The sequence below is a fragment of the Bos taurus genome, chromosome 8 (genome assembly GCF_002263795.3).
Source record: "Bos taurus isolate L1 Dominette 01449 registration number 42190680 breed Hereford chromosome 8, ARS-UCD2.0, whole genome shotgun sequence".
NCBI classification, from domain to species: Eukaryota; Metazoa; Chordata; class Mammalia; order Artiodactyla; family Bovidae; genus Bos; species Bos taurus.
In genome coordinates this window covers 104,561,441-104,633,529 of record NC_037335.1, presented here as the reverse complement: position 1 = coordinate 104,633,529, position 72,089 = coordinate 104,561,441, and the positions used below count along the sequence as shown (strand labels likewise).

Sequence of the window (72,089 nt, the reverse complement as noted above, 5' to 3'; positions counted from 1 at the left end):
ATGTTGATGACAAACCAAGGCCCATAGTCACAGAGTGGAGTGTACACTCCAGTGGTGCTGAGGCCATTGCGAGGATGTGGATGGTTAATACCATTATAGGGAATTGAAGAATAAAGACTAATAAGTCAAACTCCAGCCCTTCCACCTACTTCATGGAACTTAGCTGAGCTGAGTTTTGAAGGACATATTGAAGGGAGTAGGAAAAAAAATATTAGGAAAGGAAACAAAGATGAAAAATTACAAATAAATAAATGGATAAGCAAAGAAAGCAAGAGAGAGTGTGTGAGAGGGCATCTGAAAGAACAAACTGGTAGGAAATTCCAGATAAATACTATCATGGTTTGAAGTGCTTTGTTGTTTGTTGTTGGAGAATTCCTTGACGTTCGGAGTCCTGGAGAAGGAAGGTGGGGAAACTGGAATGAGTCCCAGTCCTAATATTATGGGTACTGAGTCAAAGCTACTCCTCTTTCATCTGGTTTCTCCATTCGCAAAGATGAAGGATTCTCCCAGGTGAAGTCAAGAGTCCCTTTCAGTTTTGAGAATGTTCGTATTCTAGTCCACCCAGAACCAAATTGGTCCTATTCTGGGATTGACCTCTAGAACCAAGAGAGAGGAGAAAAGAAGGAGTGATTAACAGCCATGCTTAAACCAATGCAGCAGTGGAGACTGGCGATAAACAAGATGGCACTTTCCAAAAGACAGGACAACCATCTGGGAAATCCATGCTGGAATATCCCTTCCAGGTTGGCCCTGGAAATCCCTGATGGTAGAGCATTCCTACCTCCAAAAGGTTGAAGGGGCAAAGGGAGGGCGAGCCTACATCTTATGCCAGATACATAAAGGCCATTCCAGTTACTTAATGGAATCCGCAGCTTGAAAAAAGAGCAACTTGTTTTGCAAGCAATTCTAGGGCACCAGCTCCTATGTTTCCATTCACACCACATGACCTCAGGTCAGCAGAATATGGAAAGGACGGCCTCAGCCAATGCTGCCAATAGCCAAGGCTAATGAGGCTCTAGGGGAAAGGCCTTCAGAGAGTCCACTGATATTACTTACCGTGCCTGCCAGTGAGAATTTTGACCAAAAGAAAGTGGGGTCGCTGGGTTGGGCCAGGCAGCAGGAAGTGTGAACATGCTGCGTTAATGGCCATGGGACTATGGACACTCCTAAAGGCTGCCCTTTTGAGGTCTGGATCAGCTATGAGGCTGGGCTGGGGAGAGCCACTGACACCCAACTTCTCTAAAGCGTTAGGGAATCTGGGAAGTTAGACAATCTGCTTATCATCCCCCAGCAATAGGCATTGCTGAATGATACCTGGGTTCTTCCTCTGAACAAGCCACTCCACTCCTGTGCGACCCTGTGTGGGTTACTGTCCCTCTCTGGGCCTTGATTTTCTCATTATTAAAGAAGGAAGTTGGATTAGCCCTAAAGTTTTGGGGAATATACAGAAGTGAGTTTTTCTTTAAGCAGGCAATATGTGGCTGAAAATTTACCTGCTGACGTGTGTGCGCCTGTGTGCAGCAACTTTATAATGGCGGAAACTAAGGCTTAGGGAGAGTCATTTCCTAAAGTCAGTTCGGATGGGTAAACAGGGGTTTGTTCATTAGAAGGACTGATTCTGAAGCTGAAGCTCTGATACTCTGGCCACCTGATGCAAAGAGCTGACTCATTGGAAAAGACCCTGATGCTGGGAAAGATTGAAGGCAGGAGGAGAATGGGATGGCAGAGGATGAGATGGTTGGATGGTATCACTGACTCAATGGACATGAGTTTGAGCAAGCTCCAGGAGATGGTGAAGGACAGGCAAGCCTGGCATGCTGCAGTCCATGGGGTCACAAAGAGTCAGATTTGACTTAGCAACTAAACAACAAAATGTGGGTTAGTCACGTTGCTAGGTTCAGGGAGTAGGAGCATGATTAAGGCTCAGTTCTTCACTTCAAGAGACTTCAGTTGGTGCAAATTGTTTTTGTTTAGTCACTAAGTCATGTCCAACTCCTTGTGACCCCATGGACTGCAGCATGCCAGGCTTCCCTGTCCTTCACCATCTCCTGGAGCTTGCTCAAACTCATGTCCATTGAGTCGGTGATGCCATCCAATCATCTCATCCTCTTCAGTCCCCTTCTCCTTCTGCCTTCAATCTTTCCCAGCATCAGGGTCTTTTCCAATGAGTCAGCTCTTCACATCAGGAGGCCAAAGTATTGAAGCTTCAGCTTCAGCAACAGTCCTTCCATGTAGGACTTGGCGGCAAGACAGACCTGTAAAAAGCTAATCATAGCACAATGTGGTGGGAGCATCAGAGAACGAAACACAACTGATTGGAGATAAAGAAATAAGGTAGGGGTAGAAATAGAGCCTCTTGCCCTGAGTGGTGGGAGCGGAGACTGGGGGAGAGACTTGTCAGTGGGAAAAAAAAAATTCCTGAATTGTCCTGTATGATAGTTATGAGTTGTCTTTAAAAGTGAGTGGGAGTGGCTGGAAAAAAAGGATAAAGAAGGCTTTCCAAGACAAAAGGCAAAGCATAAGGCATGGAAATGTAAAAGGAAGAGCTCAGCATAAGATCTCACTAGAAACCCTCTGATTAACGCTATGTTGTTGGAATGTAAAATAGAAAGAAGTGAAACAGTGGCTAATCTGGGCTCAAGCAAATATTTTCTCAAAACAAGTCCATCCTTCTTCCATTAAATCACTTGGCTTCTTATTTCACTTTGTTTGAAAATACCGTATAAAATATTCTGATGCACGAAACGTTACAAAGAATAAAAGAACACCATATACTTACCATTCAGTTTAAGAAATAAAACATGGAAACATCACCATAGAACCTTGCCGTCCCCACCATGAGCACGCTTAAGGGAGCAGATCTGTCTCTCAAAGTTGGCATCACAGTAACGGAACTCTGAGGACTGGGACATAAAGTTGGAATTTTAATTTATTAATTTCTATTGCAAAATCTGTCACATGAACTGAACTATGACTGTCTCTGGAGTTAGTACATTCCTTCCTTGTACCAAGCTACAGGGTACACCACATCTTAGTCAAAAGTCAAGTTGTCAGTTAGCAGTGAGAAATTCCAGACAGCCTGACCAATTTATTCTTTCCCAGTGGCTAGTTCCTCGTGAAATGTCAAATTATAGACAGATGTTTTCTTGGTAAATCTGAAGTCAGATGAGCCAAAGCTCTAATGGCAGAATCTTGAGGTAGCCTGATTGATATCAGGCTCCCTCCCAGCCTTCCTCTTCCTTCCTCTTCCTCCCTTCCTTCTTTCCTCCCTTCCTCCTCAGATTTGCAAGATAAAATACAGAACACCCAGGTAAATTTGAACTTCAGGTAAACAGCAATTTTCTTGTTCATTTTATGCAAGAATAGTGTCATTGCAGTGCTGTGATATGCAGTAGGACCTTGCTGTTTATCCACTCTACATGGACTAGTTTGCCTCTGCTAATCCTACACTCCTGTTTCTTCCCTCTCCCTTCCCCCTCCCCCTGGGCAACCACAAGTCTGTTCTCTGTGTCTGGGAGTCTGTTCTTGTTTCATAGACATGCTGATTTGCACTGTATTTTAGAGTCTGCGTGAAAGCGATATCAGTGTCATGCTCCCGTAAGAGAACATTGAGTACACGTCCCTGCGCTGCACAGTAAGCCTTATTAGTTATTTACATGTGCATCTCAGTCCCAATCTCCCAGTGCACCTTTCCACCCACCCTTCCCTCTGGGCAACCGTAAGTTTATTTTCTACATCTGCAACTCTACTTCTGTTTTGGAAATAAGCTCATTTGTACCAATTTTCTTTTTTATATTCCACATGTAAAAGATATCACATTTGCCTTTCTTCATCTGACTTACTTCACTCAGTATGACAACCTCTCGATCCATCCATGTTGCTGAAAATGGCATTATTTTTCTTATTTATGGCTTAATAATATTGCTATATATATATATATATAAATGTATATGTATATATATATACATATATATGGACTTCCCTGGTGGCTCAGACGGTAAAGTGTCTGCCTACAATGCAGGAGACCCAGGTTCAATCCCTGGGTTGGGAAGATCTCCTGGAGAAGGAAATGTCAACCCACTCCAGTATTCCTGCCTGGAGAATCCCATGGATGGAGAAGCCTGATAGGCTACAGTCCATGGGGTCACAAAGAGTCGGACATGACTGAGCGACTTCACTTTCACTTTCATACATATATATACACACACACCCCCCACACACACACACACATATATATATATATCTGTATGCATGTGTACATATATATATATATATATTTATGGGTTTCCCTGGTGCCTCAGCAGTAAAGAATCTGTCTACAACACAGAAGATGAGAGTTCGATCCCTGGGTCGGGAAGATCCCCTGGAGAAGGAAATGGCAACCCACTCTAGTATTCGTGCCTGGAAAACCCCATGGACAGAGAAGACTGGGGAGGCTACAGTGCATGGGGTTGTAAGAGTCGGACACGAATTAGCAACTAAACCACCACCACCATATGTACGTATCACATCTTCTTGAACAAATAAATTTCTAGTATAACCATGTCCCAAATATTGCATGAGACAAACTTATTTTTAAAAATCATTCACTTTTTTATCTAAAGTTCACACTGAACTGATTTTTTTTTTTTTTTTTGCTAAACCTGGAAATCCTCTAGTTCTCCCTTCCCTTGGTAGATACTTATTGAGAATTAATCACACATAAGCAAATAGGACTTTTTTGTATTTTCTTGCCACCCAGCATCTTTTGAATTTCCATTTTATGTTTTCAGGAGTTTCTTTTTTTATGTTTTATGTTTATTTATGTTTTCAGGAGTTTCTTCCTTTCTGAATCTGCCTCACTATGGTAGAATGGGAAGAATGCCATTCCCCATGCCTGTGAAGCTGAGTCACGAGCAGGTCACGTGCTTTACCAACAAGAGTAACTATTATTGGTTATTAAATGTGACTGGGGAGTCAGCTCTTATGGAAAATTTCTTAGTTTTGACAAACATGTCATTAATGTAAGGTGCCAACATTAGGGGAAACTGGGTAAAGGATCTATAGAAACTCTTTGTATTAGTTTTGCAGCTATTCCATAAATTTACCATTATTCTAAAGTAAAAAAGGTTATTGAAAAGATAGAAGCAGGAAAACTTGTTAAATGACTATGCACAGTTGTCTAGGCAATAGAATGGTCTATATAGGAAGGGCATTAAGATAGCCTGAGAGAGGCAAATTGGGGCTTTGCTTTTTGAAATAGAATTGGCTTCTTCAGAATGCCCTTCTGATATTAAGAAAAGGCTTTCCAACCACAGGAGTGCAAGACCCATAAACAAAAGCCTTAAACTGATCAAGGCTTTACAAAGTGACCAAGTGCCCCAGCAACACATACCAGATGTGTGCATGCCCCAAGTCCTGACAGATTTCCAGTCCTCCAACCCCCATGGAGAATAATTTTTTTTTTCAAATCCCAGAAGCTCCCCCCCTACACTTCTTATTTAGCTGATTTATAAATGTTTGGTTTTTATTTGCATCAAATAAATTGTTCCCAACAGTGAGCTGGTGATTCAGCCTGGGTGGGAAGCTCCCTCCTGTCCTAGGGCCGTATTCCTGCTAATTGTCATTCTGCACATGGCCTTAGGAAGCCCTTCATTTATCCTGTAGTTAAGTACAGCAGTTTTCTCTTCGACTGTTAAAAGCCTGGGTGGAAATGAAATGAATGTCTTCTTTCTCACTGCACAATGGTTTTGATAGGTAACTGGAAAGAGCCCAAGAAGAGGGATTGTATATATGGGCAGAGGTGTGGTCATTCTCTGGCCTCCCCACATGCCCTTGAACACCCCTTCTGCTGGTCAGCAGAGGCTGTTGGATTTCTGATCATACCCACTACTATACTGTAATCCAGACCTCCACCATTTTTTCTTCCTGGGTTCCTATAATAGCCTCCTCACTGGTTTCCCTGTTTCTTCCCTTGACTCATCCCAGTTCCCAAGAATTTGTTAAAACCAGAAGCCCATGCCCTTCCTGACTCTGCTCAGAACAACTGGGCAGCTTCTGTCCTCACTCAGGATTGAAAGTGAAAGTCCATCATCTCTGATTTGTCCACTCCAGCCCTGGTGGGCTGGCTTGGTGTTCCTCAAATACATCAGGCATGCTCTCACCTCCAGGCCTTTGCCTTGGCATCTCCCATCATCTGGAATGTTTTTCTCCTAATATCCTCATGGCTTACCCCCTCACCTTCTTCATCTCTTTGCCCAAATGCCACCTTCTTGGTGCCACTCCCCCTGCCCCCTAAATCTAAAATTGCCACCTGCTTTTTTCCAGGCAGGATGTTTTATCTCATTTTTTGGTTTTGTTCTTTATTTTTGTGTTTGTTTGTTTGTGCTTTATCTCCAGTGCCTATCAGTGCTCAGCAAATGTTTGTTAAATAAAAAACACTGATGGTGAATATTTACTGAATGGATGCACAAGTAAATAAATCTCACCACATCACTGATGGTTCTCCATTGCCCTAGAATACAGTTTAAATTCATTAGAGAACAGGACCTTTCAGAATCTCTTGACTCTCTCTTGAGTTTTGCCTCTCAACGGCAAGCACATCACAGCTCATCTACACTCATATACCCTGTGTCCCAGCCACACTTAAATACCTGTTTAAAGTGCATACAAAACTCTTTCTGTCTTCACAGTTACTTTCAAATCTTCCTTGGCTTATCATATTGCCCATGGATGGAAAGGGTGGTTTTCGTAAGGCTGCTCCAATGCCTCCTCCTTTTCCACTTTCAATATCTAGCAGCTTGTATTACTTTACTATAATTTTCTACTTCTAAGTCTCCACAATGAGACTGACAACCCTGAGGCCAAACTACATATGTCCCTGGCCATTGTGCCGCCAAAGCTAGCACATTGGCCAAATCGGTGTGATTCCTCTCTACCAATACTTATTTTTTCACTGCAAAACATTGCCTCTATCTTGGGTAACCTGTAAAGCCCCCACATTTGGCCCATTTCAAGCCCTTGGCTCATATAATCCTCATTTGTTCATGTGCCAAATTAAAGTGCTAACAACAACAACAAAAAGTGAACATTTCTCAGACTCATGAGCATGGAGAACAGACTTGAGGTTGGCAAGGGGGAGAAAAGGGTGAGGAAGGGATAGACTGAGAGCTTGGGATTAGCAGATTCAAACTTTTATACACAAGATGGATAAACAAGGTCCTCCTGTATAGGACAGCAAACTATATTCAATACCCTGTAATAAATCATAATGGAAATGAATATGAAAAAGAATGAATGTGTGTATATGTATAACTGAATCGCGGTGCCTTACAGCAGAAATGAACACAACACAATAAATTTTAATTAACCAACATAGTAACCCTTTCTGTCTCTACAGTCAAAAAGTAGATCAGCAATACTTCAAGACAGTATATTTAAAAAAAAGAACATTTCTATCCTTCTAAAGCAAAGCAAAACTTCAAAAGCTTGAATAAGTATAATGTAAAATTTCAATTTTAATATGTGTCTTCCCAAGTGTTTTACTTTAAAACTGAGATTAGTCATTTCACACATTAAACATAGCTTCTATTTAGTTTGCACATAATGTCATATGAATAGAATAGTCATGGTTTTATTTAGAAGAACTAAAACATAACAAAATATCAAGTTGGCTTAGCCCCACCAACAGAAGTCATGCAAGATGCAGATGACATTAACTGGCTCGATCAGGGTAAGTCTTGAGAAGTGATTAACTTTTCCTCATGGAAAAGATTCCCCTCACCCTTGGTCTGGTCTGTTCTCTCAAAGCCTTTGATCTGTGTTCTCCCTTAGCTGTTTAGGACACTGGGGACACCAGTTCAGATCTCATACTCACCAGGCAGCGTACCTGAGAGCCGGGCACCTAGAGATGATGATGTTCTGCTGGATGCTGGGGAAGAAATGGCTTTCCCTGGTGGATGTTGCATCAATCAAAAGGTGGGGGTGATGGCAGAGGATGTCAAGGAAACAGAGGCTGTATTCAGAGGCCTCAACTTGTGCTCTGGAAATCCTATCAGATGGACCATCAATTACCTCCTTTCTCCCATTCAGATCCTTGCCTTTGTCACAGAAAAATTTTTTACAGGACAGCAGGGAGTCGGGAGGGGAGTTGCATAGTGGTAACGACTTATGTTCAGGGAGAAGAAGATTCTGAGTGGGCTTGATCATTTGCCCCTGCCCCTTCAGGTCTCGAATTTACCCAAATCAGTCTAAGAGGCTTGACTTGTGCCTATGGCTGGCCCATCAGTTGTCTCTAAGCCCTTTCCCAGTTGACATTCCCAGTCTTTGTGTCCAAGCTGGTGATGTGTTGAAATGTCTCCTTGGAATGTCTGAAATCTGTTCTTAGAAATGCATAAAAATTGTTTAGTCATTTTTATAACCAAAGCAAGAACCAGGCCTGGCCTGCAAGGACCTTTCTCTGACCATGATTTTGAATTTTCCAAGCTGGAACTCCAGTGTGCTTTGATGAAATTGTCAGGAGATCAGAATTCAGGAGAAAAAAAAAAAAATTTCTATGCTTTCTCAAAGACATTTTACATATGTGAAGCATGTACCCTATATTGTATGTGGTGGTAGTTTAGTCTTTAAGTCCTGTCCGACTCTTGTGACCCCATGGACTATAGCCCACCAAGCTCCTCTGTCTGTAGGATTTCCCAGGCAAGAATACTGAAGTGTGTTGCCATTTCCTTCTCCAGGGGATCTTGCTGACCCGGCGATTGTATATTGTATGGTCGGTAATAAAATATCAAATCACTGTGGTAAAGCTACAGTGCTTTGGGGATATTGACAGTGTCAGTTACTGGTGGTTACTAGATGATTCACAAATATCTTCCCTGTTCTCTTCAGCTTCAGTTCAGTTCAGTTCAGTCACTCAGTCATGTCCGACTCTTTGCGACTCCATGAATTGCAGCTCGCCAGGCCTCCCTGTCCATCACCAACTCCCGGAGTTCACTCAAACTCATGTCCATTGAGTCGGTGATGCCATCCAGCCATCTCATCCTCTGTCGTCCCCTTCTCCTCCTGCCCCCAATCCCTCCCAGCATCAGAGTCTTTTCCAATGAGTCAACTCTTCGCATGAGGTGGCCAAAGTACTGGAGTTTCAGCTTTAGCATCATTCCTTCCAAAGAACACCCAGGGCTGATCTCCTTCAGAATGGACTGGTTGGATCTCCTTGCAGTCCAAGGGACTCTCAAGAGTCTTCTCCAACACCACAGTTCAAAAGCATCAATTCTTCAGCACTCAGCTTTCTTCATCTTACAGGAAGCTTAAATTTCCTAAACCAAGAATAAACCAAGCATCCTGAAGCTCTCGATTCTTAGGGCAACTTTTAGTTTCGTATCCAAATGACATAATCCAAGCCCAAATAGTGTACGTGGGGAGACTTGCCTATTTCCCAAGCGTTTCTGAGAATTCCTAGCAGGTGGTTACATGTTCTACAAATTCATCTTAGTCGGGCCATGTCTCTGACTTCAGGTCAATACCTTCAGCTCCTTCTCCATTTTGCCATCTTCTCTTTACTGTTCTCTGTTTTCACCAATGTGCGAAAAGAGCCATCTCACTCTATTTCTTCAAGCACAACTGAGATGCACTCAACTTTATCAAGCTTTACTAAAATTTGAACATGGATAGAGAATGGAAATGCAGAAAAAGGAAACCTAGAGCTGAATACCAAACCTTTCTCACCTCGAGCGCTCAGTGTTTCTCTTTGCAGGGTATTCCCTATGAACATCTTTCTCCCTAGCAGAAGATTTAATCCCTCTTTTGAGAAGTCATGAAAAACAGTCCTTTTCTCCAGATTCCTCTCTATGGATCTATGGCCTCAGAATGCAGTCTCCTCCAACAGACGGAAAAAATTAAAATTAGCATCATAATCCCCAAGAGCTGTACCCTGCTGACATTTGTTTAAGAAAGTTACAGTCTAGGCCGAGCACAGACCTTTCATACCACCACTTTGGTTTTGAACTTTCCCTAGCACACACGAGTGAGAACTGACCTCTCTAAGGCAACAGAGGCTGACCCAAGAACCTTCACCAAAATACAGATTTAATCTTTCTTTACAGAGTGCAGAAACCCACCGCCCCCCCCCCTCCCCGGCCCCGACATTTTGGAACTAACCTTAAGAGGGCTTGGGGGTAGTTTTGAGGACATTCTGGCCCTAGGGACAAGCAGACTTATGAAGGAGCATGTTCAGGTTCTGAAGATGCTGAAGCTGAATAAGTTAGACCCAGACTTCAGTCTAATGAGACCTTTAGACAAGAAGACAAGTGGCGTTAGCAGCCATAGATACCACGGACAGGGCATCCCACAGGGCTGTGGGTCTCAGAGGAGCAACACTGTACCTTGATGCTATAAAGCATCAAATACACTTGAAACCTGTGGCTTAGAGCTTAAAGTCCAAATAAACCTCTTGAGTTTTGACACTTGGCAATCTAGGAATTTCTTTACCAAAAAACAAACAAAAAACAACCACACCACCAGAAAACCTCATATTTTACTTCTTAAATCCCATGGCACCTTGGAGGTGAAATAGTTCTTATGAAACAATTTGCCTCATGAGTTAAGGAAACATTAGACAATATTTATTTTAAATGTCCATTAGAAATTAAGAAAGGGAGGTACTAAAATAAAGAATGGCTGAACCCTAAGATGATGAAATAGTTGAAACACAATTTAATATGTTGTACAGAATGCAGGGATCATTGTATATTTTCTGAGAAGCGAAAAAATCTTAATTATTTTATTGTTATAATTAAATTGCATTTTATATCAAAATTATTACACATTTGTTGTAGTGTAAAATAATACTGAAGAATATAGGCTTGTAAAGGAGAAAATCTACTTAAATCTCGGCTCATAATTTGTGTCCCCTAGGCAAATTATGAGTCTCTCTAAACTTCAAATTGAAGATCTGTAAAGTAGGGTTATGGTGATAACGAAAGAATTGTAGTTAAGTTAGAACACTCAATAAGTTCAAGTTATTATTGCAAAATAAAATTCAGAAAATTCAAAGAAGTAAATAAAATTGGGCTTCCATGGTGGCTCAGATGGCAAAGAATCTGCTTGCAATGTGGAGACCTGGATTTTTGACCCCTGGATCAGGAATATCCCCTGGAGAAGGAAATGGCTACCCACTCCAGTATTCTTGCCTGGAGAATTCCATGGACAGAGGAGTCATTGTGATATTTAATGAAAGAAGTGTGGTTAAGTTAGAACAGTCAATAAATGCAAGTTATTATTGCAAAATAAAATTCAGAAAATTTGAAGTAAATAAAGATTATCCTTTATTCCATTGTCTAAAGTGAACCACAGCTAAAATTGTAAAGTTTATGTACATTTGTTCCAGGATGTATGTATGTTGGTGTGTGTGGGGTCTCTATTTCAGAGTCATGAATTTATTCATTCTAATATATAGTTTTTGAAATGCTTTTTTATTTTTTTTTATTTTATTTTTTTTTTCTTATAATAATTCCACCAAGGTATGGGAAATTTAGCTAGTAACCCACTGATTCCGTTCTTCATTGGGTGAGAGGTGTCAAATGCCCAGAAATTCTAACATACCTTATGTAAGGGCTGAGCAAGTTTTTTATGAAACCACAGAAAATCCTTGATTATAGAGGCAGAATGATGCAGGTGCTTTTGTTGAGAACTTGTCAGTACTGTTAGACAATGTTCACTGCAATTACATGGTAAATGCACACGTTCCATCCACCATGTTTAACAGGGACTTCCTCCTGCTTTTCTCAGATGGATTACATAACAGACAGTCTTTACAGATTGCATAACAGACAGTCTTTACGTCCTGTCCCAACTCCCCTTTGGAGCTGACTTGTAATTGCAGTGAAATGCTTTTTTAAACTGGACTATATGTTAGAAACATCCTTATATGTCAGCAAATGTCAGTGTAATTCATCATTTTAACAGCTTCATTTTATTCCATTATATGATAATGACAATGTTTAACTAAAGGTAGTATTTATATTTTCATTTTTATTATCCACTACTTCTCCATTATAATTTATATAAGCACATACAATAAGATCACTTATATAGAGTATTTTTAGCATCTGTCCTATTGCTTAGAAATAGAGCTATTTTGTCAACAGAGGCACTCCTTTGCATATTTGATAGCTATCATCAAAGTGCCCTCCACATGCTGTATGAGAATGTCTGGGAAGCATTTCATTTTAGTCTGGTCATGTACTAAGAGGGACTTTCCAAGCCTTGATGATCTGAAGAATCAGAGAACTGGTTCTGACTGTGTGTATCAGTTAGACACCTTGCCTGGACTGGTGAATACTTACCCAAGTTGGAGTTTCCCCTGTATGTATGATTCTAGATAAACTTCTTTCTTAAAATATCTTGGCCTCAGTCCCGTTGCTTATAAAATGGGGATAATATACATATTATGATTGGAAAAATTGAAACAATAAAATATATAAGGCTTGATTCATCTTAGGCACTTAGTACACATGTGTGTACTTGGTCGCTTAATCGTGTCTGACTCTTTGTGGCCCCATGGATTGTAGCCCACCAGGCTCCTCTGCCCATGGAATTTTCCAGGCAGGAATACTGGACTGGGTTGCCATTCCCTTCTCCAGGGGATCTTCCTGACCCAGGGATCAAACCTGCTTCCCTTACACCTCCGGCACTGGCAGGCAGATTCTTTATCACTTCCACCACCCGGGGAGCCCTAATCTTAGTAAAGATGTGCTCTTTTCCTCCATTCTTTTTGGTAACTGAGTTTTTATGCCATGGTGCTTCGTAAAATGTAGATGCTCATAAAGTTTTGTTGCTATTTGGATCCTTTTATCCTGAAAAAGGTGTTAGGAAGTTATGGATCAAAGAAGATGTTCATGAAGTTAGTTATCTACAGAGTTAGAGTAGAAGAAGAAGATGAAGGCAGAGGAGGAAGAGGAGAGGGAGAGGAGAAGGGAAGGATGGAAGACTGAATTTGAGGACAGGGAGGCCTAGGGTTGAAGTCTAGCCCTGAAACTTACTGGCTGTGTGAGTTGCGGTTTTGAGTTAACTTCCTTGAACCTCAGTTTCCTAATATGCAGCTAACAACTTCCTTGCCATGTCTTGGGAGGATTAACTGCAAGAGTGTGAGTGTTCAGAGTACTGCAGACAAACACCAGATTCCAATAAAAAGGCAACTCTTATCTTGTTGCCACCATTATTCCCTCTGTTGACATTGCTATTCCATCATTACGTCCATTGTTGACAGTATTAAACACTGCTTCTTGTTCTTAACTCTCCAGGAAACCCTTGTGGCTTAGCACTATAAATCTATTATGGCCTCCAATGAGCCACTTGAGTGTCATTTATCCATTCATTCATGGGAAAGGTTAGAGCCACACGTTGAATTTACATCTCCATTGATCCCAGGTGGACAGAGACTGAAGAATTAATACCTGTTGTGGACTTAAGAGTCAGGAAAACTCAACATGGAAACAGCTTTTTCTATCTTTTGCTTTCTGCAGACAATCTGTTCATTATTTCTTGCTTACAACCATATCTACGTGTGTGTGCGTGTGTGTGTGTGTGTGTGTGTGTGTGTATTCATGTATGTTTCATTATATTGCTGTTACCATTTGCTTGTTTTTGCTTTTTTAAAAAATTAGTTTAATTTCATTTGTTTATTTACGGCTGCACTGGGTCTTCGGTGCTGTGTGCGGCCTTTCTCTTGTGGCAAGTGGGGTCCACTCTGTTGCAGTGCAAGGTCTTCTTATTGTTGCGGCTTCTCTTACTGGGCTCTAGGCATGTGGGCATCAGTAGCTGTGGTACACTGGCTTAGTTGCCCGATGGCATGTGAAATCTTCCTGGACAAGGGTTTGAAGCCGTGTCCCTTGCGTCGCAGGCTGATTCTTAACCACTGGACCACCAGGGAAGTCCGGGTTTGTTTTTGTATTTTGTCACAAAAGGGGAAAAGGACGTAAGACCAGATCTTGAAGCCAGAATCAATGATGGCAGACCCATTGCGTTCACCGTAAGAGCTGGTGATAAAGGAGATCTTTGGGGTGAGCTTTTTTCTGACACCTGCACCATAATGAGCTTACAGAGATGAAATGCAAAGGATGGCTTTTGTTTTGGGCTTTTTTTTTTTGCCTTACCTCTGACTCCAAATTCTCCAGACTCCAAATTCAAAAGAACCCTAAGGTGTAAAGTATGCCAGAGAGATTTTCTAAGTTATGGTCATTTGTAACTCCAAGCTGTATGTATATCCTTCAGGAAAGCCCAGTTAAATGCTCAGAGGAGACTCATCTGTACCTTCTCATAGAAAGAGGCCTTTCTAATAAGTGATAACTGAGGCTCAACCCCCTCTTCAAACTGTCAAAACATTTTAAAGCAAGTTATTGTAGGTGAAAGTCACTTCAAAATAGTCTGTGCACATCTCCAATGATCTTAAACTTGAACTTTTTGTTGATTCAACAACCCAATGCTGTATTGCAGGGGGGTTAAGTTTCTTTGTCTGCTTTGCTTTTGTTTTTCCTCTTCTATTCTCAAGCTGTCAAGTCTTCTATTGACATTTTCACTGTTTTCAACAGCTCCTCTTTCTTTTCAAGTCACTTATATTTAATCTGCTGGGGGATAAAAATTTAAAAAAAGCAAATAACCAAACTTGCTAAAAAAGGATGTTTAATAAGATTTCATGAGCCTCAGCAGGAGAACCAAGAGGGTGTGTGCTTTCATTCATTAAATTCCATCTACAAATATTTACTGGGCTTCCTTGTGATAATCCACAGGTTGTGACTTGTTCCAAGCAATAAAACACATTGTTTGGGGGCTATAACTTTTTGAAAAAGCATATTACCATTTTCAGGAGCCTTTTCAAATGTCTGAGTTTATGGCTAACTTGTGAATGGTCAATACTTTGAACCTGTGACCGCTGAAGATTTGATTAATTACTGACCCTCTCTGCCTATATACACATGGATTTCTACATTCCCCAAAGCATCAACACACATAATCCTTTGTTTTGATCCTCCATTTGAGGTAAGCAAGGTCAAAACGTTTATCTGCTTATTAGAACACGAGGAAAGGAGACTCAATAAACTATGAATCATTTCAAAGCCTTTAAAATACCAAACTAGGATTGACTCTCTACTTAGGTGAAAGCTCATGCCCCAGATCTTTATCCAAGCCTCAAAGAAGAGTTTTAGATCTCTTATTGCCACGCTTAAGATCTTATATTGGAAAGAGCACTGGCCCGAGAAACAGGAGACTTGGATTCTAGCCTGAAATTCACCAAGCATCTTTAAGCAAGCATCTCTGGGTCCCAGGTTTTTCTCTTTTCCTCTGCAAAGTGAGGTTAATCATATCTGCCTCATACAACGAAGTGATGACATATTTTTAGATGCTATTATTAATCCAAGTATGCTACCAAGCTCCTCGGCAGCCTTGGACCTAACCAAAGATGGAACAAAATCCTGTCCTCTGTGGTCGCAGGGTCCTGCCTGCCAGTTCACAGACCACCTTTTCTTGCAGGTGAGAGGCTTCTGCATTAGCGAAGGCTGCAGATAATAGAGGCACAGAGAAGCTATCTGTATGGACTGTCTCTCTGGCTCCACTATGCTCCTCGTTCCTTCTACATGGCTAAGCAGGAGGAGAAATTCCAGGAAAGTCTACAGACATTCAGCATAAGCCTCCCTGGGAACCTTGGTTTGTCTCTCTCACTGGGGCTGCTGGCTGGGCCGAGGTCACACACGGGGAAGAGCACCAGCTCCAACCAGACTCCTTGCAAGAATTTCAGTGGCACATCCTTAAGACTACCAGATGGGCACCTTCTCTTCCTGCGTAGGCTAAGGCCAGTCACCATCTCTCCGGATGTGGGGACTCTCCCAGGAGATCTAATAGCAAGCCCCCAGCAGTCCCTTGGTAAGGTGGGACCACATGCCATCGTCTTTCTTTTAAATCTGGAGATGTGACAGAGATCAGAGGGCAGCTAAAGGACTGGAAAAGACAAACTTGAGTCTTTAGTTCTGGCACTTTCTCACTATGCGATTTTTCTTAAAATGCACCTCCCTTATCTCTACAAAGAGGGTAGCCACCTTTTGGAAAGATGTAAGGAACTAACATGATACACAGCAGTGTGCAGTACCAAGCATATGCTTATGATTTACTATTTCCCCTTCTTTCACCAACCTACCTAGCACATCCAGTGGAAATCACCCTATTCCTATAAGAGGTGGTGATCAATGAGCTCTTCAGGGCAAGTTCTTTCTGACAATCTCACAATACCGGGTTTCTAGAGAGGAAAATGAAAAACAGTCATATTTTGTTTTCTTGGATTTGGGGGCATTGCTTCAGTAGCAAACACATTAGATGGCCTAGAATACATAACTGACATATTCATCATATTTCCTCCTGCCCTCTAAACTTCTGCCCTTGCTCCCTGGTTCTCGGGTGCCTGTCCTGCATCTGCCCTTCCCTGCTCTTGGTGGGGGGTGGGAGGAGACCTGTGGAGCTGGTCAAAGCTGCTTCTCCCCAGCCCATCCACACAGCACCCACACATGTGACTGGAGATGAGAACAAAGAGAAGAGATGGCTGGGGTGGCTCCCTCTCTGCCCCTAGGAAACCCCCGTTCTTTTGTGAACCCCTAAAAAAACCTCCTTGCTCAGCTCAGTTCTGGCCTTCAGGAAGCAGGACTTGTAGCCACCACCTGTTGAGGGCATTTTGCAGCTGCTCAGGCTATAACTAAGTGTGCTGTTTTATAGACCTGAGATTGGACCTAACAGTGCTCTGGGGATTCTCCTTTCTGAGTCAGGAGACCTTTTAGTGCCATTAGAATAACCACAGTGGTTACACTTTGAGCACTCACGGTGAGCTGGAGCATTGTGCTAAATGTTTTATAGCCATTCCTGATGCTTAAGGAAACAACGAGTAAGAGAGATTATGCAGCATTTCTAAGGACTACATTCAGAAAGTGGCAAAATCAGATCCACGCTCAATTCTGGCCGATTGCAAAGTCGATTTTCTAAACCACTGATCTGGGCTGGTTCTGCAGCGTTGCTCAGCCTCCAGCCTCTCCAGCTTAACAAAGTAGGAGCATCCATGATGACATAGAGGTTCTTGGTGATATCCTACATCCTTTGCATCCAGAGGCTGTTCCTGGTCATGTGGTATGGTGACAGTGCCATCAGCTCTCCATGTCAATTCACCTGTCAGTCAGGGGGCGATGGTGCTGGTACTGCCTCCCTCCACCTTGACCACCAATCTGCTGAGAGCCATCCTGAAGCGACCAATGAGATCTTCTAAATAACGTCCTCACTGCGAAAGCCTGGCATATGTTAGTCCATGTTAACATGACCATGTTAATCCCCCTTTCCCCTTTTCTATGTCCAAGGGGAGAATCATGCTAGTTTATTGGAGAAAAATTCATTGTCTGCCTATCATTATGCCAGTTAGGTTTCTGAGTTTGGAAGTTTTCTAATAAATGATACTGATAAAACCTCACAAAGTTCATGGATAAAAGAAAATAGATAGACAGATATGATGAATGGATAGATAAGTGAATAGATGGATGGATAAATGAATGGCTGAATGGATAGATGTGATGAATGGGTAGATGGATAAATGAACGCATGGATAGATAGATGATAGATATATAACATAGTGGTGAGGAGTTTAAATATTTTTTCAGTGATTGGTGTAATGAATGATGTTCTGTTTTACAAAGAATTTTAACAAAGAGCAAAAATGCTGAAAAGCTCAAGGAAAGTTTACTACAAATTTAATATCTTTTTAAGAAGAAAGAAAAAAAAAGTGTGTCTTACTTGTAGTTATTTTGTTGTTGCTGCTGAACTGTCGTCTTAATTTCCACACCCAACACTGCAGGGACTTAGAGATTCTCCACCCTCCACGTCCCGGGTTCTGATGCACGCTGTGGTGTTGAAAACTGTGACAGCACATAGGTATGATTTTGAGCAGCTGTTAGTGAGACGGGGAGAAGAGGCACGACCCATCTGTACATTGCCCTCCTCGCTTTGGAACAGGAAGTGAATCTCAACAGTCACTGGTAACAAAGCTGAAAGAAATAGATAGCATTGGGAGGTTTTTGGGTTTTTTTAATGGTCTTCTTTAACCTTTTTCATGATTTCCAAACATACTCAGGCCACAGCACAATGTGGCTGGTGTGGGGGGAAGTGACCCTGCTCGACGCATTCACTGAGCACCCAGGCTCCTTCCCTCTTACAACACTTCTATCCTCAACACGTGTTGAGGTCCAGGCGTGCTGCAGGGGGCCAGAGTTTTGAGGGTCACACGTCAGGTTTTAGAGTCATGCCTGGAAGTGGTATCATCACTTTGGGACGAAACTTGGTCATGTCATGTTAACCTCACTGCAGAAAGAGAATAGGAAATGGTTTCCTGTGTGCCTAGGACACACTTGAAAGGCCCCATGAATATATTTCGTTGTCTCCGCCACACACGTTGTTTGGATTTCTTTCATCTTCTACCCGGTCCTCTTCAACCTAATTTCAACCCAGCAGTCAATAGAATGTTTTAACAATATAATAAGATTATGCCGCCTCTGTGCTAAAAACTCCACAGAGGCTCTGTGATTGTTGCAGAGTAAAAGCTAAAGTCATCACAATGATTTGCATGGTTCTACATGATTCAGCCCCTTATCTTGCTAACTTCAACTCTGACTGCTCACTCCCTCACTCTAGCCATTCCAGGCTCCTTAGAGTCTCTTCCTTGGCTATGTAACTCTGCCTGAAAAGCTCTTAGCCAGATAACTATCTCTGATCTATGTCAAGCTCAAATTCACCTTTTCAGTCAAGTCTACCATGACCATCCTATATAAAATGTTACTTGTCTCTACCCGATGCCTCTGCTCCTCTGCTGTCTTTCTTCCAGATCGCTTACACCTTTTCTCTAGCATTGAAACTAGTGTTTTGATTATTGGCTGTGTCCTAGACAACAAGTACCCTGAGTTGGGAGCCATGTTGTATAAGATGATGTGTGGTGACACAGAAGACAGTACACGTTTTATTCTGCATCTTGCAGATATTTCTGACAGTCGTGACCTCTGACATTACTCCAACACCTAGAAGAGTGTTGGCAAGGTGGCAGGCACTCAATTCATTTGTTGAAGGAATGAGTGAATGAGATAGAGAATTATGTGACAGAATGGAATCAATGGACCCAGGGAAAAGGCCCTAAGACTTGGTCTATATTCAGAACAGTTTCAAGCCCCAGACTTTGCACTATGAGTTCTAGACCTCAGTAGATTTTTTTTTTTTTTTGCCTTGGCAGTGTTTCATTTTCTCCCTTGCAAAATGAGAATTTTCACCATATCTATTACCTCTACCTCTTAAGGCCACTATAAAATTGAAGAATATCGTATATGAAAGAGAATAATTCTAACAACAGCAGCACTCATTCACGTTATTTATCTAGATCTATTGTTTGACTACTCTGCTTCTTGCACAGAAATTATGTGTTGTTCTGATCAAAGATTGTTTGGGATCCCTGGGACAACCGCCCAGGGGCCTGCTGTCTGTCCATTGCTTGCCTGGCTACCCCTGAGAAGATCCAGGCTGCCCAATCGCCCAGGGGCCTGCTGTCTGTCCATTGCTTGCCTGGCTACCCCTGACAAGGTCCAGGCTGCCCTTTGTTGCTCCCATAAGAAACGCTATGGAGCAGGACTGAGGGCTCTCTCTGATACAGCCAAGGCAACCCGAGACACTCCAGATCAGAGCTACTGTCCTTGATCCCACTGGGACCTTCTGTTAGAAAAGCTGTCTTCTCCCTGATAAGAGAAAAAAGAATTCATAGCTTGTCTGGCATCTCCTCTGTATTTTTTCCAATGCAGTCAGCTTGAACTGGTAGGCTGGATCTTGTCTGGACAGATGAAAAATAACAAACAGTAATCCTTAAGGCTCCATTTTGGCTAACAACTCTTCCCTTGTCTTCATGTTCTGGTTCAAGTGAGTCCTAGGAGGTTGACACCTTCCTGGGATTCATCCATCCTCTGTGAATCTATGTCCTCATGTAAAATCTGCTTGCCCAGAGGAAATCACACCTGATTCAACTCTGCCCTGAAACTTGAATGCCAAGCCTTCCTTGGAGGACACCAGGGTCAAGGTGAGGAGTGTATGGCTTCCTACATGAGCAGATAAGGACTGCTTGTAACTGAAGAGCTAATGATTTTTCATAACAGCTTAAAATTGAATGAGTGTCTGAAAAGACTTAAAGATTTGAAAAAATGTATTGTTTCAAACAAGGTTAATTTCCCAATATGGTTCTATTAACATGAATTGTTGTTTGATGTGGAAAAATTATTATCATGAAGGAGCCAGTCTAAACCACATCCTGTCCCAGTATTCATCTATATTTTTTATTTATAAACTTGAAATTAGAAATTTTCCTAAGCAGATTGCCACCCTCAACTTCCCACTTTTACTATGATTTCTATTTAATGTTCTTTTCAACCCTACCAATTTGTCTTTGGAAAATTGGTTTTTTCCTCTTGCAATCTGTCCCTATTAAGGAGTGTTTAGAAGTCCTCAGGGAAGTTTCAGAAAGTGTTTCTAGAAGCTATTTATAAACGTCCCAGAGTCTCATCTGTTGACTGGATAGGAAAGTTGGCATCTGGCCCTGCCATGAGAGTCAGATAAACACAGGCAAGGTGGAAGGGAAACACGCCCCACCCCCATCAGGTTCTAGCCTGAAGATCCCTTCTAGTCCATCCAAAGCTCTGAGAACATCCAAAAAGGAAGACTCCCAAAGAAACAAATGTTCCCATCTGTGACCGCCTCATTCCTGGATCCTTCTTGGAATTCCTGCGCTTGCCCCTGAAAGCCCCAGAGGGTCATATGGGGAGCCACGAACAAACCAATTTGAGGGGGTTTCCTTGTTACCAGAATATCATCTGGGCAACAATAGATGATGTACTTAAGGACATGCCCCTTTTTCCTGTTATCTTCACCCCTCTGTTTTCCCAAATAGAACCTAGTGTGGGAACAGACAGACAGAAATCACTTCCTCCACTCCCTCTAGTACTGCCCCTACCTCATAGACTCTCTCTGTCTCTCTCTGTGCTTCTGATCTCATACACATTTATTAGAACTTTTACGAACTGAGTTCCTACTGCAGCTGAGGCCCTGCACTGAGGAACTTGAAGGTACAGCATCATTTAACCCTCACATATCCTGTGGAGTAGGTTCTGTTCTTCTTACACATGAGCAAGCTGGGGGTCAAAGAGCTGACTCATCTGAAGCTCTACAGCTAGAAGGATGCTGAGGTTGCCTTGTGATAATGCATGCTTCTTTTTTCTCATCTCTTCTTCATGAACTTCCTTTATCAGCTACTTCATCAGTTCTTGGGGGGCACTGAGGGGTCAGCCATTTGTCACAGCAGCTGTGTGACCTTGAGCAATCCCTTCTTCCTCTCCAAATCCCAGTTTCCCTTTCTGTAAAATAATATGATAGGTTAAGCTTTGTTCATGCTCTAACATCTTTGGACCCTAAAGATGCAAATGATGGCAGCAAGCCCTTGTATCTCATACGCATTTATTACAACTTTTATGTACTGAGTCCTACTGCAGGCCAGGCCCTGAGCTGAGGCCAGGTACCTGAGAAGGTACCACCTGGCAATTCTATGTGGCTTAGAAAGAGGAGACATCTCAACCCAGCAGTCAAGAGAAATAAGGCCACTAAACATTTTTCTAATTTTTTGAAAAATTTAAAAAGATCAGTGGCAGTTCAATTATGATGTAGAGTAGAATTTGAGAGATTTTTAGTTCACATTCTGGTTCTGCTACTAGCTTATCATGTGATCTTGGGCAAGTCACTAAACTCTTTGAGAATCTGTTTCCCCATCTGTAAAAACAGAGGTCCTAATAACCATGCTTCCCTCCTAGGATTGTGGAGAGGAACAAACTAGCCCCATAGACAGGATTAACCTTTGACTAGCACATCACAGCCAGTGCTTGCAAAAGTCCACAAATAGATATCCAATATCTCCAATCCTTTCAGCCATAGAGGGTTGAACTCTTAGGCAAGTAACTCTAAACAACAAAAACAATCAGAAAAGGAAATGAGGTGATTAGCTCTCTCCCTCTACAGTCTGACCATTAACGGAATTAAGCAAGAACCGAATTTTATCCCCTGCACTTGCTCTTCTGAGCCAGAAAGACCCAGGAAATAACGCCTATTGAAGACACTCATTTTGGTTCTTGGCCAGAAGTTTCAAATACTTATTTGAGCTTAAGCTTCTTAGCTTTGGACCGAACATTATTTAAAAGTTCCAGTTAAATTTACTACTTTCTCTTCTCTTGAAGCAGATTCGTCTTTGGATAACCTTGAATAAGAATGGCAAACAAAGACGTATTCAAAAACCCTGTTTTATTTTCCAAAGCAATGGCCCCTGGTGGGGTAGTAGTCTTGACTTTTATTTGAATCCATGTCTCCAGGCACAGAGGGAACATGCACCCAGAAATGTGCTTTCCCAGCATGCTTTGCTCCAGGGTCATACTCTTTGGGGCATTAGTCATTCTTAACTCATAAGATCAAAACTAAAGCTAAATAAAAGCTAAAAATGGGTGATTTGTCACCCAGCAAGCACCAATAAAATGTAACCACATGGAAAAATGAATTAAGCCAAGCCCATCTTTTTCTTAAAGATAATTGCCTGTGATGTCTCACGAGTTACCGTGTTTATTTCCCTACAAATTCTTCCTGACCCAGACAGCTAAGCCCTGCCCTTCATTCCTCCTCTGTGAGTCTACTCACACTTTCCTCACAGGAAAATATTGCTGCGAGGTTCTTTGGAAAGAACTGTGCTTTCTCATTTGAGCAGGTGCTGCGAACCTGAGCTGATCAGGTTGGGCACCGCCCATGTGAAGTTACCCAGCCCCCAACAAGACCATCTCAGATGACTTCTGATAAAACAACAAACTCAAGTTCGGTTTTGTGAGCATAGAACTTGTGGATAAACTTCATCCTGTCCATCTTTTCAAAAGATGAGATGATCTCACCTTGCCCAACTGTTGGTCTTCACCATAGGAGCAATGGTATAGACTTCAACCAGGAGTCTTTTTAATTTTCTTTATTACTTCATAATAGGAATACAAATAATAAGAACACAAAAAATTAATTATTACCAAGTATTGTTAGATAACACTAGTAATAAATTCATGTCTCTAATAGTAATAGCTCTGATATACACACTGGTAAAATATTTCAACATTAGTAAAATTACTAAGAATATATGAAACAGAACTAGACCCACAGAAAGAGGAAGCAAACGTATGGTTATCAATGGAGAAAGGGGGAAGGGTAAGGGATAAATTAGGATTTGGGATTAACATATATACACTACTACATATAAAATAGATAATCAACAAGGACCTACTGTAAAGCACAGAGAGCTAAACTCTGTATTTTGTAATAACCTATAAAGGAAAAGAATCTGAAAAGATTCTGGAAAGAATCCCCTGGCTGTACACCTGAGACTAACATAACATTGTAAACCAATTATACTTCAGTAAAACATTCCTGATGCTGAAGCTGAAACTCCAGTACTTTGGCCACCTCATGCGAAGAGTTGACTCATTGGAAAAGACTCTGATGCTGGAAGGGATTGGGGGCAGGAGGAGAAGGGGACAACAGAGGATGAGATGGCTGGATGGCATCACCGACCCGATAGACGTGAGTTTGAGTGAACTCCGGGAGTTGGTGATGGACAGGGAGGCCTGGTGTGCTGCAGTACATGGGGTTGCAAAGAGTTGGACATGACTGAGCGACTGAACTGAACTGAACTGAAAACAAACAAAAGCAGTATGCCATATGTCAAAAACTCAGGCTGTGTCAAACTCTGCTACAGATTTCTCTTGCTCTACCTCTGGATAGCTGTGAGTTGGACCATATAATCTTCATTTTACATATAAAAAAAAAGAAAAAAGAAAAACAAGCTAATGTCCCAAAGGTTAAATAACTTGCCTATATCATATAGTTAATAAAGACCAGGGCTTGGAAGAATGCCCAAAGCTGTCTGGGTAGCCCATGCTTTAAACATTCTGCTTTTCTTCTCATCCATGCAGTCAGGTAGACCATCCATTAGAACAGAGTGGGGTTTGACCCTCTGTCTTCATGGAAGAATCATCATAAGGGGAGATTTGAGTTGAATCTACAGGTTCCATTTCTACTGGGTTTGACTATTTACCCTCCAGTCTCACCAACACACACCCAAATCACCCAGTTATGAACAGTCCTCTCTAAATGAGTCAACATCTAGACATCATCTGAACCAAATAAATGATGGGACATTACTATACATATTTGGAAAATGGAAGGGCTTGGGGTGCATGATTTTTTCAATCTCATCCTTTTCTGTTTATCTAGAAATTAAAGGAAGGAAAGAAAAAAAGAGGAAGAAAGGAAGAGAGTGAAGAAGGGATGAGTAGCATTTACTTGTAATTGTTGTTCAGTCACTCAGTTGTGTCTGGCTCTTTGCAACTGCATGAACTGCAGCACACCAGGCTTCCCTGTCCTTCACTATCTCCTAGAGTTTGCTCAGACTCATGCCATCCACTATGTGTATTCAGTTCAGTTCAGTCACTCAGTCGTGTCCAACTCTTTGTGACCTCATGAACCGCAACACACCAGGCCTCCCTGTCCATCACCAACTGCCGGAGTCCACCCAGACCCATGTCCATTGAGTCGGTGTTGCCATCCACTACTTGTATTAGTGGTTAACAAATACAAAATTACTTGTAATCATGGTTAACATATATTGAGCTGCACTAGTTAGTGAATGGCACTAGAAACTCCACATATGTGATTTCATTGACTCCTTCCAACAACCCTATTGCAAATGCAAAATAAACATGAGAACAAAATCAGAGAATTCTTGCAATGGTTTGTTGCACTTGCTGAAGCTTAGGCAACATATTAAGCCACAGCCCCTGAAAGTCCTGGGGACAACAGAGAAGGCAACACAATAATGAGCAAGACCAGCTAGAGATCAAAAGAAGCACATTCTAGAGAGTCAGTAAAGAAACACTTGCTACCCACAGCTTATTAAGTTCAATGCTCTTATTTTACAAATAGGGAATCTGGGGCACAGAGAATAGAAATGGCTAGGCAACGAGTTATAGTCGAGTGGAGAATAGAACCACTTCTCTTGACTCCCAACCCAATGTTCTCTATATTTTCCTCTTCTTGGGATGTATGGAATAGGATTTTTGAACACATAAAATATTTATTCTTACGAGGAGCCTGGGATTGAAGTAGATTTCTCCTAATGAGGGGAAGTATGTGGAGTGCCAAAGCCAGCAGAGTTTGGCCAATAAAAGGCAGTTATGAGAGCTGCAGTGAGAATTACAGTGGGGTGACAGGAAGTACATCAGATTCCCTGGAGAAGGAGTGAGATGCAGAAACTCCCCAAACAGAGGATGCACCATCAGGAGATGCCCAGAACTCTGGGTGACCTCCCTGAAGATTCTTGATCATAATACACACACTGTATATAATTTCAGACGTGTATAGGGAGAGGTGTGAAATCAATAGGAAGATTTAATGCCAGCAAATTCAGTGAGTTGGGTTTGAAAACAGCAAACTCTGACGTGCTTATCTGATAGTGCTGAGACCACACTGTAATCTAGACCCAGGTCTCCAGACTACTACCCAGGGAATCTTACACTGCACATACTTATTCACAGTATTCACAATTTTACTACTTTAGGCTTTCTTCCTCTGTGCATTCTTCACAAAGAATTCAACATGATTTCATTAAAGTGTAAATCAAATCTATGTCACTTGGCTTTTTGAGATCCTTCATCCATTGTACTTAGTATGAAACTGGAACACCTCATCATGGCCATGATGGCCTGACCACCTCACCAGTCCTTTACTTTCCTCCTTCCTCACTAGGCTCCAGCTACTAATTTTTTCTTCCCCAACACTTGAAATTCTTTCTTGATTTTTTTTTTAAATTTACTGTTCTCTCAATGTAGAATATCCTTCTAACTAACTGTTCCTAAGACTGACCCCTTTTGAAGGGGAAAATGAGATGAATCTCTCAAGAGAGTCTCATTGACATGTATACACTCTCATGTGTAAAATAGATAGCTAGTGGGAAAATGCTGTATAGCACAGGCTCTGTATAGCACAGCTCAGTGCCCTGTGATGACCTAGAGAGGTGGGTTGGCAGGGGGAAAGGAGGTTCAAGAGGGAGGGGATATATGTATACATATAGCTTATCCACACCGTCATACAACAGAAACTCACACAGCATTGTAAAGTGAGTTGTTGTTGTTCAGTCGCTAAGTTGTGTCTGACTCTGCGACACATGCTCTGCAGCGCATCAGGCTCCTCTGTCTTCCACTATCTCCTGAAGTTTGCTCAAATTCTTGTCCACTGAGTCAGCGGTGCTATCAAACCATCTCATCTTCTGCCACTCACTTGTCCTTTTGCCTTTAATTTTTCCCAGCATCAGGGTCTTTTCCAATGAGTCGTCTCTTTGCATCAGGTGGCCCAAGTATTGGAGCTTCAGCATCAGTCCTTCCAATATATATACAGTCTTGATTTTCTTTAGGATTGACTGATGTGATCTCCTTGCCATCCAAGGTACTCCTAAGAGTCTTCTCCAACACCACAATTCAAAAGCATCATTTCTTTGACACTCAGCCTTCTTTATGGTCCAACTCTCACATCCATACATGACTACTGGAAAAGTATATTGCTCTACATGTCATTAAAAACTCAGATTAAGTCCCCATGTGTGAGAAATACTCTTTATCATTTCTCCTTCCCAAATGAAGACAGAGATTATGAAATGCACAATGTTAAAAGGAATGACCATACAATGGAGTTCATTTCCCAGATGGCTCAGTGGTAAAGAATCTGCCTGCAGTGGAAGACACAGGTTCAATCCTTGGGTCAGGAGAATCCCCTGAAGAAGGAAATGGCAACCAACTTCAGTATTCTTACCTGGAAATTTTCATGGACAGAGGAGTCTGATGGCTACACTCCATGGGGTTTCACAGAGTTGGACATAACTGAGCACAGTGCACAGCAAAGATTCACAGAAAAGAAATAGGTAAAATGATCTGGTACGAAACTGGAACCTGTTATACACAGTGAAGTAAGTCAGAAAGAAAAACACCAATACAGTCTATTAACGCACATATATGGAATTTAGAAAGATGGTTTAAAATTAAGATTTAAATTAATTTAAAAAATGATATGGGAGATTGTATGGGAGAAGTTAACTCCAAATAGAGCCTGGGAGAGGAGGTAAAGATAGAAAGAGGAGGGTGATTTGCCTGCTGGGCTGTGAGCTCTGACTATGTTAGACAACAAAAGTTATCTAACATAGATAAAGACAGACTTTTGGACTCTGTGGGAAAAGGTGAGGGTGGGATAATTTGAGAGAACAGCATTGAAACATGTATACTGCCATATGTGAAACAGATCGCCAGTCCAGGTTCAATGCCTGATACAGGGTGCTCAGGGCTGGTGCACTGGCACAGCCCAGAGGGAGGGGATGGGGAGGGAGGTGGGAGGGAAGTTCAGGATGGGGGACACATGTACACCCATGGCTGATTCGTGTCGAAGTATGGCAAAACCACTACAATATTGTAAAGTAACTAGCCTCCAATTAAAATAAATTAATTTTAAAAATGATATGGGAGATTGTATAGGAGAAGTTAACTCCAAATAGAGCCTGGGAGAGTAGGTAAAGATAGAAAGAAGAGGGTAATTTGCCTGTTGGGCTATGAGCTCTGACTATGGTATTCTTTGTCCTATCTCCAGAGTCAAGAAAGGTGCACATAACAAGGGCTTGATGAATATACATTAAGTGAATAAACAAATATATAAATGAGCTACTGCAATAACCATTTCTAAAATATATTAAAATATGCGTGTATCTACTTGATGGAAAAATCAGTCCCCTGTTCTTGTCATATTTCATTTATAACCATGGTCTCCTTTCATTTTTATTAAAACAAGGAAGCACCCTCTTCCTCTGTGTGTACCCACGCAAATTCCAGAATTATTTTTTGGCAAGAAATTAGCCTTGAAGGAAAAGCAGCACCCGTACTTCTGTGTCCTATCCTCAAAGAAGAAATGGAGCTAAAATCCTGGATAAGCAGAGACCTTCCTGTGCTCAGATCTGTCCGTGACAGAAATGAAGAGACACATGTGGGGGAAGTAGCTATGAAGATGAAGAAAAGCCTTTAAAACTTCTGTCTATATGATTAGTTTTTAGCAACTTTATTAAGTTTTCATTTACATGCCATAAAATTCATGAATTTCCAGTATGAAATGTTCAATGGTTTGGAGTAGATTGCAACTGTCCCATGATACAATGTTAGAGCATAACCATTACCCCAAGAATCTCTCTTGGGGTCACTGCAATCAGTCCCCAGCCCCACTCCCAGCCTCAGACAACCACTAATCTGCATCCTATCCCTATAGATTTACCTTCTCTGGACGTGTCATATAAATGGAATCATACAAGTCCACATAATTAATTTTTATGTCAAAACTATATACCTATTTGTTATTTGGAGGAAGAATTTGAGCATATGACCCCCTTTTCCTCGGATGTTTGACTTATGCTTTTTGTGCTTCAGTTTCTTCATCTATAAAATGGGATTCATAATGCTCCCATTCATGATTAGGGTTTTTAGTGCAAAGTCTAGTAAATGGTGTTGCTGTTGTTAAATTACTAAGTAGCGTCTGACTCTTTGTGACCCCATGGACCGTAGCACTCTAGGCTCCTCTGTCCTCCACTATCTCCCCGAGTGTGCTCAGTTTCACGTCCGTTGAGTTGGTGATGCTATCTAACCATCTCATCCTCTGCTGCCCCCTTCCTCTTTTGCCCTCAATCTTTCCCAGCACCAGGGTCTTTTCCAATGAATTGGTTCATGGTAAATGATACTTGCTTAATAAATCATAGCTATTGTTGTTGCTGTTGTTATTATTGCGATTTTCACTCCAGCACAGTTCATCAAGACCAGAACAAAGACATCAAAACAGTAGGTTAAAGGGAGAGGAATTGTTTCCACTCAGATTTGAGCAGAAGGAAGCCTGTTTCTATTCCAGGGCTTTCTGTTTCCATTTCTTCTTTGGGGATAGGATGTGGATGGCTGTGAGAGGCCATCTCATTCACTGCTGATTTACTGCCAAAAAAAATGATTCTGGAACTCAAGTAGATGTGAGTGGAGGGAGAGAGTGTTTTTCTGTTTCACTAGAAATGAAAGGAGACCTTTAATATGAGATCCAAGTGACAAGGACAGGGGACTGGTATTTTGATTAAGCAGTCATAGTAGTGTTTTCTTGTCTGACTATGGCATATCCATTAACTTGAAGATTGAAAAAAATCCACTTCTGTGTTAGAACTCTAGTAAAAATAAAGGCTTTTTTTTCCCCTCTTTTTTTTTTTTGAAGGAAATGATTTCTTCCTCCTTTCAAACTAAAGGAAAGATATACAAAGTTTCTGATCTGGAGTCAAGTGACTAAGATTCTGGGACTGGCTCTTTCCCTAGAGCACCTGACTGCATAAACAGCTCTCATCTCTGGGCCTTGGTTTACCTTAGCTATAAAAAAGGGAGAATTTGTTACTGAGTCCAAGCTTGCTCTGCTCACCACATGACAGGCCAGCTGTTCAAGAGGATGGCAGACTAATGTCTCAAAATATCCATCTTATTGGGATCTGGATGCCAAGTTCTTTTACAGATCAGAGATCAGGAGGAGGTAAGGAAATAAAAAGGCCATTAATCTGACAAATATGCAAATATCTCCTAGAAAGGCAAGTGTCAGGCAGGGGATGTAATCATTTCTTCCTTCTTGCCATCTACAAGTGGACAGGGTTTTGAATAAAGGCATTTTAATTTAACAGTCAGGCAGAGGGGAAGGAGTTTCTGAAGCAGGCCATTATGTACGATTATAATAAAAAAAAAAAAAAGCAATGAAAAGCAAGTCAAAGAAACAGTTCCAAAATGGAATCAGAGCTGGTTTTTGCCTGCAATGGTTTGACCTCAAAGCCCTTCTCTAAGGTACATCTCTGTTTCTAAGGTGAAAGCATGGCTGATAATAGGTGGAGAAGAGCACAAAGCCACGAACTACGCTACAATAGCATGCATTTCATGGATCAAAGGTTTGTGTTGTATGTGTGTTCCTCATAAATCAAAAAACATGTATAGTTTCTTTAGTTTAAAGCAGGGCAAGTCATCTATTGCCTGTGTATGGGCCAGATCCAGCCCACTTCCTTTTTTAGTAAATAATGTTTTCTTGGAACACAGACACTCTGTTTTGTTTACATATTGCCTATGGCTAAGCCTATTTCGGAGAAGGCAATGGCAACCCACTCCAGTACTCTTGCCTGAAAAACCCATGGACGGAAGAGCCTGGTAGGCTTGGGATCTCGAAGAGTCGGACACAACTGAGCGACTTTACTTTCACTTTTCACTTTCATGCGTTGGAGAAGGAAATGGCAACCCATTCCAGTGTTCTTGCCTGGAGAATCCCAGGGATGGGGGAGCCTGGTGGGCTGCCGTCTATGGGGTCACACAGAGTCGGACACGACTGAAGTGACTTAGCAGCAACAGCAGCAAGCTTATTTACTGTCTGGCCCTTTACAGAAAAAAAAAAAAAAAATTTGCTGAGCTTTAGTTTAAAGAATGACTGGTTTTATGAACTATTCCAAGTAAAAATTTTAATTAAGTACAACATATAGTTGAGCAGTTTCAGAAAGCAAATGGTTAATATGAGTTGGCTAAGGTCACAGAGCTGAAAGAGCAAGAAAAAAGATCCAGTAAATGATGATGGTGATGATGGTACTCACTGACTGTTCAAGAAAGCAAGATAATTACCTAAATACTGTATATGCCCATGGCTGATTCATGTCAATATATGGCAAAAACCACCACAATATTGTAAAGTAATTAGCCTCCAATTAAAATAAATAAGTTAATTTAAAAATAAAAATAAATACTGTATACTAATATATTTAGGCCTTGCAACTGTCATTTTATAACCTCAACTTTATAAGTAAGGAAAATAAGGCCTAGGAGTAGAAGAAACTTGCCCACAATCATACAGTTAGCAAATCATGACTTTTGGACTATATGGTCTGGTATAATTTTTCAGTTATGGATGGGGAGATGGCAAATCTGGAGAAGGAAAGGGGTTTGCACAAAATCCTTTATGACAAAGGAAAATGGGACCCAGGCCTCCTGACTCCGTGACCATGTTCCTGCCATCACGACATCTGCTAACCTGGCCTATCAATCCTCTAACTTACAGGAGATGTATGTACATATGTACTACCGATCTGTTACACCTACCAGGCTATTAGATCTAAGAAGTTAAGAACCACATCTTCTAATTCTTTTCCTAGAACCCTAACTTTGTTGTTCAGCCACTCAGTCATGTCCGACTCTTCATGACCCCACGGACTATAGCACACCAGGCTTCCCTGTCCTTCACTATCTCACAGAGTTTGCTCAGATTCATGTCCATTGAGTAGGTGATGCTGCCTAGCCATCTCATCCTCTGTCGGCCTTCCATGTAATAGCAAGAAGCAAACTGCTCAGACGAACATTGTATTCTAAGGGAAGGGATCATAGTACTTGTTCTAGAAATCAAACCTATTTCAAAACAAATGTCCTCTCTCCAGATTCTGTTCTGATATTGCTGCATCCACAGGCTCTTAAAACTACCTTCCTATGAATACAAATGTCAAAGTTCTGTACTGATACCGTTGGCTGTGTAATAAACACGGAAGCAAATGATTTAGGCTTGAGTAACAGAGCTGTGACCAGGCTGGGCTTTGCTTTTGACACACTCAACATGTGTTTTTAGGCAAGAGGCAGAGAGGAAATTGCCATCTGCTCAGTAACCTGTGAGTTGCTATTTCCCGAAAAATCTAAGCTTTTTCCAATTCCTTTAACGTGAATGAAAATACAAACTTAAGGCATAGTCATTTTTGCCCATGCAAAATGCCTCTGACTTTCTAGATGTATTCAGAAGTGGCAGGGTCTATAAGGATTCATTCAAGGTGATAGGATTATTCTATGCTGAATTGTCATTTCTTCAGACTTTTAATAAAAGTGCTCACCAAATGATCAAAATAAGATTGAATGTTATCTTCCCCAGGCCATGGAAATGTCCCAACTGCTTCAGGAGGATGTGAATCTGGGCAAGCACCATATTGCCACTTCCCTGTAAGGTGGCAAAGAACTCTTTGTGACCAAATTTTTGGGGTCTTCTGCGAATTGTAATTTCTCTGATACTTTGTTATCTCAATTGTCAGAAGAAAATTGTGGTGGCTACCACTGACAGATCTTAATAAAGGCATTCTAGGAATCAGCAAACTCAAATGAACTGGAATGGGTGAATTTAACTCAGATGACCATTATATCTACTACTGCGGACAGGAATCCCTCAGAAGAAATGGAAGAGCCATCATGGTCAACAAAAGAGTCCATAATGCAGTACTTGGATGCAATCTCAAAAATGACAGAATGGTCTGTTTGTTTCCAAGGCAAACCATTCAATATCACAGTAATCCAAGTCTATGCCCCAACCAGCAATGCTGAAGAAGCTGAAGTTGAACAGTTCTATGAAGACCTACAAGACCTTTTAGAACTAACACCCCAAAAAGATGTCTTTTTCATTATAGGGGACTGGAATGCAAAAGTAGGAAGTCAAGAAACACCTGGAGTAACAGGCAAATTTGGCCTTGGAGTACGGAATGAAGCAGGGCAAAGACTAATAGAGTTTTGCCAAGAAAATGCACTGGTCATAGCAAACACCCTCTTCCAACAACACAAGAGAAGACTCTACACATGGACATCACCAGATGGTCAACACCGCAATCAGATTGATTATGTTCTTTGCAGCCAAATATGGAGAAGCTCTATACAGTCAACAAAAACAAGACCGGGAGCTGACTGTGGCTCAGATCATGAACTCCTTATTGCCAAATTCAGACTGAAATTGAAGCAAGTAGGGAAAACCACTAGACCATTCAGGTATGACCTAAATCAAATCCCTTATGATTATACAGTGGAAGTGAGAAATAGATTTAAGGGCCTAGATCTGATAGATAGAGTGCCTGATGAACTATGGACTGAGGTTCGTGACATTGTACAGGAGACAGGGATCAAGACCATACCCATGGAAAAGAATGCAAAGAAGCAAAATGGCTGTCTGGGGAGGCCTTACAAATAGCTGTGAAAAGAAGAGAAGTGAAAAACAAAGGAGAAAAGGAAAGATGTAAGTATCTGAATGCAGAGTTCCAAAGAATAGCAAGAAGAGATAAGAAAGCCTTCCTCAGCGATCAATGGAAAGAAATAGAGGAAACACAACAGGATGGAAAGACTAGAGATCTCTTCAAGAAAATTAGAGATACCAAGGGGACATTTCATGCAAAGATGGGCTTGATAAAGGAAAGAAATGACATGGACCTAACAGAAGAAGAACATATTAAGAAGAGATGGCAAGAATACACAGAAGAACTGTACAAAAAATATTTTCATGACCCAGATAATCACGATGGTGTGATCACTGACCTAGAGCCAGACATCCTGGAATGTGAAGTCAAGTGGGCCTTAGAAAGCATCACTATGAACAAAGCTAGTGGAGGTGATGGAATTCCAGTTGAGCTATTTCAAATCCTGAAAGATGATGCTGTGAAAGTGTTGCACTCAATATGCCAGCAAATTTGGAAAACTCAGCAGTGGCCACAGGACTGGAAAAGGTCAGTTTTCATTCCAATCCCTAAGAAAGGCAATTCCAAAGAATGCTCAAACTACCACACAATTGCACTCATCTCACATGCTAGTAAAGTAATGCTCAACATTCTCCAAGCCAGGCTTCAGCAATACGTGAACCGTGAACTTCCTGATGTTCAAGCTGGTTTTAGAAAAGGCAGAAGAACCAGAGATCAAATTGCCAACATCCGCTGGATCATGGAAAAAGCAAGAGGTTTCCAGAAAAACATCTATTTCTGCATTTTTGACTATGCCAAAGCCTTTGACTATGTGGATCACAAGAAACTGTGGAAAATTCTGAAAGAGATGGGAATACCAGACCACCTGATCTGCCTCTTGAGAAACCTATATGCAGGTCAGGAAGCAACAGTTAGAACTGGACATGGAACAACAGACTGGTTCCAAATAGGAAAAGGAGTATGTCAAGGCTGTACATTGTCACCCTGCTTATTTAACTTATATCCAGAGTACCTCTTGAGAAACGCTGGACTGGAAGAAGCACAAGCTGGAATCAAGATTGCTGGGAGAAATATCAAGAAATATCATCTCAGATATGCAGATGACACCACCCTTATGGCAGAAAGTGAAGAGGAACTAAAAAGCCTCTTGATGAAAGTGAAAGTGGAGAGTGAAAAAGTTGGCTTAAAGCTCAGCATTCAGAAAACGAAGATCATGACATCCGGTCCCAACACTTCATGGGAAATAGATGGAGAAACAGTGGAAACAGTGTCAGACTTTATTTTTTTGGGCTCCAAAGTCATTGCAGATGGTGACTGCAGCCATGAAATTAAAAGACGCTTACCTCTTGGAAGGAAAGTTATGACCAACCTAGATAGCATATTGAAAAGCAGAGACATTACTTTGCCAACAAAGGTCCATCTAGTCAAGGCTATGGTTTTTCCAGTGGTCATGTATGGATGTGAGAGTTGGACTGTGAAGAAGGCTGAGCGCTGAAGAATTAATGCTTTTGAACTGTGGTGTTGGAGAAGAGCCTTGAGAGTCCCTTGGACTGCAAGGAGATCCAACCAGTCCATTCTGAAGGCGATCAGCCCTGGGATTTCTTTGGAAGGAATGATACTAAAGCTGAAACCTCAATACTTTGGCCACCTCATGCGAAGAGTTTACTCATTGGAAAAGACTCTGATGCTGAGAGGGATTGGGGGCAGGAGGAGAAGGGGACGACAGAGGATGAGATAGCTGTATGGCATCACTTACTCAATGGACATGAGTCTGAGTGAACTCCGGGAGCTGGTGATGGACAGGGAGGTCTGGCATGCTGCGATTCATGGAAAGAGTCCGACATGACTGAGCAACTGAACTGAACTGAACTGAACTGAACTGAATAAAGGCAATTTTCCTTCATTACATTGAACTGCTCACAGAGCCACTAACCTAGTGGGTTCTAAACATTCATGAGGATGAAATACCCTGTGAGCTTATACATCTTCAGATCATGTCTCCAAACAGTTCTGTTAGATAGGTCAAAGATAAGACCCAGAAATCAGCATTTTCAAGACTGTTTTCAAGGTACTTTTAAACCCCCTGGTCTAAAGACCATAATTGGATGTCTCTCTCCAATGGTTCTTTGCATTTCTTCAATGCAAATTTCAAAACTCTAGGTGATTTTGGGAGAAGGCAATGGCAACCCACTCCAGTAATCTTGCCTGGAAAATCCCATGGATGGAGGAGCCTAGTAGGCTGCAGTCCATGGGGTCGCAAAGAGTCAGACACGACTGAGCGACTTCACTTTCACTTTTTACTTTCATATATTGAAGAAGGAAATGGCAACCCAGTCCAGTGTTCTTGCCTGGAGAATCCCAGTGACAGGGGAGCCTGGTGGGCTGCCGTCTATGGGGTTGCACAGGGTCGGACACGACTGGAGCGACTTTGTAGCAGCAGCAGCAGGTAATTTTGGGCTCCCAAACAGGTTAAGCCCAAATCCCATGTGTGCTCTTGCCCCTGGGATATCAAGCTGGACTGAAACTCAAGGATATACTCAAAAGAGGGAAAATGACAAAGAGACAGGACCAGGGATCAAAGAACTTTGCTTTGGCCAGAATGGTTGTGAGTTAAGTGCATCCATTTGCATCTCAAATCTTAACCAGCTCTCAGGTGAGGTGATTGATAGGGCCATCCCCTTGCCACCACACTGTGTGGGACACCCCAGAGCACACCCCACCACACCTCTGCGAGGGCCGACCCTCAGTGTACAGGACTGTGATCATACTCCACAGGTTCTATGCAATCGTTATTATGAACGATTGGACTTGGTTGGATTCCTTTTCACTTGCTGAGGTAGCAGCTTTACTCCTATTATCACTCAGGCTTACAGCAACCTGATCTTCTATGTACAATAAATTCTTATGACACTGAAAAAAATGGTGCTAACTTCTGTAAGACTGCTGGCATCATTTTTATATCTTCTTTGTTCTATAATGTGACAATAGCAGGGTCAATTATATACCAAGTAAAGGCAGAACTCAAGTCAGGTGAATATTTTACCACGTGTTCTATTACTTGGACTGTGTTCATGTTTCTTTTTTCCCCCCACAACCAAGATTTCTCCTATCTTAATTAAAAATAAAATATTTGGAAGACCAATTTATGCTGAATATCTCTATCTATCTATATCTCATCCAAGATGAAGAGTTGGCTTACGGTTACTTAAACAGCTTAAATTACCAGTGCCTACTGTGTACTAGGTTTCAGATGTGGATGTTTGAAGTGATATGGAAAATAATTTTTTATTTTAATAATATTAATAGATACTCTAATTTATTATCAATTGACTATGTTAAACAGTTTTCACATACTATGTGGTTATATGTGGCTAAGTCAACCTGGCTAAGTCGTATATGATTATTCTTATTAAGAACGTGAAATTAAGAAGCAACTGTCCGAGCTTTTCTGAGAGGACAGGTCGGTGGTAAAGAATCTGCCAGTGCAGTAGACACAGGTTCCATCCCTGGTCCAGGAAGATATTACATGCGATGGAGCAACTAAGCCAGTGCACTGCAGATGCTGAGCCTGCACTGTGCAGCCCAGGAGCCACATCTACTGAGTCTGTTCTCTAGAGTCCTGGGGCTACAGCTACTGAAGCCCTCATACCTAGAGTCTGTGATCCACATTGAAAGAATCCACCATGATGAGAAGCCCGCACATAGCAACTTAGAAAGTAGCCCCTGACTCTTCCAGAAAATTGCAGAGGAAGGTAAACTTCCAAACTCATTCTATGAGGCCACCATCACCCTAATACCAAAACCTGACAAAGATCCCACAAAAAAAGAAAACTACAGGCCAATATCACTGATGAACATAGATGCAAAAATCCTTAACAAAATTCTAGCAATCAGAATCCAACAACACATTAAAAAGATCATACACCATGACCAAGTGGGCTTTATCCCAAGGATGCAAGGATTCTTCAATATCCGCAAATCAATCAATGTAATACACCACATTAACAAATTGAAAAATAAAAACCATATGATTATCTCAATAGATGCAGAGAAAGCCTTTGACAAAATTCAACACCCATTTATGATAAAAACTCTCCAGAAAGCAGGAATAGAAGGAACATACCTCAACATAATAAAAGCTATATATGACAAACCCACAGCAAACATTATCCTCAATGGTGAAAAATTGAAAGCATTTCCTCTAAAGTCAGGAACACGACAAGGGTGCCCACTTTCACCATTACTATTCAACATAGTTTTGGAAGTTTTGGCCACGGCAATCAGAGCAGAAAAAGAAATAAAAAGAATCCAAATTGGAAAAGAAGAAGTAAAACTCTCACTATTTGCAGATGACATGATCCTCTACATAGAAAACCCTAAAGACTCCACTAGAAAATTACTAGAACTAATCAATGACTATAGTAAAGTTGCAGGATATAAAATCAACACACAGAAATCCCTTGCATTCCTATACACTAATAATGAGAAAACAGAAAGAGAAATTAAGGAAACAATTCCATTCACCATTGCAACAGAAAGAATAAAATACTTAGGAATATATCTACCTAAAGAAACTAAAGACCTATATATAGAAAACTATAAAACACTGGTGAAAGAAATCAAAGAGGACACTAATAGATGGAGAAATATACCATGTTCATGGATTGGAAGAATCAACATAGTGAAAATGAATATACTACCCAAAGCAATTTATAGATTCAATGCAATCCCTATCAAGCTACCAACAGTATTCTTCACAGAGCTAGAACAAATAATTTCACAATTTGTATGGAAATACAAAAAACCTCGAATAGCCAAAGCGATCTTGAGAAAGAAGAATGGAACTGGAGGAATCAACCTACCTGACTTCAGGCTCTACTACAAAGCCACAATCATCAAGACAGTATGGGACTGGCACAAAGACAGAAATATAGATCAATGGAACAAAATAGAAAGCCCAGAGATAAATCCACGCACATATGGACACCTTATCTTTGACAAAGGAGGCAAGAATATACAATGGATTAAAGACAATCTCTTTAACAAGTGATGCTGGGAAATCTGGTCAACCACTTGTAAAAGAATGAAACTAGAACACTTTCTAACACCATACACAAAAATAAACTCAAAATGGATTAAAGATCTAAATGTAAGACCAGAAACTATAAAACTCCTAGAGGAGAACATAGGCAAAACACTCTCCGACATACATCACAGCAGGATCCTCTATGACCCACCTCCCAGAATATTGGAAATAAAAGCAAAAATAAACAAATGGGACCTAATTAACCTTAAAAGCTTCTGCACATCAAAGGAAACTATTAGCAAGGTGAAAAGACAGCCTTCAGAATGGGAGAAAATAATAGCAAATGAAGCAACTGACAAACAACTAATCTCAAAAATATACAAGCAACTCCTACAGCTCAATTCCAGAAAAATAAATGACCCAATCAAAAAATGGGCCAAAGAACTAAATAGACATTTCTCCAAAGAAGACATACAGAGGGCTAACAAAGACATGAAAAGATGCTCAACATCACTCATTATCAGAGAAATGCAAATCAAAACCACTATGAGGTACCATTTCACGCCAGTCAGGATGGCTGTGATCCAAAAGTCTACAAATAATAAATGCTGGAGAGGGTGTGGAGAAAAGGGAACCCTCTTACACTGTTGGTGGGAATGCAAACTAGTACAGCCACTATGGAGAACAGTGTGGAGATTCCTTAAAAAACTGGAAATAGAACTGCCTTATGATCCAGCAATCCCACTGCTGGGCATACACACTGAGGAAACCAGAAGGGAAAGAGACACGTGTACCCCAATGTTCATCGCAGCACTGTTTATAATAGCCAGGACATGGAAGCAACCTAGATGTCCATCAGTAGATGAATGGATAAGAAAGCAGTGGTACATATACACAATGGAGTATTACTCAGCCATTAAAAAGAAAACATTTGAATCAGTTCTAATGAGGTGGATGAAACTGGAGCCTATTATACAGAGTGAAGTAAGCCAGAAGGAAAAACACCAATACAGTATAATAACGCATATACATGGAATTTAGAAAGATGGTAACAATAACCCTGTATACAAGACAGCAAAAGAGACACTGATGTATAGAACAGTCTTATGGACTCTATGGGAGAGGGAGAGGGTGGGAAGATTTGGGAGAATGGCATTGAAACATGTAAAATATCATGTATGAAATGAGATGCCAGTCCAGGTTCGATGCATGATACTGGATGCTTGGGGCTAGAGCACTGGGACGACCCAGAGGGATGGTATGGGGAGGGAGGAGGGTTCACAATGGGGAACACATGTATACCTGTGGCGGATTCATTTTGATATTTGGCAAAACTAATACAATTATGTAAAGTTTAAAAAGTAAAATAAAATTTTTTTAAAAAGTAAATAAAAAAAAAAAAAAGAAGAAGAAAGAAAGTAGCCCCTGCTCACTGCAACTTGAAAAAAACTCTCACAGCAATGAAGACCCAGCACGGCCACAAATACTTAAATAACTAAGTTGTGTTTTTTGTCTTTTTTTTTTTTTTTTTTTAAGAAAAGAAACAACCATCATACATTAAAAGTCAAAATTTGAACCCAGGATCATCAGAGACCAGAGGCTGGGTATTTCATCACCACCATTGTACCTCTCTCAGAGTGGAGGAGTGTGACATCAGAACTTGATGAGGAAGTCAAGCTCCAGATGAAACTGGCAGCAAACAGGACTGCTGACCCCCAGGATGTGCTGTGACAACCCACTGCCCAATCTGAACCCCAAAAGTTTATTCTAGTTTGTAGACACCAACCTACCCACCCTGCCCCCAACTCTAGTATTATATAAATCTTTAACTCTAGGATCACCCTGTTGGAGAAACTTGATAGTCTGCAGTCTTTCTGTGACCCTTTAGAAAGGATGAAGTTACATTATCGTTAATGCTGCTGCTGTTGCTAAGTTGCTTCAGTCGTGTCTGACTCTGTGCAACCCCATAGATGGCAGCCCACCAGGCTCCCCTGTCCCTGGGATTCTCCAGGCAAGAACACTGGAGTGGGTTGCCATTTCCTCCTTCAATGCATGAAAGTAAAAAGTGAAAGTGAAGTCATTCAGTTGTGTCCAACTCTTAGCAACCCCATGGACTGCAGCCCACCAGGCTCCTCCGTCCATGGGATTTTCCAGGCAAGAATACTGGAGCAGGGTGCCATTGCCTTCTCCATATGGTTAATGAGCCCATCTATTTTTCAAACTGAGAAAACACTGAAAACAAAAGTGGACCGTGTTAATAAATACCCTCTGACATTAGGCAAAAGCCGTGGTGGTAGTCTGAGGAGGCCTTACAAATAACTGAGAAAAGAAGCGAAGCGATTGAAAGGCAAAAGAGAAAAGGAAGGATATATTCATCTGAATTCAGAAATCCAAAGAACAGCAAAGAGAGATAAGAAAGCCCTCCTAAGTCAAGAATGCAAAGAAATAGAGGAAAACAATAGAAAAAGAAAGACTAGAAATCTCTTCAAGAAAATCGGAGCTACCAAATGAACATTTCATGCAAAAATGGTCACAGCAAAGGACAGAAATGATATGGACTTAACAGAAGCAAAAGATATTAAGAAGAGGTGGCAAGAATATACAGAAGAACTATACAAAAAAGATCTTAAGGACCCAGATAACCACGATGGTGTGATCACTCACCTAGAGCCAGACATCTTGGACTGTGAAGTCATAGTGGGACTTAGGAAGCATCACTATAAACAAAGCTAGTGGAGATGATGGAATTCCAGCTGAGCTGTTTCAAACCCTAAAAGATGATGCTATTAAAGTGTTGCACTCAATATGAGAGCAAATTTGGAAAACACAGCAGTGGCCACAAGACTGGAAAAAGTCAGTTTTCATTCCAATCCCAAAGAATGTTCAAACTACTGCACAATTGCACCCATTTCACATGCTATCAAAGTAGTGTTCAAAATTCTCCAAGTTAAGCTTCAACAGTATGTGAACTGAGAACTTCTACATGTTCAAACTGGATTTAGAAAAGGTAGAGGAACCAGAGATCAAGTTACCAACATCCATTGGATCATAGAAAAAGTAAAAGAATTCCAGAAAAACATCTAGCTCTGCTTCATTGACTACACTAAAGCCTTTGACTGTGTGGTTCACAACAAACTGTGGAAAATTCTTAAAGAGATGAAAATACCAGAGCACCTTACCTGCGTCCTGTAAAACCCGTATGCGGTTCAAGAAGCAACAGTTAGAACTGGATGTGGAACAACAGACTGGTTCCAAATTGGGAAAGGAGCACATCAAGGCTGTGTATTGCCATCCTGCTTATTTAACTTATATGCAGAGTACATTGTGCAAAATGTGGGCTGGATGAAGCTCATGCTGGATTCCTAGGAGAAGTATCAGTAACCTCAGATATGTAGATGACACCACCCTTATGGTAAGAAGTGAAGAGAAACTAAATAGCCTCTTGATAAAGGTGAAAGAGGAAAGTGAAAAAGCTGGCTTAAAACTCAACATTCAAAAAACGAAGATCATGGCATCTAATCCCATTACTTCACGGCAAATAGATGGAGAAACAATGGAAACAGTGACAAACTTTATTTTCTTGGGCTCCAAAATCACTGCAGGTGGTGACTGCAGCCATGAAATTAAAAGACATTTGCTCCTTGGAAGAAAAGCTATGACCAACCTGCTGCTACTGCTGCTGCTAAGTCGCTTCAGTCGTGTCTGACTCTGTGTGACCCCATAGACGGCAGTCCACCAGGCTCCCCCATCCCTAGGATTCTCCAGGCAAGAACACTGGAGTGGGTTGCCATTTCCTTCCCCAATGACCAACCTAGACAGTGTATTAAAAAGCAGAGACTTTCGTTTTCTAATAAAGGTCTCTATACTCAAAGTTATGGTTTTTCCAGTGGTCATGTATGGATGTGAGAGCTGGACTATAAACAAAAATTGAGGGCCGAAGAATTGATGATTTTGAACTGTGGTGTTGGAAAAGACTCTTGAGAGTCCATTGGACTGCAAGGAGATCCAACCAGTCCATTCTGAAGGACATCAACCCTGAATATTCATTGGAAGGACTGATGGTGAAGCTGAAGCTCCAATACTTTGACCACCTGATGTGAAGAGCCAGCTCATTGGAAAAGACCCTGATGCTGGGAAAGATTGAAGGCAGGAGGAGAAGGGGATGACAGGCAATGGATTGGTTGGCAATCGAGATGGTTGACTCAATGGACATGAATTTGAGCAAGTTCTGGGAGATGGTGAAGGACAGAGAAGCCTGGTATGCTGCAGTCCATGGGATTGCAAAGAGTCAGCTATGACTAAGAGACTAAACAACATCAACATGATGGTCCTCAGCAAACCCAAAAGTGTGATCATCACAGCTATGATGTGCCGATCTGTCTAAATTCACAGCTACTAGCTGAATGTGCTCCATAATCTGAAAGATGAATGCCTCTAGAGAAAAGACAAGCATGGGGGTAGGGAAAAGAGCCAACTGGGATGGGCCAGTTAGCATTACCACAAGAACGAGATGAGAGGGGTGTGGAAAAGAGACTTTGTAGTGAGAGGAGACACATGCAGAGGAGTATAAAAACATTCCAACTCCTCCATTGTGTGTTAAAGTTGACCCTGGACTGTGGCGCCTCTATTCATAATAATGACACACACTCCAAACAAGATTGTGCAGGATTCTTGTAATTCTATCTCTATGCATTTCAACTGCTGCTCGGCTACCTTTCTCTTTGAACAAAGACTTTGAGGGGCTGACAGATGTGTCAGCCAAGGGTAGGTCATATCTTTTCTCAGAAATAGAAGGTGACAGCTAATCCTACTCCCCCAAAATACCCCAAACCATGAGGCCACAGGGAACATGCCTCTACCAGACTGTGCAGCTGTGATGCCAGGAGTTTGATCGTTAACTGTGGCTTATGAATTACCACCCTGACCTTTCACATTCAAGGTGACAGCTCCCCCTTTTTTTTTTGGACAAAATGTGAATTCTTAGGAGAAAGACACATATGCAGATGCCCTCTGCATCTTGCTCTTACTCCCAGGCAGCCTTTGGAGAATTAAGCACACATATTAAGAGAACAAAGTGGGTCAAACCTTATGAGGCCTTGGGAATTCAGTGGTGAATATTTGGCTTTTGCTTCAGTATATTATTGTCTGTTTACAGAAAAGTTTCCATACCCAATATTATATATCTGGGTCATTTAATCTTCATACCAACCCAATAAGCTAGGTTTTATTACCCTAGTTCCCAGCACCCCAACACACCCATTGCAAGTAACAAAGCCAAGATCTCGGCGAACATCTATTTCCCTCTATATTCACTCCAGTATTTCCCTCTATAGTCACGTACCTTCCAATGACTTCTCATTTTGCTCATAGGAGAAGCCAAGTTTCTTACTGTGATCTAAACAGTCCTATTGTCATTTGCCAAATTTATAGGCTTCGCCTCAATCTGGACACGTTTGGACTGTACTTCCCGATACCATATTTTGGGTCAGTGCAAGTAATCAGTTCAGTCCAACGAGTTGTGTGCAGAAATAATCTGTGTCACTTCCAGGCTGTTTTATTCGATTATCAAGGTGACATCGGGGTGGGGAGGATCTCTTTTTTCCTTATGCCAAGGTTGCCAGCAATACTATACACATTAGCTGTTTTCATCAGTCTGGCTTCTAGAGTGAAGAAGAGAGTGAGGTTGTGGGAGCAGAGAACTCTCTTGGCCATTGATGGTCATGAAGCTTGTAGAAGAAGCCTTTGAGACCCAAGACTTGTTGATGACTCCATCGTAACCTAGCCTCTCCTGATTGATACATATGCTTCATCTTATTTTTGCTTAACGTGCCATGATTCATCATATAGTTGAAATATTTTTCAAGCTGTTTTCTGCCACCCACACTAAAATGCCACCTCTGTGAGGGCAAGGAGTGCTGCCGTTTTTTCCCCTAATGTATTTCCCATGCCAAGACCAGTGCATGACTCATTGTAGGAACTCAGTAGGTCTTTGTCGAATGACTGTAGGAACAAAGGTATCTCATGACCCCTGTGAGTAGTGGGATAGAGCTAAGCCGAGGGTGCTATTAAAACACAGAGGAGACTGATCCTAAAGGAGGCTGGGTTTATGTCCTCCCCGACTGACTTCGATGACTGGTGGGCACTTGCCAAGCATTGTGGAAATCAGTATGACTATTGAGCTGTTACAATAAAGAGATTCCACTGTGGATTTTCATAAGCAACTGGCTCACCACACACACATGCATTAATAATCATTCCATCTCCTGGTGATGAGAACTTCATCCATCACCCTGGAGGTCTCAGCCATGCTTTAGCCATGCTTTAGTGACTCAGCACTACTCAGCTTTCACTAATGGCATTCCTCTGCACCTTCTCTGTGTTCATTCTTCTCCTTTCTCCCTCCACGCGCACATTCAGGTGTGCCTTGGACATTTAGCCCCCAAAGACTCCTGCCTTCTTTCAGGACAAAGCAGCTCTTCCATTCCCATGTCACTGGAGGCATTTCTCCCAGACTTCAACCTCAGGAAACGTTATAGACAGACAGGATATCTCTCAAAAGATACTAAAGGAGATACGCCCTTCTCACCAAAATATTTTACACATTGGAAATAATGCTGGCTTCTCTTTATCCCTGTATGAATGTGCTAATAATGGATGTCCATTAATTGCTCTTCTGACATCTACATTGCAAATCAAAATCAAAACTCATCTCTTTCTCTTCTTGAATTCCCTCACTATTTTGGAGTTGATTTCCAGATACCCAAGCTCTCTTTTTTACCCTATGTGACACTTTTACTTAACACAAGAAGTCAAAGGACATCATGCTATTGTTACCCCAGAAAAAGAGAACCAGTAGGAAAGACAGATAGATGATAGATAGATAGATGGATGAACTTGGCTCACATGATCATGGGTGCTAGTGAATCTACAATTTGTAGGGCAGAATAGCAGTATGGAAATTCCCGTCTTAAGTCACTGCACTCTTAAGTCCAAAATCTAAGGAGAGGCTAACATGCTGGAAACTCAGGCTGGATTTATATGTTAGTCTTGAGGCAGAATTCTTTTTTCTCAAGCAAACCTTAGTTTTGCTCTTATGGTCTTCAACTGAATGTGATAGTTCATCAAGAGTAATCTCCATTATTTAAAACCCCTGATTGTAAATGTTCACCACATCTAAAAAATACCTTCAACCAACATCTAAACTATTGTTTGAGCAAGAAACTGGGCACCATAGCCTGGCTAAAAGTTGACACATAAAATTAACCATTACACCTCTAGCATCCTTTAATCCATAGAAGATATCACTTATCCATCACTACACTTTCCTAGATGAATTCAGACAAGGTTTTGTGATCCCTTTCATCTCAGCATTGTTGCCCGCTAGTACCAACTGATCAACTCTGGAAAGTGAGTTGAAAGGCATCTCTAACTTGTACTTAAAATGAGATATTTTATTCTGTCTTGGGGTGGAGCAGAATAACAATGTTGAGATAGTTTCAGGTAAGTGGTGAAGGGACTCAGCCATGTATATCCATTCTCCCCCAAACTCCCCACCCATCCAAGCTGCCGCAAAGCACTGCACACAGTTCCATGTGCTATACAGTAGGGCCTTGTTGGTTATCCATTCTAAATATAGCAATGTGTACATGTTTGTCTCAAACTCACTATTGCCCCCCCCCATCCTTCCCCTTCCATCTTACACTTTAAAAAGCGTTCTAATCATTTTTCTCTGCTACTTCATGGCTCTCCATTGCCTAAGATTCCTTATGAAAAGCATGTTTCACAGCACAAAATATTAATCTGACAACATATTCTCTGGTGAAAGAAAGAGATTTTGTGATCAAAAAGTTTATTATAACTGACATATTACATCTTTTTCCAAAAATCTAGAGAACTCCTGCAAGAACCAAACCAATTACAATTTTACAATTTTATTAATTCAGTTTTTCCAAAATCTGTCTGACCACACAAATCAGTCTTTACATGATAGTCATTAACGCCAAGGACAACACATTTTGGGAAATGCTTGTCACTCAAGGCCCTTCCATATTTGATATCTTTCCAAACCAAATATCTTTTGAATTTGTGTTCCTCTAACATCCCCTGCACTAACATCCTGCTTGTCTCTCAATTTGTTCAATTAAAACTGTTCCACAATACACATGTCAACATCCTTTGTAGAAAAAAATAATGCCATGTGTTCGGTGAAACTTCTTCTGTCCAGGGCACACAGAAAAAACATATCTTCTAGGCTCCTTTGCAGTTACACTTAGGGTTAGAGCTAGGGCCATGTTCCTAGGTTTGTTCCCTGGGATTTGAGTGAAATGGATTAAGCCACATCTAGCTGTGTCTTCTTGCTCAACCTTTCATTGACATTCCACTCTCTTTCTCACTTCCTTGATCACATGCACAGAAACATAGGGCTGTCAAAGGATAGAGCCACATGATGCAAGATACCTGTATCCTTAGAGGAGCATCAGGCTGAACCTCAACAGAAAATGAGGAAGGTGTTCTTATTATGTTAAGCAACTGATATTTGGGGGTTTTATGTCACAGAAGTTAGTGTTAATTATCCTTACTCTTATACTCTTTGATAAAGCCTAATCTAATTCCCTGACTGGAATAGACTTTTTCTTTCTCAGACCATCATAATATCAATATTTTGGCCCACTGGTGATAGATATCATAGTCTACCTCTCAATGGAATGATTTATGTTGTTATTATCCTTCTATTTCTAGACTTTGAGCTTCTTGAGGGCATGATCCATATCCATTTCATCTCTGTATCCCTCCACTTCACTTTGGAGAGTGAATCTTATACAGTAGTCATCAAGGATTGTTGAATAAAAGACGACATGAAAGTCATTCACATTCTAACAGGAAGTGTCATCATGGGGAGACAAAGCAGTGAACTTTAAGGGAATTTAAGACCTAAAGCATTTGGCAGGGACTTTCTATTGCCAGCTTTGCTTATGCGGGTCAAATTGACTTATCCTCATCCCTACATAAGTCTTTTGTACTTGTTCATGTAGAAAGCCAGACCAAAGACTTGAAAACACTCAGATTTTGGAAGTAGAGGGGACTTGTCTGAATCCCAATTCTCTCACTTGTTTTTCTGAATTTAGACCAATGACTATATTCTAAACCTCAAGTTTCTTTGTTTCTACATCTGGCAATCATCTCTATTTCATGGGACTGCAGGTGGATTAAAAGAAACCTGGAATATCAAGGACACGATGGAGGGCCCAGCACATGAGGACGTGGCTCTACACACGGCAGCTTGCTCCGCCTGGGCTGTTGCCACTGACACGTCAGCAGGCACCATCCTGGCTTGGGGAAGAAAGCCAGAGCCCTAGAGGCAATTAGGTGGCTTTTAAAACAGAGTTGATTAAATATGGTTTTGCAGCTCCTGCTGAGAGACACACTGCAAGGGAACAGCTGTGTTGTTTTATGGGGGGAAATCAAGGATTGAGTGTCATATGAAGTCCTCTTAAAAGGAATTTGAAATGAGTTTTGATGCTGCTGAGCAGTTTGTTTAGTAAATGAGGTCCTCTCTCAAAAGTCTGTGGCTTATTGGTGAGGTCGGAACAAAAAGTTAGCGGCAGTTTTCTTTCTTCATTGGTTCTGACAGATTTAAACGTACATCTATCAGTGTTCATCCTGGCTTTAGGTTGAGCTAATCCAACCCTGATGCAACTCTCTTTCTCAGTGGAAAAATGAGCAATTAGAGCAAAGAGGAGACTAATCTTTTACATAAACATGTTAGAAATGGGAATCCCTGGGTGGAAATTTAAAATGGGGAAGTAACACTATACCCGTCATCCTCATTGTTCTTCCTTTGGGAATGGTTACAAAGAATGCAAGGTTGATGAGGTGAAGACACAACAGTTTGGGGTCTGTGTTTGTTTATGTATGTCTTTTTTTTTTTTTTTTTCTCTAGAAATGTCAGTGAAATATGGCATTCAGTGTACTCAGCACTCAAGTCCTGGCTTGTCCACTGTGTCATCCTGCAGTTGATCTCTTTCGTCTCTGGGCTTCAGTCTCCCCAACATAGAAAGGGGCCACACTGGGCAACCTTGAGGCCCTCACTGCATTCCACCAAGTTTAATGTCTCAGGACTTCTTTTCATGATTCCCTGGGCTTGTGGGAAGAAATAAAATGGTTACCTACGAGGCAGAATTGAGAGGCTTAGTTTTTAAAGGGGCCTGCAAGAAAAATAATGAGAATGTTCAGTTCTCCAATTAAAAGATAACTGTTGGACTTCCCTGATAGTTCAGTGGTTGCTCGCAATGCAGGGAACACTGGTTCAATGCCAAGTCAGGGAACTAAGATCCTGCATGCCTCATGGAGAGGGCAAAAAAAAAAAAAAAAAAGGTAACCATCAAACATGAAATAGGCTGCTGCTAAATCACTTCAATCGTGTCCGACTCTGTGCAACCCCATAGACGGCAGCCCACCAGGCTCGCCCGTCCCTGGGATTCTCCAGGCAAGAACACTGGAGTGGGTTGCCATTTCCTTCTCCAATGCATGAAAGTGAAAAGTGAAAGTGAAGTCGCTCAGTTGTGTCCTACACTCAGCAACCCCATGACTGCAGCCTTCCAGGTTCCTCCATCCATGGGATTTTCCAGGCAAGAGTACTGGAGTGGGGTGCCATTGCCTTCTCCGTGAAATAGGTAAATGGACCCAGAAAATGATGGATTTTGGTTTATTGAACTTTCCTGAGCCCATCAGTTATTATTCATAATTGGCTCTATATGCAAAGTCCATGTCAAGAAGGGTTCTAATCCAAACCCCTCAGATGAGTATGAGCCAAAGTTACTGAGCCCTCATGGTTTGCAGCACTGTGCTAAGTGATCTGTAAACTATATTTCATTTTTCTTCAGCACTGCAAAGAGGAGATAGAGATAATTGTTCTCATTCCACTAATTCAAGACAGGAAGTCAGTTGCCCAAGGTCATGGAATCAGGGACAGCTCCAGAATGCAAAGCCAGCTCCTTGAAGTACTCTCACAGAATAAGTCTTCTCTTTTGTTATACCTCCTGATGTCCTTCATGTATTCCTTTCATGAATGCTTACCAAAGGACCGCAATGAAACAGGTTCTAGGGGTTGATTCTATGGTCAGACTGAAAGGGCTTCTGTTCTTAGACAACTTGTATTCTAGCTAGGAGGAGTCAGAACATAAACAAGGTCATTAATAGAAATACATGAAAAAAGCATATAATAGTAAATTAAATATAGACAGTAAACTTAAAGCGGCTTCCCAGGTGGCACAGTTGGTAAAGCATCTGTCTGCCAATGCAGGAGACATAAGAGATGCGAGTTTGATCCCTGGGTTAGAAAGATCCCCTGGAGAAGGAAATCGTAACTCACTCCAGTATTCTTGCCTGGGAAATCCCATTGACAGAGGAAGCTGGTGGGTTGCAGCCCATGGGGTCACCAAGTTGGCCACATCTTAGCACCTGAGCGCACACACACGCTTAGAGTAAATATAAAGACAGAGTATGTGCCTGCTCTATTGTGAGTGGTTTAAAGCTTCTGTCTCTGAAGATGTGAGGAAATAGGACATTTCTTCATACCACATGTTAAAAAAAAACTCAAAATATATTAAATATCTAAACATAAGAGCTGAAATCATAAAAGTCCTCAAAAATAATAAAGGCAGAACAGTCTTTGATACAAATTGCAGTGATTCTTTTTTGAATTGTCTTTGAAGTGAAACAAAGTCCCTCTGAAACTGAGTTCCCTTACAATGTTTATAACTAAATCTCTCCACCCAAAACTTTATCCCCTTTCTTCTCCCCTCAGACCTCAATCTTGTGCTAACTGAACACTCATCAACCACAGTCAGATGACTACAAATGTGGTTGTCAATATCATCATTAATGTTCAAACTCAGGTTGTTTCTCCAGGGCAAGATGTGCTCACAGACCCCCGAGCTATGGAACACTTGGCCAGAGAATCCTGAACCAGAGACACCCTGACTCCCAAAACGACGATGAAGAAATAGCGGGGGAGAAAAATGTCATGAGATGATAATTAAGTTCCACTTCTTTGTTTTTCCCCTTTAAAAAAAAAAAAAAAAAAAACCCTCAACTCATAGACAGGTTGAAGTGCATCTGAGGCTTGTCTCATACTCCCTTGCTGGGTGCCCTGCAATAAATCCTTATTTTCCTGCAAACTCCTGCTGTCAGAACTGGCCTTTCTGTGCTACAGGCAAATAAGCTCTTTATTTGGTTACAGAAACCAGATCTCCAAAATAACCTCTCCTCCTCCCAAGCATGCATAAAGATGCTTGTGAATCTCATATTGCTTTTGCACTATTCAGTTTTTCATGGACATGATGACCTCAGCCTGGAGGGTGATCTGACTGAAGGGCAAATACACAGCACTGGATTTCTCCAAAGGACCTGAGATCCTCCTACCACTCAATGGACTCCAAGAATGTGCTTCATGATGCACAAGATAATAACAGCAAGCTTCCTAAAGTAGTGAGCTGTCTAGCACCTACTGCTGCTAAGTCACTTCAGTCGTGTCTGACTCTGTGTGACCCCATAGATGGCAGCCCACCAGGCTCCCCCGTCCCTGGGATTCTCCAGGCAAGAACACTGCAGTGGGTTGCCATTTCCTTCTCCAACGCATGAAAGTGAAAAGTGAAAGCGAAGTTGTTCAGTCGTGTCTGACTCTTCTCGACCCTATGGACTGCAGCCTACCAGGCTCCTCCGTCCATGGGATTTTCCAGGCAAGAGTACTGGAGTGGGGTGCCATTGCCTTCTCCGTGCCTAGCACCAGAGGTATGTAAATAGAGGCTGAATTGTCCTTGGTCAAGGGTATTATATAATGAACATTACACATCAACCAGGGCATTGGTCTCAGAGAAGGCAATGGCACCCCACTCCAGTACTCTTGCCTGGAAAATCCCATGGACGGAGGAGCCTGGTAGGCTGCGGTCCATGCGGTCACGAAGAGTCGGACATGACTGAGCAACTTCACTTTCACTTTTCACTTTCATGCATTGGAGAAGGAAATGGCAACCCACTCCAGTGTTCTTGCCTGGAGAATCCCAGGGATGGGGGAGCCTGGTGGGCTGCCGTCTATGGGGTCGCACAGAGTCGGACACGACTGAAGCGACTTAGCAGCAGCAGAAGCAGGGCATTGGTCTAAGATCACCTTAGCATTAAAATCCAAACTTCTGAAAGATATATATAATCAGAGTCTACTCTGCCTTTCTGAGCTTATAGAGGTGGGAAGCTGCCTTCAGTGACACCCCTCCCCACTTCCCAGTGTACAATCCATATGTCTGTTACTCTTATAAAAGAACAAACCTTTTTTCTAGTAGTCCTGTACAGATGTGAGAGTTGGACCATAAAGAAGGCTGAACACTGAAGAATTGATGCATTGGAATTGTGGTGCTGGAGAAGACTCTTGAGAGTCCCTTGGACAGCAAGGAGATCAAAGTCAATCCTAAAGAAAATCAACCCTGAATATTCATTGGAAGGACTGATGTTGAAGCTGAAGCTCCAGTACTTTGGCCACCTGATGTGAAGAGCCAACTCATTGGAAAAGACTCATGCTGGGGAAGAGGGCAGGAGGAAAAGAGGGCAACAGAGGATAAGATATTTGGATGGCATCACCGACTCAATGGACATGAGTTTGGGCAAACTCTGGGAGAGAGTGAAGGACAGGGAAGCCTGGCGTGCTGCAGTTTCTGGGCTCACAAAGAGTCAGACATGACTTAACTACTGAGTAACAGTGGCATGAGGGTGAGAAACGGAATATTTCCTGCCCTATCAGGAAACAAGGATGTCATAGTCATCAGTAATCCCAGCCCTCCAACATGAGCCGGTGGGCCCTGAGGACACTTGGGAAAGAAAAGAATACCTGCCCTCTAGTAGCCACCAGACTGCAACCACTTTCCAGTGTGATCCCCAAGGAAACCCAAGATGTGAAAACACAGGATCCTGGCCTCAGTCAGATAAGTAAGGCGCATAATGATAGCTTGTGGTGAACCATGTTGGATTTGTGGTCTCTGAAGAAGATTTAGCTTCAGGACCAGGGACCAGGCTTAATCAGCCAAAAACTTTTGTATAACAGAGTTTTATTAAGATATGAAAAGGGACAGAAAAAGGTTCTGACATAGACATCAGAAGGAGGATGGAGAAGCCCCCTCACTAGTCTTAGCAAGAGCACTATATACTTTTTAACTGGCATTACAATAAATCAAAAGAATGTCTCAATGTTTGTAAAGACCAATTCCCACAATTTACATTTTAAGATGACAGGATTAGAATGAACAATAGAGAGATCTTACCAGACCCACTCTCATAATACACATTTTAAGATAACAGGATTAGTCAGAAGTTTCTGTATGCAGGTCAATAAGCAACATTTAGAACTGGACATGGAACAACAGGCTGGTTCCAAATAGGGAAAGGAGTACGACAAGGTGTATTGTCACCCTGCTTATTTAACTTATATGCAGAGTGTATCATGTGAAATGCCAGGCTGGATGAAGCACAAGCTGGAATCAAGATTGCCAGGAGATATCAATAACCTCAGATATGCATATGACACCACCCTTATGGCAGAAAGTGAAGTCACTCAGTTGTGACTCTTTGTGACCCCATGGACTGTAGCCCACCAGGTTCCTCCATCCATGGAATTTTCCAGGTAAGAGTACTGGAGTGGGTTGCCGTTTCCTTCTCCAGGGGATCTTCCTGACCCAGGGATCAAACCCAGGTTTCCCGCATTTCAGGCAGACACTTTACCATCTAAGCCACAGAGCCTCTTAATGAAGGTGAAAGAGGAGAGTAAAAAGTTGGCTTAAAACTCAACATTCAGAAAATGAAGATCATGGCATCTGGTCCCATCACTTCATGGCAAATAGATGGGGAAACAATGGAAATAGTGTTAGACTTTATTTTGGAGGGCTTCAAAATCACTGCAGGTGGTGAATGCAGACATGAAATTAAAAGATGCTTGCTCCTTGGAAGAAAAGTTATGACCAACCTAGACAGCATATTCAAAAGCAGAGACATCAGTTTGCCAACAAAGGTCTGTCCAGTCAAAGCTATGGTTTTTCCAGTGGTCATGTATGGATGTGAAAGTTGGACTATAAAGAAAGCCCAGCACCAAAGAATTGATGTTTTGAACTGTGGAGTTGGATAAAATTTTTGAGAGTCCCTTGGACTGCAAGGAGATTAAACCAGTCAATCCTAAAGGAAATCAGTCCTGAATATTTGTTAGAAGGACTGATGCTGAAGCTGAAGCTCTAATCCTTTGGCCACCTGATGCAAAGAACGGACTCATTGGAAAGCCCCTGATGCTGGGGAAGATTGAAGGCAAGAGGAGAAGGGGACAACAGAGGAGGATGAAATGGTTGGATGGCATCACCAACTCAATATACATGAGTTTGAGCAAGCTTTGGGAGTTGATGATGTACAAGGAAGCCTGTCATGCTGCAGTTCATAACATCGCAGAGTCAGCCATGACTGAGAGACTGAACTGACAGAAGGTTCTCAAGAAGGAGAAATTGTCCTCAAGCAAGATACATTGTTGTTATATAATCCTTAGTATAGAGTTTAAGCTGAGTTGTTTTGTTGTGTAATCATCGGCTCCAAGCTTAAAGGGAAAAAAAAAAAAAAAAAAAGAGTTTTATGTGACTAAGACTAGGAATGTAGAAAGAAACGTTTGTCCTTTTCTCCTCCTTGAGAACTCCAGACCCCATCTCCTCTTTGAGGGCCCCAAACCCCTCTCTCCTCCTCGGGCTCCTTGGACTTCCTAATAACCTACCAAGAAATTGACTCTCTCATTATCATAGGAATAATTTCAGTGAGCCCAGTCCCTTGCATCTTCCCTTATACAGAAAATTGCTAAATTCCTTAACCTGAGGTATCTCATTTTATCTAATTAACAATATATTTTTGTTACGTTCAGACTACATAGTTTTGCAGCAAAACTTCTGTATGACCTAGATCCCCCTTTCCTCCTTGGAGCATTTCTCTCAGGGTTACTTAGGATACCATCTCCTGGGCTTGAAGTACCAAAAATTCCCACCAAATAAAACATAACTCTCAGCTTTTAGGCTGTGCATATTTTTTTTTAAGTCTACGAGAGTTAATTCAGGCTCATTATTTTTAAGAAACAAAAGTCATTCTTTTTACCTCCCCTTCACTGCCTAAAGAATGTAGATAAGGGTGCTGTCCCCAGAAGGGAGCTACCACTCTGGATTATTGTAGTGTGAACTAGTTATGGAGACCCAAAGAAGTCCAACAAAGTCCATGTGTTAAAATTCCTCTCTAAGTCCCCTGGTCCCTGCAGGAACCAGACGAACACTTGTTTACCAAACTTTTGCTTTTTCATCTCCATGTGAATTGTCTTCCTTCCTTTTGAAGACCCAAACCACATCCTCTTTTATCTTTAGCCAAAGATGAAGATGGTATTTAAGGTGAGGGCTTAAGACATTAGGTAAGTTCACTCAGTCCTTCTGGATCTCTGCTGCATATACATGGGATTAAACTTCTGCGTGGTTTTCTGTTGTTAATCTTGTCTCAAGGCAATTGAATTCTTAGGCCAGCCAGAAGAACCTAAAAGGGTAGGGGTGAATTTCTCCCTCTCCAATACCTGAAAATTGCTGTTTCTCTCATTCAAGGCCCAAAAGGGCTTTATTAAGAACAAAACTGTGATCTCTGGAAGGAGATGACTTATCAATGACAAATATCAGAGCTGCTGGCTCCTACTCCATGCTTTTCTGACATAATTTAAAGGGAGCAAGGAAGAGTTTCTGGGACAGTGAAATGGATAGGAGGGAGTGCAAGACCAGACTGGAATCTAAGGCTAGAAACTGAGAAGCTGGAAGTTACAAAAATTCAGACTCTTTCAAGCTTTGCCTGAGACCATCCTCCTACTTCTAAAAATATCTCCAAACTATAGGAAATGTTTTCAGATATAAATTACAATCTGGAAAAAAAAGTGAAGTCAGGGGAGAAAAAGATCTCTCCTTATAGACATTCCTGCCCATTCTAAAAGAAGGACCTTGTACTCAAAGTCTAAAAGGGAGGAAAAGGCCAGCAGTTTTTCCACATATCCAGGAAACAGTCTGGATTTAGATTCAGACATGTGGTACAGGACCAGATTAAAAAAAATACATTTCTTTTATCTGTGTCAATTCACTAATGTCAGTCTGTGTGAGGTTATTACAAAGAAAAATAAGGGTGAAATAAATTAACCAGAGCTTAGGGAGAAGGGACTGTTTCAGCCAATCTAAAGGGCTGAGCAAAAAGCAGGAACCTCAGTAAAAGTTCCAATTCTTCGCTGAGGATGGTACTCAATGGAAACTCAGAGTGTCAAGGTGGGAGTTGTAGGTTTTGTTTGTAGGTCATTTCCACCTGAAGGATCAGTTTATCAAGTCAGCAGCAGTATGGCATAGACCAGACATACACTTGGGGATGCTAAAGAGAGCATCACATTGTGACCAAGATAAACAAAAGAGATGTGCATTGCAATTCCTCTTCTACTACTCGACCAAGTTGCTTATTTTCTGAGCCATTCACACCATACATGAGTGTAAAGTAACAGTTCAAATTCAATTTTTATGGAGTTTGAATGAGACAATATTGATGCAGGGAGCTCAAACCAGGGGCTCTGTGACAACCTAGAGAGGTGGGGTGGGGTGGGAGGCAGGAGGGAGGTTTAAAAGAGAGGGGATATGTGTATATCCCCTCTCTTTGATTTATGTTGATGTATGGCAGAGACAAACATAATATTGTAAAGCAATTATGCTCCAATTAAAAATAAATAAATTTAAAGAGAAGAAGATGGCAGAGGAGTAGGTAGATGTGGAGTACATCTCTCTCCATGGATACATCAAGAATACACCTTCAGACACAGAAGTGCATGCAGAACACCAGCTGAGAGCGGGCAGGAGTACCTGAGCAGTGGAAAAGAATATATAGAACATGCAAAACTCGGTAGGAAGAAGGAAGTAGGGGGAAAAAACAGGAGTGTTAGTAGGACTGGACTTGCCCTCGGCGGGTGAAGAAACTGAAGCAGGGGTCCCATTGCCACATCAGGACCATTGTCTGAATCAGAGGAGAAACATTTAAGGCTGAGAGTGAAACAGCTGATCTGTGGCAGCTTAAGTGGAAGGAGAATCAGACAGTCCTTGCCATAGCCATACATATTCCAGACAGAAATGCTGGTACCCTGGAAGGTGCAGTGGCTGGGAGCTGGAGTTTAGGGATTGTGGAGCAATCCCAGGGTGAAGGCTGTTGTTGACTGCAGAGAGACGGATCAAGGGGATGTGAGGGAGAGATTGTAGTAGGAAATGCCTGTAGAGGAAAGCCAGGCAGCCATGGAAGCAAGACGATACTGCTGAGTCATGCATAGCGGGTAGAGCCATCACCCTAGCCTCTCTCTCACCACACGCCAGCATCAGCAGCTGAACAGTAGAGAGGCTGGCCCATTAAATGCCTGCAAAACTGAACTACAGTGGACCCCACCCAGGGTGCCCCTTTAAGTTACTGATGCACCAGTCTACAAGTGGGACCCTAGCCAGGGGGGCCCCTCTATGTGCCTGATGCTTGGAACAACAGAGAATGACCCCAGGCAAAGGAGCCCTCTAAGTGCCTGATGGGTGGAGATTTGGAGAAAGACTGGCCAAACAGGCCTTCTGATCACCAGCTACAAGAGGCTTGAGAAAAGACTCTGATAGAGCCATAACTCCTGCAGTAGAGGGTGTCCCTGCACACTTGGAGCCGCCAGGGTCCCCACAAGGCAAGCAACTATGCCACCTTCATGCTCAACTCTTACTGGGGGAGAGCTGCCACAGGGGGAAAAAGTCTTGTATCCATTTATCAGGGTCACTTCTGTCATGTCTGACTCTTTGTGACCCTGTGAACTGTGGCCTGTCAGGCTTCTCTGTCAGGGAAGGGGATTCTCCAGGCAAGAATACTGGAGCGTATTGGCCAATGCTGGTTGCCATACCCTTCTAGAGCACTGTAGTTCCTGCTGCCCTAGCTGCCAACTCCCCTGAGTACCTGGTGCTGCCAGAACCCCTGTGACCCAAACAGCTGCACCACCTCCACACCTGGCCCTCACAGGAGCAAACCCAAGTCCTCCAGGGCAGCCTCAGGAGCAAACCCCAGTGCATGACCCACATGCAGAAGTGGAAATAAAACCACATTGAAACCCAGGGCAGTATGGCAAAGGAAGAACACTCAAAATCTTCCCACCAGCTGTACAAGCTGCAGATTAAATCCACATGCTCAACTAACCAGACTCTGTACCTATGGAATATATGAGAGGTCACTGAGAGCTCCCACAGAAGAAAATGCTCTAGTTCTGATGGCTGTGGACATTGGAGGCAAGAACACACAGGAGTAGGACCAGATTAGAACCTGAGCTGCCCCCACAGCAGGTCAGAGATCAGCACAGTGTTGGAGGGCATCCTAAGGAGGTGAGGTGGACTGTGGCTCCCAACGAGGGAAAGGACTCTTACAGAAGTGACTCAAGAAAAACATTTATTATTCTTATGTTTTGACTTGCTCTGTAGATACTTTTGGATTTTTTCCTTTTTTTTTACCCCCTCTCTTGTAGTTGCTGATTTTATTGGCATTATGAAATCTAAGCTTTTGAGCTTTTGTATTCCTCAGTCACATTTTTGGATTCTGTAGAGTTTCTCTTTTTTTCCTCTCTCTTTTTTAATTTTAATTTTTAATTTTTTAAACCTATTATTATTTTTTCTACATTTATTCTTTTGTTTTCTTTTCCTACTGTTCTTTTCCCCTTGCAGTTAATCTTTAATGTATACAGATCTTCTTTATCTACCTCTATTTGACTTTGCATGTTTTTCTTTCTTTCTTTTCTTTCTCTCCTTTCCTCTCAACATATTTGTTAGTCTTATTTTCATTGCTTTATTCCCCAATTGGCACTTTGCTTTAGTTTTATTTTCCAGTGTGTGCTTTAGTTAGTTTTGTTCTGGTAGATATAATTTTTGGTTTCCTTTGTTGGCTGGGTCAATCTACTGTACTTTATTTTGTTGGACTGTTTTGACTTTGCTCATGTGTGTATATGTATATGTGTATGTTCAGTCACACTTTTTATTGTAATAAACCTCTGTCTCTATGTTGGGCTTTGCAGTTCTGTGGAGTTTTCCTTTTTTTCTCCCCTTTTTCTTCTTCTTCCATGTTTTTTTTTTTTTCTCTTCTCTTTTTTAACTTTAATTTTTTTAACCTATTATATTTTTTCTACATTTATTCCTTTGTTTGCTTTTCCTACTGTTCTTTTCCCCTTGCAGTTAATCTTTAATGAATATAAATCTTCATCTACCTCTATTTAACTTTGCATATCTATTCTTTCTTTCTTTTTTTTTTATTGCTTTCTTCTCAACATATTGTTAGTTTGGTTTTCATTGCTCTACTCCCCACTTGGCACCTTGCTTTAGTTTAGTTTTCAAGTTTGTGCTTTAGTTAATTTTGTTCTTAACTGGTAAATACAATTTTTGATTTCCTTTATTCACCAGGTCAATCTACTGTACTTTATTTTTGTTGGACTGTTTTGACTTTGCTCATGGGTGTATATGTATATGTGTATATTCCATTATTTTAATTATTATTTCCTTGATTTTATAACCGCCATTCATCTGGGGTTCATCTTTGGTTTCTCATTTTTGGATATTTGTTTTAATCTCACTTAATGCCATAACAAACCACTTGCGGAATCTCCATTCCTGACCAGAGATCAAGCCCTTAGCCTTTGGAGTGGGATCACTGACTCCAAGACCCTAGGCCACCAGAGAACTAACCCTAGGGAGTATCAAATAGTGAGAACTCATACAAACAAAATCACCTGAACATAAGGCCCAGCATCACCCAACCGCCAGTAGCACCCTGTGCAGGACACCACATCCAAACCACACACAAAACAAAAGTACAAACCCAGTCATCAGCAGACAGGATTACCACCTCACTCAGCCTTGCCCAGCAGAGGAAAATGAACAAACAAAAACTCAGCACAAATAGAACCCTATACAAAGTTTACACAAACCACTGGACCAACCTCAGGAAGGCAGAAACCAAAAGGAAGAAAGAATTCAGCATCCTTCAAGGAAAGAATTCAACTTTCCTTGTAGCCTGGGAAAAGGAGACCTCAAACACAATAAGTTAAAAAAATAATGAAAAGGCAGAGAAATACTACACAAATGAGGAACAAGCTGGAAACACAGAATTCCAAATAAAAGAAGACGAAATAGGCAAACTACTGAAAAAGAATTTAGAATAATGATAGTAAAGAGTATCAGAAACCTTGAAAACAAAATGGAGAAAATGCAAGAATCAATGAACAAAGAACTAGAAGAATTAAAAAATAAACATACAGAGACAAGCAACACAATTATTGATATTAAAAATACTCTAGAAGGAATCAATAGCAGAATATATGAAGCAGAAGAATGAATCAGTGAGCTGGAAGATAAAATGGTGGAAATACCTTCTGAAGAGCAGAACAAAGTAAAAAGAATGAAAAGAACTGTGGATAGTCTCAGAGACATCTGGGATAATACCAAACACACCAACATTCAAGTTTTAGGGGTTCCAGAAGAAGAAGAGAAGAAAAAAGGGTATGAGAAATATTTTGAAGAGATTATAGTTGAAAATTTCCCCACCATGGAAAAGGAAATAGTCAGTCAAGTCCAAGAGGCACAAAGAGTCCCATACAGGATAAACCCAAGGAGAAACACACCAAGATATATACTAATCAAACTAACAAAGACTAAACACAAAGAAAGAATACTATAAAAGCAGCAAGGGAGAAGCAACAAGCAACATACCAGGGAAACCCCATATGCTTAACAGCTGACCTTTCAGTGGAATTCTACAGGCCAGAAGGGAATGGCAGGATATATTTAAAGTACTGAAAGGGAAAAATCTACAACCAAGATTACAGTACCCGGCAAGGATCTCATTCAAAATTGATTGAGAAATACAAAGCTTTTCAGACAAGCAAAAGTTAAGAGAATTCAGTACCACCAAACCAGCTTTACAACAAATGTGAAGTGGACTTATATAGTCAAGAAATACAAGAGAAGGAAAAAGATCTACAAAATCAACCCCAAACAATTGGCAATAGGAACATATATATAAATAATAACTTTAAATGCAAATGGATTAAATGCACCAACTGAAAGACACAGACTGGTGGAATGGATACAAAAACAAGACCTATATATATGCTGTTTACAAGAAACCTACTTCAGACCTCAAGACACATATAGATTGAAAGTGAGAGGATGGAAAAATATATTGCATGCAAATGGGAAGCAAAAGGAAGCTGGAGTAGCAATTCTCATATCAGACAAAATAGACCTTAAAGAAGATTACAAGAGATAAGGACACTACATAATGATCAAGGGATCAATCCAAGAGGAAGACATAACAATTGTAAATATCTATGCACCCAACATAGGAGCACCTCAATACATAAGACAAACACTAACAGACATACAAGGAGAAATTGACAGCAACACAATAATAGTGGGAGACTTTAACACCCCACTCACACCAGTGGACAGATCATCAAAACAGAAAATTAATAAGGAAACACAAGTCTTAAAGGAAACATTAGATGAGATGGATCTCACTTAAATCTTCAGGACATTCCATCCAAATGCACAAGAATACCCCTTCTTCTCAAGTGCACGTGGAACATTCTCCAGGATTGACCACCTCTTGGGCCACAAATCAAACCTCAGTAAATTTAAGAAAATTGAGATCATATCAAGCATCTTCTCCAACCACAATGCTATGAGACTAGATATCAATACAAGAAACGAACTGTAAGGAACACAAACACATGGAGATTAAACACACATTTCTAAATAACCAACAGGTTACTGAAGAAATCAAAAGGGAAACCAAAAAATTTCTAGAAACGAACGACAATGAAAACATGACAATTCAAAACCTATGGGATGTGGCAAAGGCCGTTCTAAGAGGGAAGTTTATAGCTATGCAATCCTACCTCAAGAAAGAAGAAAAACATCGAATAGACAACCTAACTACACCTGAAACAACTGGAAGATGAACAAGCAAACAAACAAAAAAACAAAATTAGTAGAAGGAAAGAAATCATAAAGATCCAAGCAGATTAAATGAAAAAGAAATAAAAGAAGCAATAGTAAAGATTAATAAAACTAAAAGCTGGCTTTTTGAGAAGATAAATAAAATTGACAAACCTTTAGCCAGACTCATCAAGGAAAAAAGAGAGAAGAATCAAATCGACAGATTAGAAATGTAAAAGGAGAGATTACAGCAGACAATGCAGAAATACAAATGATTATAAGAGACTATTTTGAACAACTATGCAGCAATAAAATAGATAACCTGGAAGAAACAGATTCTTAGAAAAGTTCAATCTTCCAAGACTGAACCAGGAAGAAATTGAAATTATAAACAACCCAATTACAAGCACTGAAATTGAAGCTGTGATCAAAAATCTAGCAAAAACAAAAGCCCAGGACCAGATGGCTTCACAGGAGAATTCTATCAATCATTTAGAGAAGAGCTAATGCCCATTCTTCTAAAACTCTCAAAAAATTCCAGAGGAAGGAACACTTCCAAACTCATTCTACGAGGCCACCATCACCCTGCTACCAAAACCAGACAAAGACAACAACAACACCAAAAAAAACCTACAGGCCAATATCACTGATAACATAGATGCAAAAATCCTCAACAAAATTTTAGCAAATAGAATTTAGCAACACATCAAAAAGCTCATACACCATGATCAAGTTGAGTTTATTCCAGAGATGCAAGGATTCTTCAATATATGCAAATCAATCAATGTGATATACCACATTAACCAATTGAAGATAAAAATCATATAATAATCTCAATAATTGCAGAAAAAGACTTTGACTAAATTCAGCACCCACTTATGATTAAAACTCTTCAAAAAATGGGCATAGATGGAACCTACCTCAACATAGGAAGGGCCATATATGATAAGCTTATAGCAAACACCCTTCTCGATGGTGAAAAACTGAAAGCATCCCCCTAAGATCAAGAACAAGACAAGGGTGTCCACTCTTGCCCCTATTATTCAACATAGTTCAGGAAGTCCTAGCTACAGCAATCAGAGAAGAAACAGAAATAAAAGGAATCCAGATCATAAAAGAAGAACTAAAGCTCTCACTGCAGATGACATGATACTGTACATAGGAAACCCTAAAGGTATTATCAGAAAATTATTAGAGCTAATAAGTGAATTTAGCAAAGTTTCAGGATACAAAGTCAATACAGAGAAATCATTTGCATTTCTATATACTAACAATGAAAAATAAGAAAGAGAAATAAAGGAATCAATCCCATTCACTATTGCAATAAAAAGAATTAAATATCTAGGAATAAACCTACCTAAGGAAACAAAAGAACTGTACACAGAAAATTATAAAACACTAATGAAAGAAATCAAAGATGACATAAACAGATGGAGAGATATCCCATGTTCCTGGGTCAGTCAGTTCAGTCAGTTCAGTGGCTCAGTCATGTCCGACTGTTTGCGACCCCATGAACCACAGCACGCCAGGCCTCCCTGTCCATCACTAACTCCCGGAGTTTACTCAAATCACATGTCCATTGAGTCAGTAATGCCATCCAGCCATCTCATCCTCTGTCGTCCCCTTCTCCTCCTGCCCTCAATCCCTCCCAGAATCAGAGTCTTTTCCAATGAGTTAATGCTTCGCATGAGGTGGCCAAAGTATTGGAGTTTCAGCTTTAGCATCAGTCCTTCCAGTGAACACCCAGGAGTGATCTCCTTTAGGATGGACTGGTTGGATCTCCTTGCAGTCCAAGGGACTCTCAAGAGTCTTCTCCAACACCACAGTTCAAAAGCATCAATTATTCGGCACTCAGCTTTCTTCACAGTCTAACTCTCACATCCATTCATGACCACAGGAAAAACCATAGCCTTGACTAGGTGGACTTTGTTGGCAAAGTAATGTCTCTGCTTTTGAATATGCTATCTAGGTTGGTCATAACTTTCCTTCCAAGGAGTAAGCGTCTTTTAATTTCATGGCTGCAGTCACCATCTGCAGTAATTTTGGAGCCCAAAAAAATAAAGTCTGACACTGTTTCCACTGTTTCCCCATCTATTTCCCATAAAGTGATGGGACCAGCTGCCATGATCTTCTTTTTCTGAATGTTGAACTTCAAGCCAACTTTTTCACTCTCCTCTTTCACTTTTATCAAGAGGCTTTTTAGTTCCTCTTCACTTTCTGCCATAAGGGTGGTGTCATCTGCATATCTGAGGTTATTGATATCTATCCCGGCAAACTTGATTCCAGCTTGTGCTTCTTCCAACCCAGCATTTCTCATGATGTACTCTGCATATAAGTTAAATAAGCAGGGTGATAATATACAGCCTTGATGTACTCCTTTTCCTAGTTGCAACCAGTCTGTTGTCCCATGTCCATATAATCATGATGGTGTGATAACTCACCTAGAGCCAGACATCCTGGAATGTGAAGTCAAGTGGGCCTTAGAAAGCATCACTACAAACAAAGCTAGTGGAGGTGATGGAATTCCAGTGGAGCTATTTCAAATCCTGAAAGATGATGCTCTGAAAGTGCTGCACTCAATATGCCAGCAAATTTGGAAAACTCAGCAGTGGCCACAGGACTGGAAAACATCAGTTTTCATTCCAATTGCCCAAAGAAAGGCAATGCCAAAGAATGCTGAAACTACCCACAATTGCACTCATCTCACACACTAGTAAAGTAATGCTCAAAATTCTCCAAGCCAGGCTTCAGCAATATGTGAACCGTGAACTTCCAGATGTTCAAGCTGGTTTTAGAAGAGGCAGAGGAACCAGAGATCAAATTGCCAACATCCTCTGGATCATGGAAAAAGTAAGAGAGTTCCAGAAAAACATCTATTTCTGCTTTATTGACTATGCCAAAGCCTTTGACTGTGTGGATCACAATAAACGGTGGAAAATTCTGAAAGAGATGGGAATACCAGACCACCTGACCTGCCTCTTGAGAAATCTGTATGCAGGTCAGGAAGCAACAGTTAGAACTGGACATGTTCCTGGGTAGGAAGAATCAATATTGTAAAAATGACTATACTATCAAATGCAATCTACAGATTCAATGTGATCCCTATCAAATTACCAATGGCATTTTTCACAGAACTAGAACAAAAAATTTTCACAATTCATGTGGAAACATGAAAGACCCCAAATAGCCAAAGCAGTCTTGAGAAAGAAGAATGGAGCTGGAGGAATCAACCTTCCTGACTTCAGATTATACCACAAAGCTATAGTCATGAAGACAGTATGCTACTGGCACAAAAACAGAAATATAGACCAATGGAACAAGATAGAAATCCCAGAAATAAACCCATGCAGCTATGGGTACCTTATTTTTGACAAAGGAGGCTAAAATATACAATGGGACAAAGACAGCCTCTTCAATAAATGGTGCTTGAAAAACTGGACAGCTACATGTGAAAGAATGAAATTAGAACATTTCCTAATGCTATACACAAAGAAAAACTCAAAATGGATTAAAGACCTAAATGTAAGACCAGAAACTATAAAACTCTTAGAGGAAAACACAGAACACTTGATGACATAAATCAAAGCAAGATCCTCTATCACACACCTCCTACAGTAATGGAAATAAAAACAAAAGTAAACAAGTGGGACCTGATTAAACTTAAAAACTTTTGCACAGCAAAGGAAACTCTAAGAAAGGTGAAAAGAGAACCCTCAGAATGGGAGAAAACAATGGCAAATGAAACAACTGACAAAGGATTAATTTTCAAAATATATAAGCAGCTCAATACCAGAGCTCAATACCATACAACTCAATACCAGAAAAACAACCCAATCAAAAAGTGGGGAAAATGCCTAAACAGACATTTCTCCAAAGAAGATATATAGATGGCTAACAAACATGTGAAAAGATGCTCAACATTGCTCCTTATTAGAGAAATGAAAATCAGAACTACAATGAGATATCACCTCACACCAGTCAGAATGGCCATCTCCAAAAAGCCTACAAACAATAAAGGGTGAAGAGGATGTGGAGAAAAGGGAATGCTCTTGCACTATTGGTGGGAATGTAAATTGATACAGCCAGTATGTAAGACGGTATGAAGAGTCCTTTAAAGACTAGGAATAAAACCACCATATGACCCAGCAATCCCACTCCTAGACATATACCCTGAGGAAACCAAATTGAAAAATACACATGTATCCCAATGTTCATTGCAGCACTATTTACAGTAGCTAGAACATGGAAGCAACCATAAATGTCCATTAACAGATGAATGGATAAAGAAGTTGTGATACATATACACAATGGAATATTACTCAGCAATAAAAAGGAATTCATTTGAATCAGTTCTAATGAGGTGGATGAACCTAGAACATATTATACAGAGTGAAGTAAGTCAGAAAGAGAAAGATAGATATCGTATTCTAATGCATATATATGGAATCTAAAAAAGTGGTACTGAAGAATTTATTTACAGAACAACGATAGAGAAACAGACATAGAGAACAGACTTATGGACATGGGGAGAGGGGAGGAGAGGATGAGATATATGGAAAGAGTAACATGGAAACTTACATTACTGGTGTAAAATAGATAGCCAACAGGAATTTGCTGTATGGCTCAGGAAACTCAAACAGGGGCTCTGTATCAATCTAGAGGAGTGGGATGGGAGGGAGATGGGAGAGAGGTTCGAAAGGGAGAGGATATATGTATACCTATGGCTGATTCATGCTGAAGTTTGATAGAAAACAACAAAACTCTGTAAAGAAATTATCCTTCAATAAAAAATATATTAAAACAAAATTAAAAGTATATAAATAGCATGCAAAATCTACACAGTATAAACTTTCAGTCAATGCTGTTAAGTATTACTATCAGCTCCATAAGTTATTTATATTTATGGTTGGGCAAGTTTTCTTTTGCAAATAGCTATCCTATTTTCTGTTGCACTTTCAAATCTGAATGCTAGAGGCAGTCTCCCTGAATGGATTATTTAGAATACATCACCTTTGGTAACCAGTGAGTAACTGCCTTGGGCTAGATATCCACTTAAAGCCTAACCAGAGGCACAAAGAACAGCCTACAGAGTCTTCCATAAATCAAGACCATGGACATGATGTTTCACGTAGAGGAGACCTTAGATTGATTTGTCCAGTTCACTAGCTGAACCAACCACTTTGCAGTATAAACAGTTCGGTTTTCTCTGTTTTTGGAATGTACACGCCTGACTTACGTTTTGATTGCTGAGGTATCCATTTCAAAGGGGCCTCCACTTCAGAGTATCTCAAATAAACCATTGCCAGCCACAAGACTAGACAGTCAGCTCACCTGTCCCCCCTGAAGCTGTGTTACATGAGTTCTTGTTTGATTTCAACAACCAATCATTTGGGCTACTTGTTGTTTTTTGTTTGTTTGTTTTGTCATGGTTTAAATCTATACTTTTATGTTTTAGATTCACCAATTAAGAGTGACCCTGGAAACCTAGGCCCCTAGCCTTGACACCAGTAAAAACAGAACCTAGGCCTTTTCTCTCTCTCTCTCTGTCTCTCCCTCAAGCCCCTACTGAAACCTCTCCACACTCAACCTTATAAGTAAGAAATCTCTGTTTCTTTTTTCAAAGTTTCCTGATGATTATTGCTGAAGGGCACCTTGGAGTCATTTTAAGAACCAAAAAGACTGGTCCAACCTCAACATTAGTTATCAATAAGTTGAGATAAGCATTAAAAACACATGTCTATAAAAATTCTTAAGAGAAACCCCAGGCATGCCCGGACCCTCTACACATATTGGAAAGTAATTGACAATGTGGAATCAAGAGTAAAATTAATATTCCAACTGGAGTGATCACCATAAACTGTTGTATGATGTCATCTTTATCACAGAATCTTTATGGAATTACATCAAAGTCCATTTTGCCCTGCCCTTTTATTTATTTATTTACTGGGATGTGATGGTTTTTTGTTTTTTGTTTTTGTTTTTTTTTTGAAGCACAGTTAATATAAAATATTACATAAGTTACAAGTGTACAATTTGGTGATTTTAAATTTTTAAAGGTTTCATTCCTTTTGAAGTTATTAGAAAATATTTTCTATATTTCCCATGCTCTACGATTCATCCTTTAACCTATATTAAACCCAACGGTTTGAACCTCTTAATCCCCTACCCTTATATTGCCCCTCCTCCCTCCACTGCTGCTGCTGCTGCTGCTGCTAAGTCGCTTCAGTTGTGAGCGACTCTGTGCGACCCCATAGACGGCAGTCCTCTGTCCCTGAGATTCTCCAGGCAAGAATACTGGAGTGGGGTTGCCATTTCTTTCTCCAATGCATGAAAGTGAAAAGTGAAAGTGAAGTCACTCAGTCGTGTCCAACTCTTAGCGACGTCATGGACTGTAACCTACCAGGCTGCTCCGTCAGGGGATTCTCCAGGCAAGAGTTCTGGAGTCGGGTGCCATTGCCTTCTCCACCTCCCTCCACTGGTAATCACTAATTTGTTCTCTGTATCTGTGAGTCCACCTCCCTTTTGCTATATTCACCAGTTTTCTATGTTCCCCAGAATCCACATGGGGCATCATACGTGTCTTCTCTGTCTGACTTGTTTCATCCAACATCATGCCTTCCAAGTCCACGCATGTTGCTGCATTAGTGTTGCTGGAAAAGTTGCAATTATTTTTTATGGCTCAGTAATATTCCTGTGTGTGCATATGTGTGTGTGTGTGTGTGTATACTACATCTTCTTTATCCATTCATCTGTTGATGAACACTTAGATTGCTTCCGTATCTTGGCAATAGTGCTGCTAAGAACATTGGGATGCATGTGTCTTTGCCCTGTCTTTTTATACTTAAATGGGAAACCTAAGTTTAGGTAAAAGGAAGTGACTTGGGAAACTCACCCAACAGTCTATTCTCTATTATCCAAATTCCTCCCAGATTCAAGGTTCAAGTCTTAGCTCCTTTGCACAGACTTTGTCAGCTTTGGCATGTCTTCTCCCCTGTGGTCCCATTGTTCTCAGTACGGGACTTAATTACATTCATTCGCTCACCTTATGCAGAGATGGATTCCTGAGTGCCTACCATGGGCTCGGTTCTAACAGAAATCAACAGAACACCATTCATTCCTTCAAGGAGCTCAGTCTACATCAGTGCTGTCCAATGACATAATGAGAGCCATAAACTTCATTTAAAATTTTCAAGTACATGCATTTAAACAGGTTAAAAAAGATGAAATTAATTCTAATATTTTTTATTTAACCCAAAACAGGAAGGTATTTTAGCTTCAACATGTAATAATTGTACAACTATGAATTATATATTTTATATTATTCATTATACCAAGACTCTCTGGTGTGTGATGTTTACCCTTCCAGCACTATCTCAGATTGGACCACATTTCAAGTGCTCAACATTCACATGTTGTTAATGGCTACCATGCTGGAGACCCCAAGTCTAGATGGAAGATAAACAAGTAAATCCGTAAATACAAAATATAGATAGATATATAGGGTGTTGTGAGAGGGCAAATTATGAATATCTAACCTGGTATTGTGTGAGCATGCATATACATATGTGTGTTGATATCTGGCTGCAGATACCTATGTGTAGTAGAGTTAAATAAGAGAAGAGAATTCATCAGAAAGGTGTTCTAAAATTTTTGTTAATTTTCTTTTGTTACTGCACTGGGTCTTAGATGAAGCTTGTGGGATCTTTGGTTACAGCATGGGACCCTTATTTTCAACATGTGGGATCTAGTTCCCTGACCAGGGATCGAACCCTGGGCCCCTTGCATTGAGAGCACTGAGTCTTAGCCACTGGATTACCAGGGAAGTCCCAAAGTTTTATTAATTTTAATAGGATTCCAGGCTAAAGGAACAGTATTTGCAAAAACCTTAGGTTTGTGACTAATTATATATAGCATGTAACTGAAAATTAACTCACTTGCTTTGTAGTAAAATGGAAGCTTGAAAAACAGCAGGAGATGGTGCTAGAGCAGGCTTTGTATATCTTCTAAGGCATTTGAACTCTATCACTGAGGCAATGCAAACCCACTGAAATTGTTTGATTACAAAAGTGATATGAACAGGTCAGGATCATGGAAACTAGAGGAGGCAAGCTCAGTGGAATGGGGGCTTATCTTCTGATAGCTTTATTTATTATTTTAAGAAAAGGAATGATATTTAGTCTGCCTTGTATTTTAACAAATGGTACATTTCTGTGTTGTATCAAACAGTGTGCAGGACCCTAAGAACAGTGAATGTTTATTATGGTTTTTTGGTTCAATGTTCTTGGTGCCTTCAATTCCTGCAGTTGTTTTTCAGCTCCAATCTGCACTGTGACCAGAGCAAGGAAGCCTTAATTTGTACCATCTTCTGTTGACAAAAGACAAGCAAGTTTGTAATTTAATAAATGCGGTCAAAGCTGACCTTTGAGATGAACAACAAACATCTTGTAGCCTGAAATTTAGTCCTAGGGACTTGCCAGGGACATTGGATAATATGATACCTTGATTCTTCTGCACATAAAGTTCTGGGCATGCAACTTCAAAATGCGTGTCCAGAGTCTTTCCATAAAAGATAATTGTGGAGTTCTTCCTTTTGAGATGCTAAGATAGTTGAATGATGTCTCATAAAAAGCCGTGACTGGTCAAGCGGGCCCAACATGTTGGGAGGTAGCGTCTAAAAATGATGAATTATATGAAAAGTAACTTGGGATCGGCCAGATGGAAGCTGTCACCTAATGCTTTTACCGTTGTGGAAGAGCTGCCTAGAGGAAGAAATGTTGCGAGCAGATCATGGAAAACTTAAACCAGAGTCAAACTCAACTCAGTCTTGATAAATGGCAACACAACATGTCCCTTGGATACTAAGCCCTGTAAATAAATGAGAACACAGACATGCTACCATTCACATGCATGTCTGAAGAGCATGTGTGTGCCTCTACCATACTCTTGCCCAGCCTCGTTTGTGAGTTCATGTTTAAAGTAATCAGAGGAATTAGCTAAGTTGTCTGGGCAATCACTTGAATAGTTCCGTGCTTGTCATGACTTAGTGGAAACCTCACTTGTTTATCTCTGTGTGCTTCCTTAAGACAGCAATCAAGACTGCTATGTTCATGCCTGCTTTAGATTTATCACCTTGGGGGGCTTAGACTAGGCAACTTCTCTGCCAGATCATCAGTTTCTCGAGGAAATAAAAACATTCCCATTTGAATATTCCTCTAAGCTCTGAAAATGTCTTCCAGATAGTTATGGACCAGATGACACAATTGTGTCATGCTGAGTGACCCCAGATTTTATAAGCCAGTTGATGAAAAGTTTCTTCTTAAGGTAAGTGTTATTTGGATTTATAGGACACTTGCTTTAAGACAATGCTTGTGACTTTTGAACTTAGAATCTCTCCTAGAAAGAGATGGCTGTGTATACTTCGGTTTACCGTTTATCATCTATTTCTCTCTCTTGAGGATACTAGTCTCACATTTTGGGAGATAACTTCTAAAAATGATGAATTATATGAAAACTAAATTTCCTTTGGAGATCTAACTCTGCCATTTTTAGCTATGCATTTCAGATAGGACTGAATAAGTGAGTACATGTTCAGTCATGTCCAAATCTTTGTGACCCCATGGACTGTAAGCCACCAGGCTCCTTTGTCTATGGAATTTTCCAAGCAAGAATACTGGAGTGAGTTGCCATTTACTCCTCCAGGGGATCTTCCCAACCCAGGGATTGAATCCGTGTCTTCTGTGTCTCTTCATTGCAGGTAGACTCTTTACCACATAGCCAGGGAAGCCCCCAGGTAGGACTGACTCACTTCCAACCCTATAGGTGGACTTTGACTGGTGGATGCTAGTCTGTGAAGCCTGGTGACAGACTTGGTTTAGAAATGGTCACATGATACAGTTTAAGCCAATGAAATGCAAGGAGGTATAGGCTGAGGTTCTGGTAATGAAGCTTTCTCACATTTTAAGGAGCTCTAATCCCAGGTGATGCAGAGAAGGCAATGGCACCCCATCCCAGTACTCTTGCCTGGGAAAATCCCATGGATGGAGGGGCCTGGTAGGCTGCAGTCCATGGGGTCACTAGAAGTTGGATACAACTGAGCAACTTCACTTTCACTTTTCACTTTCATGCATTGGAGAAGGAAATGGCAACCCACTCCAGTGTTCTTGCCTGGAGAATCCCAGGGACGGGGAGCCTGGTGGGCTGCCGTCCATTGGGTCGCACAGAGTCGGACACGACTGAAGCGACTTAGCAGCAGCAGCAATCCCAGGTGGTGCAGAGCTAAAGAATCCAATGCAGGAGACAGAAGTGCATTCGATCCCTGGGTCAGGAAGATCCCCTGGAGTAGAAAATGACAAACCACTCCAATAGTCTTGCCTGGAAAATTCCATGGACAGAGGAGCCTGTTAGGCTACAGTCCATGGGATAGCAAAAAGTCAGATGTGACTGGGGGCAGTGACAGTGAAGTTCTTTCTATCCCCACTTATAAATAAACATGCAGACCTAGAGCAGTTAACTGCAATCCTATATCCATCAGAGTCTAAAATGATTGCAAAATGATAGAAAGCAGGGTGAAGAAACAGAAAACAGACCTTTGGTCATAATATTGAGCTCCCAGCCACAGAATCCCTGGCCCTATATCTAACTTTCAGAGAGGACCATCAGCACTGTGCTGTGCTCAGAAGCTCAGTCATGTCTGACTCTTTGCAACTCCATGGACTGTAGCCCACCAGGCTGCTCTGTCTGTGGTATTTTGAAGGCAAGAAGACTAGAGTAGGTAGCCATTTCTTTCTCCAGGGGATTTTCC

General features: G+C 41.1%; 1 long non-coding RNA gene and 1 other non-coding gene across 2 annotated transcripts; one reads left to right on the top strand and one right to left on the bottom strand.

Annotated features, from left to right (window-relative positions):
• The first annotated feature begins 3,979 nt into the window (after positions 1–3,979).
• Positions 3,980–4,051, top strand: TRNAC-ACA (transfer RNA cysteine (anticodon ACA)). The gene has a single exon. It is a non-coding gene; the product is annotated as a tRNA-Cys (tRNA).
• Positions 4,052–15,814: 11,763 nt separating this feature from the next.
• Positions 15,815–41,502, bottom strand: LOC132346017 (uncharacterized). The gene is made up of 3 exons (XR_009495697.1): positions 41,414–41,502; positions 17,794–18,044; positions 15,815–16,264 (listed from the first exon to the last, which is right to left on the bottom strand). It is a non-coding gene; the product is annotated as an uncharacterized lncRNA (long non-coding RNA).
• Between the last annotated feature and the right edge of the window lie 30,587 nt (positions 41,503–72,089).